Source organism: Salvelinus namaycush, chromosome 24 (assembly GCF_016432855.1).
Source record: "Salvelinus namaycush isolate Seneca chromosome 24, SaNama_1.0, whole genome shotgun sequence".
Lineage (NCBI taxonomy): Eukaryota > Metazoa > Chordata > Actinopteri > Salmoniformes > Salmonidae > Salvelinus > Salvelinus namaycush.
The window spans coordinates 33,844,292-33,916,380 of record NC_052330.1 but is presented as its reverse complement, the minus strand read 5'-3'; the positions used below and the strand labels follow the sequence as shown (position 1 = coordinate 33,916,380).

Here is a 72,089-nt window from a genome sequence, read left to right as displayed (position 1 = left end):
GTGTGTGTGTGTGTGTGTGTGTGTGTGTGTGTGTGTGTGTGTGTGTGTGTGTGTGTGTGTGTGTGTGTGTGTGTGTGTGTGTGTGTGTATCTCCATACCTGCCTAGATCTGTGGTTAGTAGTAGTAGTAGTAGTAGTAGTAGTAGTAGTAGTAGTAGTAGTAGTAGTAGTAGTAGTAGTAGTAGTAGTAGTAGTAGTAGTAGTAGTAGTAGTAGTAGTAGTGAGTGAGTGAGTGAGTGAGTGAGTGAGTGAGTGAGTGAGTGAGTGAGTGAGTGAGTGAGTGAGTGAGTGAGTGAGTGAGTGAGTGAGTGAGTGAGTGAGTGAGTGAGTGAGTGAGTGAGAGAGAGAGAGAGAGAGAGAGAGAGAGAGAGAGAGAGAGAGAGAGAGAGAGAGAGAGAGAGAGAGAGAGAGAGAGAGAGAGAGAGAGAGAGAGAGAGAGAGAGAGAGAGAACATATCTTGTAAGTCGTTGAAGACCAGATTAATTTCAGATAGGATCCAGACCAGACAGGGAACTGTATCTTAAATTACTAATGCTCTCAAATAGAAAATCATTTTATGGGGTCATATACCCTTTTCATGAATAGGACGCTGCTACGGTAACGGGTCGATAGCGACAATTAATACCCTTTCAGACACTAAAACAAAGCAGCGCGTCAGAAGCGTCTGTTTTCAGACAGTAGAATTCTGCTCCGGAATGTTCAGCGTTGTTTCCCTGAGAACAATAAACGTTACTGATTGGTGTGCTGCTGCTGCTGTGTTGTTTATGGTAGCTAGATGTGTTTTTATTTCTACTAATTGTCTTGGTAAATCATTGTATAGTACTTTTCCTATGAGTTAGAGATCATTTGATTGACAGTTCTGGTTGTCTAGTGACGGACGTTAGTCCCGCTTCAGAAGCGGCATTCCTTTACAGACAAGTGTCGTGTCTTTGACTATGCCAGATTAATTGCTATGACATGCTATTCTATAAAATAATTTCTCCGTAATTAATATCACCTGATTGAACTAATCATGTAAATGTTAATTAACTAGAGAGGGACACCACGAAAGAATATTTATAGAGCTGTTATCTTTCGAATAAACTCTTGAAGATTTAGTAAGATTTTACATCCATAACAGTCACATTAATCGTCATTTTATTCAGTCTCATCTGAAAGTTGTAAGTCCTTGATTATCTGCAAGAATCCTGGCTAACAAGTTGAATCAGCAATACAAAATTGGGTTTAATTATTTATTTACTAAATACCTAACTAATCACACAGAATCACACATACACAATGAAATCATAACTTGATCACAAATTACGTCACAGAAAAACGTCCCTAGCGGGCGGAATAGATATGACAGCTTGTTACACAAAGAAAAGGGGCGGGATTTTAGTGAAAGAGCGGGAGACTGGAACAGAGGCGAAGCTGTGCTATCGTAAATACAGTATCTTATGCATTCTAAATTACCGCCCATTTGAAGAGGAAAATGCAATAAATATTTACTCTGAGCTGCGCTTCAGTAGGTTGGTGGTAGATGGACCGTGTCGCCAACCCGAGTCCTCTGTCCTTTGAAGAATGTCTCTGGTGCCTTACTGGATACGTTGGAGGAACGTTGTGTGGGTTGGGTGCAGGAACGTCCTTCCTAACCTGCGTTTAGCTGTTGCTAACTCAACGGCTAGGAGATATCACTTCTGTAGTGAATACGAGTTCAAAGTTCATACCATTCACAATCAAAGTCCATGCTGCTGTTGGCTTGGTTCTGTAGTTATTATCTGAACCATTCTGACACTGGATCGTCATCCTAGCGTACCCGGAACAGAAAGTTATATTCTTGTCAATGGCTTTTATAGTGGAGGGAGAGGGGTGTGTCTGAAAAGTTTATAACCCATGCCTCTTCACAGGGGCGGGCCACTGTGAGCAGAGGAACACTTATGAAAGTCCAGATCTCTCATTTGGAAGCTAAAATTACATTTCACCTCTTCACAAATAATGTCATATTCAAACATTTGAATTAAACAACAATTCCATGTGAATCCGATACCTCTGACGTTTAGACTTTCCACAGTAGAGTTTATGTCATTCTATCATTGATGAGAATGTGTCAGAGGGCAACCGAACTGACATAATATACCTTAAGTACCACCGCATATGTTCAGTTGGTCGGATTACCAGAATATAGTTCATTTCCCCCCACTTCTGATGTTACCCAGAATCTCCATGTTAACCCATGGGTTTTCTTATGTCACATCAGTTATAGTAGGGAGAAGGAAAAGGGGGGAAAGAGGTATTTATGACTGTCATAAACCTACCCCTAGGCCAACGTCATGACACAAGTTAAATGCTCGTTCAGTGGCGCTACAAAATGATCTCCAGGGAAGGTTCCGTGGCGGCATCGTAGCCGACATTCCATACGTCTGAAAGCGGTAATAGTTCATAACTCACCCTGCCGTAGACGGGGTTGGCAGCTGCCGGCACGGAGCAGCGGGCGTTGAGCCTGGCATGGATACCAGCCTTAGCGATGGTCACACGGCCCTGCTCCATCACCTCGTGGATGGCTGTACGGTCCATGTCGGACATCTTGTCAAACTCATCGATACAGACCACACCCCTGTCCCCCAGAACCATCGCCCCTGCTTCCAGACGACGCTCACCTCGTGGGAGAGGAGAGAAGCACACAATATAGTAATATAACTGTAATAACAGTGGTATATCACCGGCAGGTAGCCTAGCGGCTGCTGGTTCGATTCCCTGAGCCGACTAGTTGAAAAATGTGCCGATGTGCTCTTGAGCAAGGCACTTAAACCTAATTGCTCCTGTAAGTGGCTCTGGATAAGAGAGTCTGTTAAATGACTCACTACTGTAGTGTCTCTGGATGAGAGAGTCTGTTAAATGACTCACTACTGTAGTGGCTCTGGATAAGAGAGTCTGTTAAATGACTCACTACTGTAGTGTCTCTGGATGAGAGAGTCTGTTAAATGACTCACTACTGTAGTGGCTCTGGATAAGAGAGTCTGTTAAATGACTCACTACTGTAGTGGCTCTGGATAAGAGAGTCTGTTAAATGACTCACTACTGTAGTGGCTCTGGATAAGAGAGTCTGTTAAATGACTCACTACTGTAGTGGCTCTGGATAAGAGAGTCTGTTAAATGACTCACTACTGTAGTGGTTCTGGATAAGAGTGTCTGCTAAATGACTCAATACTGTAAAATGTAAACATGTGTCTATGGGTGAGGGGGATCAGTGAGTCATTTGTGGTGTGATTCATTCACCTTTTCAACTAATGATTCATTGACGTAAATATGATTGATTCACTTATTCATTTGATGTATATTTGAATGATTCACTACCTAATTTGATAGGCATGTTATGGATTCATTCACTTTCAGGTAGGATGACCATATTCACTCTTTCCGTCGAGTTTCACCTCAGTGTGTGAGTGCGAGCCTGTGTGTGTGTCTTTACCAGTCTCCTGGTCAGTAGTGACAGCAGCGGTCAGGCCCACTCCAGATGACCCTCGGCCGGTGGTTGGGATGGCTCGGGGCGCCGTGTGCAGGACATAACGCAGCAGCTGGGACTTAGCCACTAACGGGTCACCTAGTGGAGGGAGAGAGAGGGGAAGAAAGAGAGAAGGATCGAGAGAGGGGAGATAAATAACATTTAAGAAGTAATTCATATATATTTTTTCAAATCTTTATTGCTCCTCTATGAGAGGAGAAAAATACTCAACAGCAGAGCAGGAAGAAAAATAATTTTCCTCAGCACCCCCACCCCAAAACATCTTTCCCCTGCCATGGCAAGAAGAGAGGCTCGGAAGATACACTATAGAACATGCACCAGCTGCCTATTGCGCATGTTCAATATCTTCTAAGCACCCTTTGCATAGCCTGGTCCCAAATATGTCGAAGGACGCTCTTCCACCGATAGTACAGCAGATGGCGCTATTTAACTAAAACGAGCTGTGGCCATTGCATTATTTGCAAAGTATGTAATATTGTAGTGCATTGTAGTGTATTTATTGCAACGCTATAGGCACTGGTTGGTTTTTAAACGTATAATGAGGCTCTGCATATTCACATGTAAAAATGCAAAAATATATATTATAATGCTATTCGAAATCATTTATCAACATATCATTTGATATTTGATTTTATGCTTCAATAATACATAGTGTTTTCGGTTTCTCGTGTGCATGAAAAAGGCTTGTTTTTGATAAGCTATTGTGATTGTATTATGAGACACAAAATATCCTAGGCTATATATTTTATTGTGATGCATAACACCATGTGCGTAGCTTTTGGGATTAGATTGTTTTTTTTCATAGCGCCACTGCCTCGGGAAAATGTAGGTCAGTCCTTGAGTTTTGGGCGTTCTCTGTTTAGCCCAATGGTTTAGCCTACCTTTTAAGGCACGCCCAGTCTCCCAAATCACTTCTTTGCAGTAGGGCTGCTATGCTGTCACTTGTAGATTGCTAGAGTTCACCTGGCGTGCTGCTACCACGCACTGTCTGTCTGCTTGAGAATAGGCTTCAGCATCAGCATCACGATAATCGATGTAGAAATGAAAAACGATGTGGAGGGGGAGCTTTAGTTTAGTCGAGCGCTATAGTGGTATTTGATAACTGCGACGGCTCCCAGTAACAGGTGTGTTCTGTCTAGACTCTAGACATTCAGGAACATACAGAACGACAGGTGAGATTTCTATATTTTCAAACAATAATTTGAATATGAGAGGATAATAACTTGTCTAGCATTTTTAAAATATATTATTTCCCTTTTACATTAATCTAGAACTCTCTCTCTCTCATTGCTTATTGTGCTTAGCCCATTTTTGGTAATTTCCTTCTAGATTCTAGAGGTTTAGTTGAATGCTTATAATGGGGCACTTACAGTATTTTCTAGAATGCTGTTTGCCTCATCCCTGTCTTTCTAGTCTTTTTCCCTTGTACAAGTAACCTGATCCTAGATCTGGGACCAGGCTATTGTAGAACGCATGATGACAAGGAGTGGAATGATAACTCAAACAGACTGGCTACCCAGGCTAATCGTAGAAGCATTTCACCCATAAATGACAACCCCGGTTGTAAGTTTTCAAATAAGGGAAATGTCACCACTAATATCCTACACAATCACGCTTAATGTGAGAAAGGTAAGGCACTGTCAAGAGTTTCAGAAGTGTCCTTTTCCAGTTGGCACTGTATCACTCACAATCATGGCTTGGTTTGTATTCTCTGGGTGTATATGTTTGTCTTTGATCTCCATAGGTGCTTATTAGTATCGCTGCTGACGCCATAGATAGGGTGGCTGTTGTCATTCCATAGTGTGTGTGGGTGGGGTGTCAAGGGAGGCAGTGAGACTAGGGTACTGGGCCAGGTAGCAGGCTAGAGGTAACAACTTACAGGTATGACTGCATGCCTGCTCTCTGGTGCATGCTAGTTTACCTACCTGCTTCCCAGTGTAGTTTCAGCTGACACTAGCTGACAGACCGGTGAACCAATTCCCAGATGGCCAGCTATGTGAGAAATGTGTGTCTGTCAGCCTGCCTCATTTTAAACAGCATCAGTTTTGACCTAGTTGCTACTGTTGGTATAATACAGAATACAATACAACCTAATCTCTACTTTGATTCTTAAATAATCTCAATTGCATTTTCTTCTCTCTGTTTTCACAGCAAACCCAAGTCTTCCCAAATCAACTTTCCACCCTCCTCATCCCTCTTTCCTTCCCTCGCCCCACCTCTCCATCACCATGTCCAGCGGAGCCCTGGGGCGTCTCAGCACCTTGACTCTGAGTGTGAAGCAGCTCAGCCGGCTGCCTCACCTCTCCGACATCCTCCCCTCTTCACTCCCCTCCCTCCCCTCCCCCAGCCCCACCGTCCTTGTCTCCTGCGTCCCCACTCTGTTCCAGGAGCCTTACATCCTCTCCGGCTACCGCCCAGTGGGGCAAGACTGGCGCTGCTACCTCCTCAGCCTCTTCCAGAGACACAATGAATCCCTCAACGTCTGGACACACCTTCTGGCAGGTCCCCTGGTGCTACTACGTGTCTGGGCCTATGGATTGTCCCTAGACTCAGCGTCCCTGCCTTTCTGCCTGTACATACTGTCTGCCCTCACCTACTTGTGTTGTAGCGTAGCAGCCCACCTGCTCCAGTCCCACTCCGAGCTGGCCCACTATTCCCTGTTCTTCCTGGATTATGTGGGTGTGTCTGTGTATCAGTATGGCTGTTCCCTGGCTCACTATTTCTACTGCTCTGAGCCTGCCTGGAGGGAGAGCACCGTAGGTACTTTGTGTTTTGTTTTATTATTGCTATGGGAACACACTTCTCTCCACACTCTAGTGCACTTTATTCAACCTGTCTGGATCCCAAGTGATACCCTATATAGTGCACTACTTTTCACCTGGGCCCAAAGGGAAAATAATGCCATTTTGGATGCCTTAGGTACACTGTGTTTTGTTTTGGGATACCAGATTCTGATGTTGTGTTTATAATTGCCTACGGAGGATTACAGTCTCTCAACTCTTACGAAGTGTTCCACAAGGTGGCTTTTAAATCTGTAACATGTATTGCCGATTGTTGTAATATTGTGCTCCGGGTTGAAATTTCCCCTAGATACTGTTCTAGGATCAGCTTCCCCTCCCTTAATCCTAACTTTAACCATTAGTGGGGGAAATGCAAAAGTGACCCAGGATCAGCATCTAAGGGCAATATCACCCTATTCTTAATACTGTGGAGTGACAAACTGTTCTACCTCTACCTCTAGGGTTCTGGTTCCTCCCTGGCGCTGCCCTACTTGGCTGGCTGTCCTGTGCCAGCTGCTGCTTTGCCAAGTCACGCTACCGCCGGCCCTACCCGCTCCGGAGGAAGATCTGCCAGCTGATCCCCACCAGCATGGCCTACTTCCTGGACATCAGCCCTGTAGCCCACCGCCTGGCCACCGTACCCTGGGGACAGGACCCCGCTCTACCGCTCCACGCCCTGCAGGTGGGTGGATGACTGGATGAATGAATGGAGGAATTATCATGGCTGTGGCAACTCTATGGGCCGGTTTCCCGCACACAGATAAAGAAAGCCAAGTCCTAGTCTACAAAGCATGGTCAATGGAGAATCTCCATCTGTGTCTGGTAAACTGGCCCATAGAGTTGCCTGAGCCATGAAAATACAACAATACAACACACACAAAAATTATTGAGGATTTAAAAAACACAATTAACAGAGTCAACTGACTTGTATCCATTGTGGTCCTCCATTTTTAGATGGCCTTCTTCCTGCTTGCAGCCCTCTTCTTCTCCTGCCCTGTTCCTGAGAGGTTCTTCCCGGGGCATTGTGACATCATGGGTCAGGGTCACCAGATCTTCCACCTCTTCCTGTCTCTGTGTACTCTGTGTCAGCTGGAGGCCCTTTTCCTGGACTATGGCAGTCGGAGGGATACAGTGCTGCAGTTGTATGGGGAGAGGCAGCTGTGGTACGCCGGTGTATCCTTCCTCGCCCTAGCACTATGTAGTGCCCTGACCGCGGTTGTCATGAGGAGGCATGTACAGAGACGACTGGAGAAAGGTGAAACTGTGAAACAGTGAGGAATGGCAGGGAGAGGAAGAATGAGAGACATTTTCAGTGTTTTGAGAATGATCATGTCCTGTAAATGTATAGAGAGACAGTATTTATCTAAGATGCTGAACATCTTTGTAGCAGATAAAGGGTTCTTGCCTTAAAAGATCATTTGATTCCTGTACAATCTAACCATTTCCTTCTTTGTTTACTTCCTGGACACAGGGTAAATATTTATTTATTGCCTATTTCTGACTAGTTATTGATCAATAAGCTTTGATTCAGTAGCCTGATCCCAGATCTGTTTGTGCTGTATAGCCAACGCCTGTGGACCTTGTCATGCCAAATGTACAAACAGATCTGGGACCAGGCTATTGATTCAGTTTATATCTGAGGAACCCATGAAGGGTTTTTTTTGTGTTAAGCTTAATGGAATTTCACCCCAAAGTCTGTCTGATAAAGAGTTAGTGAAATTGTTAAAGCTGGATTTTTGGCTTTCCCTTTCAGCTGTCGGAGTGAGACAGGGCAGGCCAAGCACGGGACTGAGCAAACAAAGAAGTCCGTTTTATTGAGCAGTGAACAGAACAGGCTGTGATTTTGGCCATAGTGACAGGCAGACTATAGGCCATGCAGAGCAGGATCTGGCAACTAGAGCGAGTGGGTTGAGGATCAGGAGGGGAGCTGTGGGTGACGAGGAGTGATGCTTTTATACAGGGTGAACCTGGGTCATATTGGATATACTAATTGGCATTTTTACAAAACAAGCAAAAGCATTGATGCAAGACAAATCTACACAAAGAAATGTGTTGTGTGATTGGGATCTAGACATATTTGTATTACATCATAATGAAAAAGCCCATCAACATCCATAAATAGGATGACTCGCTTGGGAATATGACTGTTCAGAAAATCAACATGAATGTAGAATTCTATAGCAAGCTTGTTGTTTCTATGGCCGGTGTTGAATACCAGTATTCTGTTTCTATGGCCGGTGTTGAATACCAGTATTCTGTTTCTATGGCCGGTGTTGAATACCAGTATTCTGTTTCTATGGCCGGTGTTGAATACCAGTATTCTGTTCTATGGCCGGTGTTGAATACCAGTATTCTGTTTCTATGGCCGGTGTTGAATACCAGTATTCTGTTTCTATGGCCGGTGTTGAATACCAGTATTCTGATTTTAGTTGACATTGCAGTCCATGAAAACCATGACAGTACCAGGCAGGTACTTCCTCTAATACTGCTATTGGTACACAGCACACTTCCTCTAATACTGCTATTGGTACACAGCACACTTCATCAGGTTTCTGTGCACACTATTGACCCTGGTTGCAATCTGAAATGCCACCCAATTCCTCAAAGGGCTCTGCATGGTCAAGAGTTGTGCCTTCGGAAAGTATTCAGACCCCTTCACTTTTTTCCACATTTTGTTACATTACAGCCTTATTCTTAAATGGATTAAGTTGTTGTTATTCCGCATCAATCTACACACAATGCCCCATAATGACGAAGGAAAAACAGGTTTTTAGAAATGGTTTCAATTTTTTTACTGACGTTACAAGCTTGGCACACCTGTATTTGGGGAGTGTCTCCCATTCTTCTCTGCAGCTCCTCTCAAGCTCTGTCAGGTTGGATGGGGAGTGTCGCTGCACAGCTATTTTCAGGTCTCTCCAGAGATGTTCCATCGGGTTCAAGTCTGGGCTCTGGCTGGGCCACTTCAGAGACTTTCAGAGTCCCCAAAGCCACTCATGTGTTGTCTTGGCTGTGTGCTTAGGGTATTTGTCCTGTTGGAAGGTGAACCTTCACCCCAATCTGAGGTCCTGAGTGCTCTGAAGCAGGTTTTCATCTAGGATCTCTGTGTACTTTCCTTCAACCTGACTAGTCTCCCAGTCCCTGCTGCTGAAAAACTTCCCCACAGCATGATGCTGCCACCACCATGCTTCACTGTAGGGATGGTATTGGCCAGGTGATGAGCGGTCCCTGGTTTTCTCAGGACGTAACACTTAGCATTCAGGCCAAAGAGTTCAATCGATGTTTCATCAGACCAGAGAATCTTGTTTCTTATGTTCTGAGAGTCCTTAAGGTGCCCTTTGGCAAACTCCAAGCGGGCTGTCATCTGCCACCACTGAGTGGCTTCCGTCTGGCCACTCTACCATAAAGGCCTGATTGGTTGAGTGCTGCAGAGACGGTTGTCCTTCTGAAAGGTTCTCCCATCTCCACAGATGAACTCTGGAGCTCTGTCAGAGTGACCATCGGATTCTTGGTTACCTCCCTGACCAAGGCCCTTCTCCTCCGATTGCTCAGTTTGGCCTGGCGGCCAGCTCTAGGAAGTGTCTTGGTGGTTCCAAATTTCTTCCATTTAGGAATGATGGAGACCACTGTTTTCTTGGGGACCTTCAATGCTGCAGACATATTTTGGTACCCTTCCCCAGATATGTGCCTCGACACAATCCTTTCTCGGAGCTCTATGGACAATTCCTTCAACCTCATGGCTTGGTTTGTGCTCTGACATGCACTGTCAACTGTGGGACTTTATATAGACAGGTGTGTGCCTTTCCAAATCATGTCCAATCAATTGAATTTACCACATGTGGACTCCAATCAAGTTGTAGAAACATCTCAAGGATGATCAATGGAAACAGGATGAACCGGAGCTCAATTTCGAGTCTCATAGCAAAGTGTCTGAATACTTATGTAAATAAGGTATTTTTTTTATTTTTTTTTATACATTTGCAAACATTTATTTTTTTAAACTGTTTTCACTTTGTCATTATGGGTTAGTGTGTGTAGATTGATGAGAAAAATAATGTAATTCATTTTAGAATACGGCTGTAACGTGAAACAAAATGTGGATTAAGTCAAGGGGTCAGAATACTTTCCCGAATGCACTGTAGATGGGAAATAGGGTACTATTTGGGCCGTGTCCCCTGATTCTGCTTCTCTGCCCCGGTTGGCCCACCTGTTCTAGTGCTGTAGTACAGAACAACAGTATTTCTGTGGACTGAAGACTTTCCTTGTGACAATGATCTTACTATGGGGTTTTAGCCAGCTCTTAGGAAGAAGAATTTAAAACAGAGAATTTGGCCTATTGGGAAAAATATATATATATTTTTGTTACAACCAATATTGCTCATTCTGTGATCGAACCAGATATAGGGACTAAACCTGACATAGTTGACAATGGCAGTATGATATATAATGGCAATATGATATATAATGGCATTTTAAACTAAATGTGATAGACCAGAGGATTTTAATTGATCCACAGCAGTGACATATTATTTTCAGGCCGATGTTATTACACCTGACTCAAGTATTCAAGGGCTTGATGATTAGCTGAATCAAGTGTGCTAGTGTTGTCCTAGCTGGAGTATAAATGAGCTGGTTGAGGAGCCTCTGTACTAGGACCGTAATTGAGCCCACAAATGCTTAGATCGCCCCGTAGCATTCACTTCTGTCATCATGAAGTCCTTTTTGAGAGGCTAGTTAAGGATCATATCACCTCCACCTTACCTGACACCCTAGACCCACTACAGTTTGCATACCGCCCCAATAGATCTAACGATGACGCAATCGCCATTGCACTGCACGCTGTCCTATCCCATCTGGACAAGAGGAATACCTATGTAAGAATGCTGTTCAACCACTATAGCTCAGCTTTCAACACCATGGTGCCCTCCGAGCTCATCACTAAGCTCGGGGCCCTGGGTCTGAACCTCGCCTTGTGCAACTGGGTCCTGGACTTGCTGACGGGTCGACCCCAGGTGTTGAAGGTAGACAACAACAGCTCCGCCACGCTGATCCTCAACATGGGGGCCCCACAAGCACAGCTGTAGGAGGGCTGAGGGTGCTGCGGTACCCCCTGAAAATCAGAATGAAAAATATATATATTATTTCACAAAATTAGTGCACTTTTCTTTCTTTTTTGGCATCTCCACTTTCTGCAAAAAAAGGTAGTTGTATAATTAAGAACAGAATCTTGTAGGATTCAATAGTTGGAATTGTAAGAGTTGTTGCCCCTGGACCTTTCTCTGTGATGTCATTCTAATGGAATCCAGAAAGAACAAAACCCTGGCCCTTTCTCTGTGATGTCATTCTAATGGAATCCAGAAAGAACAAAGCCCTGGCCCTTTCTCTGTGATGTCATTCTAATGGAATCCAGAAAGAACAAAACCCTGGCCCTTTCTCTGTGATGTCATTCTAATGGAATCCAGAAAGAACAAAACCCTGGCCCTTTCTCTGTGATGTCATTCTAATGGAATCCAGAAAGAACAAAGCCCTGGCCCTTTCTCTGTGATGTCATTCTAATGGAATCCAGAAAGAACAAAACCCCGTCGTCAAACATTTACATCAAAAGGTGCAAAGTTCTGGTGAAAGACAGAAAACATCCATATCAATTTGGTTTTTTTTATTGATCAAGTAACACAGAAAACAACCACTTTTGTACATCATTAATTGACCATCCTTACAAACCACTTAATGTAAATGTACATGACTGTATTGTACATAGGCTGGTCATCTAGGGTTGTACCTGTAGACTTTCTATCAGCATGAAGAAAAACAATACACAATACAGTAAATTAGTACATTGAAACGTCAAGTGATATGTGGCTCAGTTGATAAGAGTGTGGCGTTTGCAATGGGTTGTGGGTTCAAGAAGAAGTATGAACATGTAGACTACTGTAAGATGCTCCGGATAAGAGCGTCTACTCAAATGGAAAAGTATGAATATATCATTTCAGTTTTCACATAGAAATAAGTTGCATTTGCAAAGTGTCATTGGAACACAGGAGTGATGGTTGCTGATAATGGGCCTCTGTTGATATCCCTTCTTTTTTATCAGCCGTTTCCAGCTACAATAGTCATTAACAACATGAACAATGTCTACACTGTATTTCTGATCTATTTTAATTGACAAAAAAAATTAGCTTTTCTTTCAAAAACAAGAACATTTCTAAGTGACCCCAAACTTTTGAACGGTAGTGTATATTTTTCTGTATAAAAAAACCCCTAAAACAATGTACATTTTCTCACCAGAGATGTGTTTCCATCAAATTGACTTGTTGTGGATAGAAAGCTGTGCACATAAGAATACAATTTACTGTTAAAATTACCATGTACCGAATAAAAAATACAAGTTAAATGTGTTTCCATCGCATTTTCAACTCTACTGATGGTTTACTCAGAATTTCTTTTGCATTATATAGCAAGTGTGCCCACTCCGGCTTCTTCACCTGTGGGGTGGTCTGAGATGAGCCAGCCGGACAGGTGATGAAGTTGTGGGTTTGCACATACAAATAATTTCTGCACAAACTGTCAGAAACCATCTCAGGGAAGGTAATATGAGTGCTTGTCGTCCTCACAAGGGCCTTAACTTGACTGGAGTTCGGCGTCGTATCCGACTTCAGTGGGCAAATGCTCACCTTCGATGGCCACTGGCTGGAGAAGTGTGCTCTTTAGGGATGAATCCCGGTTTCAACTGTATCTGGAAGATGGCTGAAAGCGTCAATGGCGTCGTGTGAAGGTGAGAAAGGATTAATACGTTTGCAAAAATTTCTTTAAACCTGTTTTCGCTTTGTCATTATGGGGTATTATGTCCTTATGGGGTATTGTGATGTCATTATGGGGTATTGTGATGTCATTATGGGGTATTGTGATGTCATTATGGGTTATTGTGTGTAGATTGATGAGAAAATATTTAATCAATTTTAGAATAAGGCTGTAACGTAACAAAATGTGGAAAAAGTCAAGGAGTCTGAAACTTTCCCAAGGCGCTGAGTATGTATGTATGTGTATATATATGTATATGTACACTACCGTTCGAAAGTTTGGGGTCACTTAGAAATGTCCTTGTTTTTTAAAGAAAAGCTCATTTTTTTGTCCATTTAAAATAACATCAAATTGATCAGAAATACAGTGTAGACATTGTTAATGTTGTAAATGACTATTGTAGCTGGAAACGGCTGATTTTTAATGGAATATCTACATAGGTGTACAGAGGCCCATTATCAGCAACCATCCCTCCTGTGTTCCAATGGCACGCTGTGTTAGCTAATCCAAGTTTATCATTTTAAAATTGATCATTAGAAAACCCTTTTGCAATTATGTTAACACAGCTGGAAACTGTTGTCCTGATTTAAAGAAGCAATAAAACTGGCCTTCTTTAGACTAGTTGAGTATATGGAGCATCAGCATTTGTGGGTTCGATTACAGGCTCAAAATGGCCAGAAACAAAGAACTTTCTTCTGGAAATTGTCAGTCTATTCTTGTTCTGAGAAATGAAGGCTATTCCATGCGAGAAATTGCCAAGAAACTGAAGATCTCGTACAACGCTGTGTACTACTCCCTTCACAGAACAGCGCTAACTGTCTCTAACCAGAATAGAAAGAGGAGTGGGAGGCCCTGGTGCACAACTGAGCAAGAAGTCAAGTACATTAGATTGTCTAGTTTGAGAAACAGACCCCTCACAAGTCCACAACTGGCAGCTTTATTAAATAGTACCCGCAAAATACCAGTCTCAACGTCAACAGTGAAGAGGCGACTCCAGGATGCTGGCTTTCTAGGCAGAGTTGCAAAGAAAAGGCCATATCTCAGACTGGCCAATAAAAATAAAAGATTAAGATGGACAAAAGAACACAGACACTGGACAGAGTAACTCTGCCTAGAAGGTTAGCATTTACATTAATAATGTCTACTCTGTATTTCTGATCAATTTTATGTTAGTTTAATGGACAAAATATTTTATTTCAAAAACAAGGACATTTCTAAGTGAACCCAAACTTTTGAATGGTAGTGTATGTATGTATGTATGTATACATTATTATTATTATTATTATATATATATATATACATTGCTCGTTCTCATGTCTTCATTTGTTTCTTTAAATTTTGGGGGGGAATTGTGTGTATTGTTTTATGTTGTTAGATATTACGGCAATGATGGAGCTAGAAACATAAGCATTTTGCTGCACCTGCGATAACATCTGCAAAATATGTGTAAGCGACCAATAACCGTTAATTTTATTTAGATATATTTTTATTCCGGTCTGTGATATTCTGTAATCCTATAAATCACCAGTAGGGGTCAGTGTTGTCCTTAACGTGATGTCACAACATGACTGACAATAGCAGCACAACGAACGATTTTACCTGAAGAAATTAGTCACAAACAAACAGTGTGTGCCACCACAGCCCATCAATGCTCAATTACCTCAACGGAGTATCCTTCACAGTCAATTCTGTAAAGTGTGTTCAAATCTGGTTGTTGTTGGAATGTGAGAAATATCATGGCACTAGTAAAAGTTCCCTTCATGCATTTCCATAAACCTCAGGAATTCATGTGTTGTATCCGGACAAAAAAATCAGTGCCATTTTTAATAGACAGACAGGAAACTATGGATTAGATAATAACCTCTAGAATCTCGACAGAGACACAGAACAACAACAGTACAGAGACTAGATCATGCAATCAGTCTGGTGAATGACAGACACCAGACAGACTGACTACTTGCTTTTGACTAGTTGATTTAATGACTGACTTCAATTTGATAGTTTAGGCTACGATTTGCCACAGCAGACAAATTAAGAGTCACTCGGCAAAGAAAAATACATATAACTATTTACTGTGGGTGTGTACGCTGCTTCGATTCTACTGTTTGGGTATGTTATTGACTTTGTCTACTTGTGTAGTATAGCATTAATGCTTATGTAATATACTGTATAATCTATCATCTGAACCTGTGGTGTGTAAGATACTGTATAATGTGTTGATATGAGTATTGAGAGGCATCAGGAAACAGACAACACAGGGAAAGAATGTTTGCATCCCAAATGACACCCTCTATAGTGCTGGTGCACTACTTTAGACCAGGGCCAATAGGGGAATAGGGTGCCATTAAGGGCCAATAGAGGAAGAGGGTGCCATTAAGGGCCAATAGGGGAATAGGGTGCCATTAAGGGCCCATAGGGGAATAGGGTGCCATTAAGGGCCCATAGAGGAAGAGGGTGCCATTAAGGGCTCATAGGGGAATAGGGTGCCATTAAGGGCCAATAGGGGAATAGGGTGCCATTAAGGGCCAATAGGGGAATAGGGTGCCATTAAGGGCCCATAGAGGAAGAGGGTGCCATTAAGGGCTCATAGGGGAATAGGGTGCCATTAAGGGCCAATAGGGGAATAGGGTGCCATTAAGGGCCAATGGGGGAATAGGGTGCCATTAAGGGCTCATAGGGGAATAGGGTGCCATTAAGGGCCAATAGGGGAATAGGGTGCCATTAAGGGCCAATAGGGGAATAGGGTGTCATTAAGGGCCAATAGGGGAATAGGGTGTCATTAAGGGCCAATAGGGGAATAGGGTGTCATTAAGGGCTCATAGGGGAATAGGGTGCCATTATGGGCCCATACTTTATATTGATGTCTTAGGCTCCTTGCACAATGCATTATGGGTTGGGTCACGTCATTGTCACCCAGAGGAATGGAATGCTGTCCCCGTACTGGAATGAGTCTGGGTGATGATAGACAGCTAGCCATAACAGTACTAATGCTGCATAGTAAATGGGTGTGTTTTTGTTTTTCCAAGGTTTCAAGATGATTTTCTCGTGACAAAAGAAACACCACTTGAAGTGTCTGGGCATTTGAACTGAATGAATGATCACACAGTTGTAAAACCCCAGTACCTATCCCCAATGGCACCCTATCACGCTTCCCCAATGGCACCCTATCACGCTTCTCCAATGGCACCCTATCACGCTTCCCCAATGGCACCCTATCACTCTTCTCCAATGGCACCCTATCACGCTTCCCCAATGGCACCCTATCACTCTTCTCCAATGGCACCCTATCACTCTTCTCCAATGGCACCCTATCACTCTTCTCCAATGACACCCTATCACTCTTCTCCAATGGCACCCTATCACTCTTCTCCAATGGCACCCTATCACTCTTCTCCAATGGCACCCTATCACTCTTCTCCAATGGCACCCTATCACTCTTCTCCAATGGCACCCTATCACTCTTCTCCAATGGCACCCTATCACGCTTCCCCAATGGCACCCTATTACGCTTCCCCAATGGCACCCTATCACTCTTCTCCAATGGCACCCTATCACGCTTCCCCAATGGCACCCTATTACGCTTCCCCAATGGCACCCTATTACGCTTCCCAAATGATACCCGAGGACATGTCCCATATGACACCCTAGGACATGTCCCATATGGCACCCTAGGACATGTCCCATATGGCACCCTAGGATATGTCCCATATGACACCCTAGGACATGTCCCATATGACACCCTAGGACATGTCCCATATGGCACCCTAGGACATGTCCCATATGGCACCCTAGGACATGTCCCATATGGCACCCTAGGACATGTCCCATATGACACCCTAGGACATGTCCCATATGACACCCGAGGACATGTCCCATATGACACCCGAGGACATGTCCCATATGGCACCCTAGGACATGTCCCATATGACACCCTAGGACATGTCCCATATGACACCCTAGGACATGTCCCATATGGCACCCGAGGACATCTACCTGACTCTCAGAACACAAAGTTACCAAGCCTCCTGGCTCCACCCACTCTACCTGGAGGGGAGGGGCTAGGTTTGATTGGCAGGGAGATGTATGACGCTGATGATGAGTACGCAGTGGTGAACAAAGCTAATAGGGGTGTGGCCAAGCTCCCAGAATGTTCTCTTTTTTTCTCCCTTCTCGACATGCCTGATGGGAAAGCGGAGGATGAGGAGAGAGAAAGGGAAGAGATAGAGAATTCAGCTTAACCTGTCCCTGTGAACAATTTCTCCCCTTTCCAACAGAATCAATTACATGACCTAAACACTGCCCGTTTCTGCATAATTCAAGCAGGCAATGAGCCCCGTCGGGTCTTTTTAAAAATGGCGGGTGGGGAAGCGAAACTAATGCGTGATAGTGAGAAGGAGAGATGTCGTGTGGGAAAATTGCTTTTTTTCACTCGATCTGTCTAATTTATCACCTTATCGCCTCTAAAATGTAAATAAAACACTATAAAGAGTTTATATAATGTGTCATTACATACCTATTTGAAGGTTTGTGTCGAATTTGAATCAGGTTTTTAGGGCGGTGCTAAAGTGATCTTAGAAGTAAACAGCGGCTTTGAGAATGATGATCGCATGCAGTGATGACGCAAAAAATGACTAGGTATCCCCCCCCTTACCCCCGTCACTGTCCATTTATTGTTTTTAAACGATTAGAGAAGTGCTACACCTGGTGGAGAGAGATTGTAAGACAGAAATAGTAGCTTTTTTATGCGTGCTGTACGTTATGACACGACACGATGTAACGGAGGGTCCGTTTTTTTCAACTTTTCTCCAATACTATAGAACTATTACCATGTCGATCAACGCTAGAGTAGAAACCTAGTTCACACCCCAGATTTTGAAGTCAACACAGTCGCTACAGTCCCATTAGTTTTCTTTGTAGCCTCGTTTTGAATGTCGCGGTTGCGCACATTTGAACGGAATGGGGTGAGTTTGTTAGTCACCAAGCGCAACATAACTTCAGCGTGTAACTTAGCTAGAAAGATGTGTTGGCATCGAGTTACAGTGTTGCCAACTCCTCAGTAAGGAAAGTAGCTATTGGCTGTCCTAAAAGTCGCTACAAATCGCTAAATGATGTCATCACCTAATTTGCATAATTGTCCATGTGCATGTAATTGTGATGGACGCTGTAGGAGAGAGGAATAACGTCGTGGGAGAGACAAAAAGTGAGTAAGAAACACCCTAAATATGTTTAGAACTACAAATTAACTTTCTTCTGTCGATTCTTCTTTTTTTTTTTTATGTCACAATTCCAACCCCCCTCTTTTATCCGGGCTTGGGACCGGCAAAAGTGACCTAAAAGAGACCCTCTGGCGGAGTTCCTTAGTTTTTTTTTTTTTTTCGTTTTTTTTTTCTTAATTTGGTTTGGTTTTTAACCGTATGGTCCACTTAGGAGCCTACAACAAGTCACAGTAAAACATGAACATTTTTAACCATAACATTAAAAAAAATATATATATACAATCTACATTAACAATCTAAATGGACCAAAAAGAGACAATAGAAAAAACTGTCAATGGCAATGTGAGAAAATGCTGGTAACTAGTCTGGCCCTAATTCAGGTAAAAAAAAAAAAAATTATGTAAGCCAGAGCGGGATCATCCAGCGGCGGCTTCCCGCATTCATTTGAAGTCTGGATGCGGAGGGGTGAACATCTCCTGCTCTGACTGCAGCTGGGAGGGACTGCTGCACGAGGACTGGGCCGCCTGTGAGTGCTTTGGGACGGGGGTGGGGCCCACGGCAGCACCCGCTGCTCGTTGAGAAGAGTAAGAACGATACGTGCTTTCACGTCAGTCTCCAAAAGTCTCCAATAACACCAGAAAAAGTTGCTAGATTTGTTGCTAGTCGATTTTTTGAAAAAGTGTCGCTAGAGGGGTCTGAATACTCGCAAAAAAATAGCTAAGTTGGCAACACGCTAAGTTGGCAACACTGATCGAGTAATTGTCTCTGCCCCCCTCCCAATTAGGGGGAGTGATGAGCTCTACAGATGACTCGCACAACTCAATCGCTGGTTGAAAACTGTTTTCTGCCCTTCCCAAAATATAGAATTTGTAGATAACTGGCTCTCTTTCTGGGAATCCTCCACAAACAGGACCAAGCCTGGCCTGCTGAGGAGTGACGGACTCCATCCAAGCTGAAGGGGTGCTCTCATCTTATCTATGAACATAGACAGGGCTCTAACTCCCCTAGCTCCACAATGAGATAGGGTGCAGGCCAGGCAGCAGGCTGTTAGCCAGCCTGCCAGCTTAGTGCAGTCTGCCACTAGCATAGTCAATGTAGTCAGCTCAGCTATCCTCATTGAGACCGTGTCTTTGCCTCGATCTACATTGGGCAAAACTAAACATGGCGGTGTTTACTGTTTCTGTATGATATGTTAGATTAAAAAATAAAGACAGACACAATGTCATGTTCAAGTGTTGTACAAGTCCCTACATACGGGGTACGGGAACAGCCCAGCTAGTTGATTACCTATCAACTAGACTACGGAACATCCTTTTCAATAGAAAGTGCAAACATAACAGCATTAACATTAAGTCATAACAAATGTAAATGCATAACATTTTATTTTTTCTTCAGTTGTCGTATTCCTCTTTTTCTTTCTCTTATATAACAGAGGACAAGTTAACACAGTCCCTTGCTTACAGAGTAAGCATGTCCGGTGGCTTACTCAGCCAACCCACCCGTGAGTAGTTGTGGGCTCTGACAGGGGTAGGATTAGGGCCTCGGGCTGGAGAGCTTGGTGGGTAAAAGCCTCACAGGCTGACCACACAACTCGCGTCGCAAAATAAATGTAGAAATCTATGTTATTCAATTATTGCAACCACACTGCTCGCGCCGCCAACGAGCGTCTGCGTTGCCAAGGTTTAAAATAGAAATCAGTTCTATTTCTAACGCAGATCGCGCTGCAAGTCCTGCCTCTCCCATCTCCTCATTGGTTTATAGAAGCAGGTACCCACGTGCCATCTCCTCATTGGTTATACCCATGTGGGTGACTGAAAGACGAACAAGGTCAGTGGCGGTAATAAACCTAATTTATGAAAGTTACCAATCGCAATATAAAGTCAAGAGAAAAAAAAGCCTGGAAGGAAGAGAGATGACTAGAAACGATTCGGTTGGCCGTTTTATGTGTGGATTAATTTGTCGGAGTAGAGGACCTTGTGCAGTTCAGGTAAAATAACAACTCAATGTTTATATCCCAGGACAAATTAGCTTGCAACAGCAAGCTAGCTAAATAGGACAAATTAGCTAGCAACAGCAAGCTGGCTAAATAGGACAAATTAGCTAGCAACAGCAAGCTAGCTAAATAGGACAAATTAGCTAGCAAGTGCAAGCTAACTAGCTAAATTTCCATAAATGTTTAATGCTTTGCGACCTGTCCCCAAATTAATGTCATTGGTTCAGAGTTTGTTTTGATATTTTAACCTGCGTGTCGTGATCGCATTTGGTGTGGGGGGGACAAAATAAATGTATGCACGATTCACGATTCTCCTGTCTTATCTGGTATAATTCTCCTGTCTTATCTGGTGTAATTCTCCTGTCTTATCTGGTATAATTCTCCTGTCTTATCTGGTGTAATTCTCCTGTCTTATCTGGTGTAATTCTGCTGTCTTATCTGGTGTAATTCTCCTATCTTTTCTGGTGTAATTCTCCTGTCTTATCTGGTGAAATTCTCCTGTCTTATCTGGTGTTCTGTGTGAACTTAAGTATGCTCCCTCTAATTCTCCCATCTCTCACGCTCTCTTCTCTCAGAGGACCTAAGCCCTAGAACAATGCCTCAGGTCTACCTGGCCAGATGACTCTTAGCTCTCCCCAGTCCAACTGGTCGTGTTGCTGATCCAGTTTCTGCTGTTTTGCCCTTGGCTATGGAACCCTGACCTGTTCAACAGATGTGCTACTTTGTCGTGCTGTTGCTCCAGTTTCAACTGTTCTGCCTGCGGCTATGTAATCCTGACCTGTTCACCGACGTGCTCTACATTGTCCCAGACCTGCTGTTCTGCCTGCGGCTATGTAATCCTGACCTGTTCACCGACGTGCTCTACATTGTCCCAGACCTGCTGTTCTGCCTGCGGCTATGTAATCCTGACCTGTTCACCGGACGTGCTCTACATTGTCCCAGACCTGCTGTTCTGCCTGCGGCTATGTAATCCTGACCTGTTCACCGGACGTGCTCTACATTGTCCCAGACCTGCTGTTCTGCCTGCGGCTATGTAATCCTGACCTGTTCACCGGACGTGCTACCTGTCCCGAACTGCTGTTTTCGACCTTCTCTCTCTCGCTCGCACCTGCTGTTTCGACCTCTGACTGCTCGGCTATGAAAAGCCTACTGACATGAACTCTTGAGGTGCTGACCTGTTGCACCCTCTATAATCACTGTGATTATTATTTGACCCTGCTGGTCATCTATGAACGTTTGAACATCTGAAGAACGATCCGGCCTTAATAACTTCTTCGGGATCAGTGTCCCTTCCATGAGACGGTTGAGCTTACATAGGCTTATGCGATTAGCATGAGGTTGTAAGTAACAAGAAAATTTCCCAGGACATAGACATATCTGATATTGGCAGAAAGCTTAAATTCTTGTTAATCTAACTGCACTGTCCAATTTACAGTCGCTATTACAGTGACAGAATACCATGCTATTGTTTCATGAGAGTGCACAATTTTGAACATGAAAAGTTATTAATAAACAAATTAGACACATTTGGGCAGTATTGGTACAACATTTTCAACAGAAATGCAATGGTTAATTGGATCAGTCTAAAACTTTGCACATACACTGCTGCCATCTAGTGGCCAAAATCTAAACTCTACCTAGGCTGGAATAATGCATTATGGCCTTTCTCTTGCAGTTCAAAGATGATGGTACGAAAAAAAAAAAATACAAAATAATGTTTTTTTTTCTTTGTATTAACTTTTACCAGATCTATTCTGATATATTCTCCTACATTTCTTTCACATTTACACAAATTACAAAGTGTTTCCTTTCAAATGGTACCAAGAATATGCATATCCTTGCTTCCGGGCCTGAACTCCAGGCAGTTAGATTTGGGTATGTCATTTTTGGCGGAAATTGAAAAAATGTGGCGGATCCTTTTAATGGCCATGTACTCTTATAATCTCCACCGGGCACAGCCAGAAGAGGACTGGTCACCCCTCAGAGCCTGGTTCCTCTCTAGGTTTCTTCCTAGGTTCCTGCCGTCCTAGGGAGATTTTCCTAGCCACCGTGTTTGCTTGCTGTTTGGGTTTCTGTATAAACACTTTGTGACATCTGCTGATGTAAATCGGGCTTTATAAATACATCTGGTTTGATCTTCTATCTAAAGCAAACAAGGAGCAGCTCAGAACATAGCACCAACAAGCTTTCATCTGGGTTGTTATAGGTCCGACAAGGTCACATGATTTAATTAATAGACAGGATTCCGTCTAGATTGGGTTTGAGATTGGCAGTGGGATTGGGTCCTCTGTCTGTATCACAGGGACTGAGTAGTGCTGTAGCTCAGACTACAATCCCTGTCTGTGCAGCGTCTGTCTGTCTGGTCTGCTGAAGTAACTACACATTCATTCCAAAAAACACAGACAGGGTTTGGGCTGTAATCCACTCACAAATATGCAGGGCTGTAGATACATATGAGGACACAGAAGTCCAGACCTCAATTATATTTTCTAGGAACTCAGTCAGGGTCTAAAATGTACTTTTGAGAGTTAGAATTGTAGAATACACACCAAGGTGCAGTTTTTAAATTTGGTTGTGCATCAGCAGTTTTTCTCTTGTTATATGTCACTCACTAACCAGGTTTCCTCTTGTTATATGTCACTCACTAACCAGGTTTCCTCTTGTTATATGTCACTCACTAACCAGGTTTCCTCTTGTTATATGTCACTCACTAACCAGGTTTCCTCTTGTTATATGTCACTCACTAACCAGTTTTCCTCTTGTTATATGTCACTCACTAACCAGGTTTCCTCTTGTTATATGTCACTCACTAACCAGGTTTCCTCTTGTTATATGTCACTCACTAACCAGGTTTCCTCTTGTTATATGTCACTCACTAACCAGTTTTCCTCTTGTTATATGTCACTCACTAACCAGGTTTCCTCTTGTTATATGTCACTCACTAACCAGGTTTCCTCTTGTTATATGTCACTCACTAACCAGGTTTCCTCTTGTTATATGTCACTCACTAACCAGGTTTCCTCTTGTTATATGTCACTCACTAACCAGGTTTCCTCTTGTTATATGTCACTCACTAACCAGGTTTCCTCTTGTTATGTGTCACTCACTAACCAGGTTTCCTCTTGTTATATGTCACTCACTAACCAGTTTTCCTCTTGTTATATGTCACTCACTAACCAGTTTTCCTCTTGTTATATGTCACTCACTAACCAGGTTTCCTCTTGTTATATGTCACTCACTAACCAGGTTTCCTCTTGTTATATGTCACTCACTAACCAGGTTTCCTCTTGTTATATGTCACTCACTAACCAGGTTTCCTCTTGTTATATGTCACTCACTAACCAGGTTTCCATCCAACATTTTTATGAGTAAAGTATAAAAAATGTCACAACAGGCCTGATGGAAACCACTAATTTTTCGGTAAACTTTCCAAATGTCGACATAATAAAAGGTGGGATCTTTCTGTGTTGGAAAATTAATTGTGTGACAAATGTCGGTAGGGAAAAGTTGTTTATGCGTAAATGTTGATTATAATAACCATCATATTGAACTTAACTTGGAGTCATCCGATGACATGTTGTCTGGTCTTCCCACTACGACGAGTCGGGAAACCATGCATGTTATTAGGATACAGATGAAATAAATGATGATGAACTTCCCAGGGTGGTGAATGGTCCTGTATGGCTTAGTTGGTAGAGCAAGGCACCAGCAATGCCAGGATAGTGTGTTTAATTCCCGGGGGCCACCCATATGTGACTGTAAATTTCTTTGAATAAAAGTGTCTGCTAAATGGAATTATTATTCTACAAATTGCAAGGTGATAATTCGGATGTACCTTTCCAATATATATTGAGGGGTTTTACTCTGGTGATATGATGATTGATGCTTTGCTACGGTTTGATAAATAATAATTTAGTCATGTAGGCTATAGGCTACACTATATCTGCGAGCTGTTGGCTAGAGCGCATGTATCCATACCAGAGTGGGCACACTCGCTATATATATATATACACTGCTCAAAAAAATAAAGGGAACTATTAAACAACACAATGTAACTCCAAGTCAATCACACTTCTGTGAAATCAAACTGTCCACTTAGGAAGCAACACTGATTGACAATAAATTTCACATGCTGTTGTGCAAATGGAATAGACAACAGGTGGAAATTATAGGCAATTAGCAAGACACCCCCAATAAAGGAGTGGTTCTGCAGGTGGTGACCACAGACCACTTCTCAGTTCCTATGCTTCCTGGCTGATGTTTTGGTCACTTTTGAATGCTGGCGGTGCTTTCACTCTAGTGGTAGCATGAGACGGAGTCTACAACCCACACAAGTGGCTCAGGTAGTGCAGCTCATCCAGGATGGCACATCAATGCGAGCTGTGGCAAGAAGGTTTGCTGTGTCTGTCAGCGTAGTGTCCAGAGCATGGAGGCGCTACCAGGAGACAGGCCAGTACATCAGGAGAGGTGGAGGAGGCCGTAGGAGGGCAACAACCCAGCAGCAGGACCGCTACCTCCGCCTTTGTGCAAAGAGGAGCAGGAGGAGCACTGCCAGAGCCCTGCAAAATGACCTCCAGCAGGCCACAAATGTGCATGTGTCTGCTCAAACGGTCAGAAACAGACTCCATGAGGGTGGTATGAGGGCCCGACATCCACAGGTAGGGGTTGTGCTTACAGCCCAACACCGTGCAGGACGTTTGGCATTTGCCAGAAAACACCAAGATTGGCAAATTCGCCACTGGAGCCCTGTGCTCTTCACAGATGAAAGCAGGTTCACACTGAGCACATGACAGACGTGACAGAGTCTGGAGACGCCGTGGAGAACGTTCTGCTGCCTGCAACATCATCCAGCATGACCGGTTTGGCAGTGGGTCAGTCATGGTGTGGGGTGGCATTTCTTTGGGGGGCCGCACAGCCCTCCATGTGCTCGCCAGAGGTAGCCTGACTGCCATTAGGTACCGAGATGAGATCCTCAGACCCGTTGTGAGACCATATGCTGGTGCGGTTGGCCCTGGGTTCCTCCTAATGCAAGACAATGCTAGACCTCACGTGGCTGGAGTGTGTCAGCAGTTCCTGCAAGAGGAAGGCATTGATGCTATGGACCGCCCGTTCCCCAGACCTGAATCCAATTGAGCACATCTGGGACATCATGTCTCGCTCCATCCACCAACGCCACATTGCACCACAGACTGTCCAGGAGTTGGCGGATGCTTTAGTCCAGGTCTGGGAGGAGATCCCTCAGGAGACCATCCGCCACCTCATCAGGAGCATGCCCAGGCGTTGTAGGGAGGTCATACAGGCACATGGAGGCCACACACACTACTGAGCCTCATTTTGACTTGTTTTAAGGACATTATATCAAAGTTGGATCAGCCTGTAGTGTGGTTTTCCACTTTAATTTTAAGTGTGACTCCAAATCCAGACCTCCATGGGTTGATAAATTTGATTTCCATTGATAATTTTTGTGTGATTTTGTTGTCAGCACATTCAACTATGTAAAGAAAAAAGTATTTAATATGAATATTTCATTCATTCAGATCTAGGATGTGTTATTTTAGTGTTCCCTTTATTTTTTTGAGCAGTGTATATAGTGCACATTTTTTTGTGAGAAAATCATCAGTAGAGTTGAAAATGCGATGGAAACACATTTAACTTGTATTTTTATGTGCACTACATCATCACGCACAGCCTTTATCTGCAACGGGTCAATTTGATGAAAATCTGGTGGGAAAATGCACATATTGTTTTATGCATATTTTATCCTGAACAAAAATATAAACGCAACATGCAACAATTTCAAAGATTTTGCTGAGTTACAGTTCATATAAGGAAATCAGTCAATTGAAATAAATTCATTAGGTCCATACACTGGGGAGCCAGGCCCAGCCAATCAGAAAAGTTTCCCCCCACAAAAGGGACAGAAATATTCCACAGCACCACGCCCTCCACCCTCAGACGATCACACAGAAGAAGCCATGTGGAAGTCTTGGGCTGGTGCGGTTACACGTGGTCTGCAGTTGTGAGGCCAGTTGGACGTACTGCCAAATTCTCTAAAATGACTTTGGCTTATGGTAGAGAAATTAACATAAAATTCTCTGTAAACAGCTCTGGTGGACAATCCTGCAGTCAGCATGCAGATTGCATTTTCCCTTAACTTGAGACATCTGTGGCATTGTGTTGTGTGACAAAAGTGCAGATTTTAGAGTGGCCTTTTCTTGTCCCCAGCACAAGGCGCACCTGTGTAATGATCATGCTGTTTAATCAGCTTCTTGATATGCCACACCTGTCAAGTGGATGGATTATCTTGACAAAGGTGAAATGCTCACTAACAGGGATGTAAACGAATTTGAGAGAAATAAGCTTTTTGTGCGTATGTAACATTTCTGGTATCTCTTATTTCAGCTCATGAAACATGGGATCAACACTTTACATGTTGTGTTTAATATTTTTTGTTCAGTGCAGCATATTTACATGAAAATCTGTCACCAATTGGATGGAAAACTAGCTACTGACACTCATTCAATTAGACCACGCCAGTTAAAAAAAAATATATTGATTGGTAAATGAGTCTAGTTAGTCTAGCCAGGGTGTAGTGTTCATGGCCTAATTACCAACCAGGGCACCCACTCATTTTGTTAGTTCCTCTCACTCAGATATCATAGTAACATGGCCTAATTACCAAACAGGGCACCCACTCATTTTGTTAGTTCTTCTCATTCAGATATCATAGTAACATGGCATAAGATCGACTGAGGTGAATGAAGCTACAGCAACCAACGTTTTAATGGCTGGTGTAAATTTTGCTTGTTTTTGCTGTTCTCCAAATTGCATTTTAGAGTTTTAAAATTGTATAGAATTTGCAGTAGATGAGCTTCAACTTTCTTCTTGTATATGTGTGTGGGGGAGGTTACCCCCTCCTCTCAGGACCCCCCCCCCCCCCCCCCCCCCTCCTACACTGTACGATATTGTCATATAGGCTAATATCACATTAAACATAAACAACATATTTTAAGGTGCAAAATAGAGGTTTAGGCCTATACTGATGAGAGATGCATTTACATTGTCTACTGGTCTGTTGTAAAAAAAGATTATGACAATTCTAAGGTTATGACAAATAGATTTAAGTCATTCAATGTGTTTTCACCTCATATGTTTTGTTTATGTTTGTTTATTTTCCAAATTGCGAGATTGAGAGGGGGAAACCCATTATTATGACGTTGCACAGGGAAACCATTTTAAACATTTATATTTGAACAAAACTATCTGCACATTAAAAACACGCATCAAAAAAAATATGAAGAAATCAAATCTCTGGTCATTGTGTTTCATGTAGCCTATTTTCTCTGGCGCAGTTCTCCCTTCGTCTGTCTGTGTCTGAGCGCTGAGGGTATAATTTTGATCTCGTAACCTATCACCCAGATATGCCCTTGTGCAGTCTCAGTGCAGTCTGATATCTAGCGCTGTGGCCAGCTGTCGCACTCGGCACTGCTCCACCATACGCACGCACGTAGCCACATCCTCACAGAGCGCATCCAGCAATCCGTCCCCATCCAACCACCCTTTCACTGGTAGTCATCAAGGCAGACCCGGTGGAGACGCCTACTTTCATTCACTCTCCAAACTGGACACAAGAATCTCGATCGCTCTAACGGTAAATATCGTCATGTTTTATTATTAAATAGGATAGTAGTAATGTTTAGAAAATATTAATAACGTTAATGATGTGTTTGCTTTTTTATACATGTTTGGGCATGTTTGTAATGGGGGGGATTTCCTAATCGTTCTGGGTTGCCGGGTAGGATAGATGTTTTCATTGAGTTCATCGGTGTTTTTTTGAGATTTCTCTATTTTCTTTTCACTATTACCACGCATGACTTCGGACTAATACGAAAATGGCAATATTCTCAGGGAAATTATACAACTTTTTATTAAACATTAAGCGGATATGACTATATTCCCATCACCATCTCGAACGCTCCGGCCGAAACTCGTGTCCGAACACGTTGTCAAAAAGGGGTGTGTAGCCTGGAAAGAAGCTCTCGGCCAATGAGCGCCCGTCTCCTCCACAGTAGGGTTGTTTACTAGTGGAAGTGAGCGCCTATTGGACAAGACGACTATACCTCCAGGGTCTTTACTAGCCTATCGGCACAGTCCCCAAATAATGCAGTTTAAGACAAGTCTTTGTTTTAAAATCATAAACGTTAGATTAAACAGAAATGGGATATTGTGCTCCACTAAAAGCCACCCAGGAGTCCACACACACTGCACACTTGCTACCTCTCGGTCAGACAGACAGCGAGGGGTGTGGGATCTTCAAAAAAATGTTTTAAACACTCTCTGTACAGGATGATGTCATTGGTTGTGTGATTGACTTTTAGGAATTTTCGCAACATCACTCCTTTGTTGGATGGAAACTGTAATTACACATGCAGATGCCGATAATAAACATGTAATTACCAGTAATGATTGAAGTAAAACATTTTGTGCTGTGATTTACATTCCAAGACATTACATCATATTTATATGCGCACAAAAAAAAAACATTATTTGCTGCTTTCCTTCCAATGAAGAGATTACTTTTATTCTATGGTCCTAGAATAGCATAACTTCTATTCTATGGTTCTAGAATTGCATAACCTTTATTCTATGGTTCTAGAATAGCATAACTTTTATTCTATGGTTCTAGAATAGCATAACTTTTATTCTATGGTTCTAGAATAGCATAACCTATTCTATGGTTCTAGAATAGCATAACCTATTCTATGGTTCTAGAATAGCATAACTTTTATTCTATGGTTCTAGAATAGCATAACCTATTCTATGGTTCTAGAATAGCATAACTTCTATTCTATGGTTCTAGAATTGCATAACCTTTATTCTATGGTTCTAGAATAGCATAACTTTTATTCTATGGTTCTAGAATAGCATAACTTTTATTCTATGGTTCTAGAATAGCATAACTCCAGCCTCTACCAGCAGCAGTACCATGGCAACCAAGAGACCAGGGGACAGGACCTCTTCTTCAGGACCACAGTCATGTCCCTCTACAGCAGTAAGACCCACAGACAGCAGGCAGCCTGGGGCAGAGACACAGGAGACACTGGTAGGTGGACCCATACAAGCAGAGATAGGAAGAAGGAATCCATCATTCAATTTCAATATTTTGTGGGTATCTAAAAGTATTGTCACAGTTTTGCTGTACAGGTGTCATTGTCTCAACTGTGCCTCCCCCTCTGCGTCTCACCCATATCTTATCAGTGTTGCACCTCTGTCCCCGTGTCTGTCTGCAGGTGTACATGCAGTGCTGTGGGCAGGAAGCCCCTAACTTGACAGAGAGGAACAGTCATAGGAAAATCATGGATAGAAACCATCAGGGCCCAGTCTTCGTGCCCCAGGGGAGGACTGAGAGGGTCTGGACCCACCCCCCGGCTCCCCGGCAGACTACAACTCCCACAATACCCTCCTGCCCTGTGTCTGCCCCTTACAGGTAAGCTCTCTCGCTGTAGGCATCCTTCAGTCTAAAGCTGTTCTTCATCTTGTCACACGACCTTACAACATCAGCTGTTATCTTGATACTCCTCAACAGAGTCTCTGTTCTTCATCTTGTCACACGACCTTACAACATCAACTGTTCTCTTGGTACTCCTCAACAGAGTCTCCGTTCTTCATCTTGTCACACGACCTTACAACATCAACTGTTATCTTGATACTCCTCAACAGAGTCTCCGTTCTTCATCTTGTCACACGACCTTACAACATCAACTGTTATCTTGGTACTCCTCAACAGAGTCTCCGTTCTTCATCTGCTCCTCTTCTTTAAGTTGTCTGTTTAGGTGGAGATTGTGATCGTTTCTCCAAGACTAAATCCATCTTGTAACTATTGCCCCCCCCTCCCCCTCTTCAGTTTCTGGAGCCCAGGGTCGGTGGAGATGGATGAGATCATGGCAGCCATGGTTCTGACCAGTCTGTCCTGCAGCTCTGTGGTCCAGAGCTCTCCTCAGAGTCAGAATGACTCTTTACCAGGTAGGTTAGTCAATAAATCAGAACCATCTTGCTCTCGCTTTCTCTCTGTCTCTCTCTCTCCCCATGCTGTCTCTCTAACATGGTTATATAGTGACTATATTGACCACCATGCTGTCTCTCTAACATGGTTATATAGTGACTATACTGACCACCATGCTGTCTCTATAACATGGTTATATAGTGACTATATTGACCACCATGCTGTCTCTCTAACATGGTTATATAGTGACTATACTGACCACCATGCTGTCTCTCTAACATGGTTATATAGTGACTATATTGACCACCATGCTGTCTCTCTAACATGGTTATATAGTGACTATACTGACCACCATGCTGTCTCTAACATGGTTATATAGTGACTATATTGACCACCATGCTGTCTCTAACATGGTTATATAGTGACTATATTGACCACCATGCTGTCTCTCTAACATGGTTATATAGTGACTATACTGACCACCATGTTGTCTCTCTAACATGGTTATATAGTGACTATACTGACCACCATGCTGTCTCTATAACATGGTTATATAGTGACTATATTGACCACCATGCTGTGTCTATAACATGGTTATATAGTGACTATACTGACCACCATGCTGTGTCTCTAACATGGTTATATAGTGACTATACTGACCACCATGCTGTCTCTATAACATGGTTATATAGTGACTATATTGACCACCATGCTGTCTCTCTAACATGGTTATATAGTGACTATATTGACCACCATGCTGTCTCTATAACATGGTTATATAGTGACTATATTGACCACCATGCTGTCTCTATAACATGGTTATATAGTGACTATATTGACCACCATGCTGTCTCTCTAACATGGTTATATAGTGACTATACTGACCACCATGCGGTGTCTATAACATGGTTATATAGTGACTATATTGACCACCATGCTGTGTCTCTCTAACATGGTTATATAGTGACTATACTGACCACCATGCGGTGTCTATAACATGGTTATATAGTGACTATACTGACCACCATGCTGTCTCTATAACATGGTTATATAGTGACTATACTGACCACCATGCTGTCTCTCTAACATGGTTATATAGTGATTATACTGACTACCATGCTGTCTCTAACATGGTTATATAGTGACTATACTGACCACCATGCTGTCTCTATAACATGGTTATATAGTGATTATACTGACTACCATGCTGTCTCTATAACATGGTTATATAGTGACTATATTGACCACCATGCTGTCTCTAACATGGTTATATAGTGACTATACTGACCACCATGCTGTCTCTATAACATGGTTATATAGTGACTATACTGACTACCATGCTGTCTCTATAACATGGTTATATAGTGACTATATTGACCACCATGCTGTCTCTAACATGGTTATATAGTGACTATACTGACCACCATGCTGTCTCTATAACATGGTTATATAGTGACTATATTGACCACCATGCTGTCTCTCTAACATGGTTATATAGTGACTATATTGACCACCATGCTGTCTCTAACATGGTTATATAGTGACTATATTGACCACCATGCTGTCTCTATAACATGGTTATATAGTGACTATACTGACTACCATGCTGTCTCTATAACATGGTTATATAGTGACTATATTGACCACCATGCTGTCTCTATAACATGGTTATATAGTGACTATATTGACCACCATGCTGTCTCTATAACATGGTTATATAGTGACTATACTGACCACCATGCTGTCTCTATAACATGGTTATATAGTGACTATATTGACCACCATGCTGTCTCTATAACATGGTTATATAGTGACTATACTGACCACCATGCTGTATCTATAACATGGTTATATAGTGACTATACTGACCACCATGCTGTCTCTAACATGGTTATATAGTGACTATATTGACCACCATGCTGTGTCCCTATAACATGGTTATATAGTGACTATATTGACCACCATGCTGTGTCCCTATAACATGGTTATATAGTGACTATATTGACCACCATGCTGTCTCTATAACATGGTTATATAGTGACTATACTGACCACCATGCTGTCTCTAACATGGTTATATAGTGACTATATTGACCACCATGCTGTGTCTCTATAACATGGTTATATAGTGACTATATTGACCACCATGCGGTGTCTATAACATGGTTATATAGTGACTATATTGACCACCGTGCTGTCTCTATAACATGGTTATATAGTGACTATATTGACCACCATGCTGTCTCTATAACATGGTTATATAGTGACTATATTGACCACCATGCTGTGTCTCTATAACATGGTTATATAGTGACTATATTGACCACCATGCTGTCTCTATAACATGGTTATATAGTGACTATACTGACCACCATGCTGTCTCTAACATGGTTATATAGTGACTATATTGACCACCATGCTGTGTCCCTATAACATGGTTATATAGTGACTATATTGACCACCATGCTGTCTCTAACATGGTTATATAGTGACTATACTGACCACCATGCTGTGTCTCTAACATGGTTATATAGTGACTATACTGACCACCATGCTGTCCCTATAACATGGTTATATAGTGACTATATTGACCACCATGCTGTCTATAACATGGTTATATAGTGACTATATTGACCACCATGCTGTGTCTCTATAACATGGTTATATAGTGACTATATTGACCACCGTGCTGTCTCTATAACATGGTTATATAGTGACTATATTGACCACCATGCTGTCTCTATAACATGGTTATATAGTGACTATATTGACCACCATGCTGTCTCTATAACATGGTTATATAGTGACTATATTGACCACCATGCTGTGTCTATAACATGGTTATATAGTGACTATATTGACCACCATGCTGTGTCTATAACATGGTTATATAGTGACTATATTGACCACTATGCTGTCTCTAACATGGTTATATAGTGACTATACTGACCACCATGCTGTCTCTCTAACATGGTTATATAGTGACTATATTGACCACCATGCTGTCTCTAACATGGTTATATAGTGACTATATTGACCACCATGCGGTCTATAACATGGTTATATAGTGACTATATTGACCACCATGCTGTGTCTCTAACATGGTTATATAGTGACTATATTGACCACCATGCTGTCTCTATAACATGGTTATATAGTGACTATATTGACCACCATGCTGTCTCTATAACATGGTTATATAGTGACTATATTGACCACCATGCTGTCTCTAACATGGTTATATAGTGACTATATTGACCACCATGCTGTCTCTCTAACATGGTTATATAGTGATTATATTGACCACCATGCTGTCTCTATAACATGGTTATATAGTGACTATATTGACCACCATGCTGTGTCTCTCTAGGTTCATCATCAGGGGGCGGAGACATGGAGTGTGGGGGCGGGGAGCTTTCGGACAGCGGCAGCAGTGGCTACTGGAGCTGGGACCATGGCAACGTTAGTCCCGCTCTGTCCCCTTCTGTCGCCGAGATGGACAGCAGCCCAGATGAAGGACTGCATATGGAGCTGGAGCAGGGGGGTGAGCTACATACAGCCGCAAGGTCAAAGGTGAGGGGGGAGGAGGCTGTCGCCATGGAGATAGAGAGAGAAAGAGGCAGTTGAAGAATCGGTGAGGTAGCTGATGAGGTTTGTTTTGTTCTTCTCTCTCTCTGTCTCTCTGTCTCTCTTTCTCTCCCTTCCATCTCTCTTTTTCTTTACCTCTCTCTCTCCCTCTACCCGTCCCCTCTCTCTATACCTCTCTACCCTTCTCCCCCCTGTCTCTCTCCCTCTTCCCCCTCTCTCTCTCCCTCTACCCGTCCCCTCTCTCTCTACCCTTCTCCCCCCTGTCTCTCTCCCTCTTCCCCCTCTCTCTCTCCCTCTACCCGTCCCCTCTCTCTCTACCTCTCTACCATTCTCCCCCCTGTCTCTCTCCCTCTTCCCCCTCTCTCTCTCCCTCTACCCGTCCCCTCTCTCTCTACCTCTCTACCCTTCTCCCCCCTCTCTCTCCCTCTTCCCCCTCTCTCTCTCCCTCTACCCGTCCCCTCTCTCTCTACCTCTCTACCCTTCTCCCCCCTGTCTCTCTCCCTCTTCCCCCTCTCTCTCTCCCTCTACCCGTCCCCTCTCTCTCTACCTCTCTACCCTTCTCCCCCCCTGTCTCTCTCCCTCTTCCCCCCCTCTCTCTCTCTCTCTCTACCCGTCCCCTCTCTCTCTACTTCTCTACCCTTCTCCCCCCTGTCTCTCTCCCTCTTCCCCCTGTCTCTCTCCCTCTACCCGTCCCCTCTCTCTCTACCTCTCTACCCTTCTCCCCCCTGTTTCTCTCCCTCTTCCCTCTCTCTCTCTCCTTCTACCCGTCCCCTCTCTCTCTACCTCTCTACCCTTCTCCCCCCTGTCTCTCTCCCTCCCTCTTCCCCCTATCTCTCCCTCTACCCGTCCCCTCTCTCTCTACCTCTCTACCCTTCTCCCCCCTGTCTCTCTCCCTCTTCCCCCTCTCTCTCTCCCTCTACCCGTCCCCTCTCTCTCTACCTCTCTACCCTTCTCCCCCCTGTCTCTCTCCCTCTTCCCCCTCTCTCTCTCCCTGATCACAGAGTTCTTTCAGAGGAGCGTACAGGTGTCTGTGGCCCAGCTGTGGCAAGGTGCTCACGTCTTCAGTTGGGATGAAGAGACATGTCCGTGTGCTGCACCTGGGGTGAGTTCCCCTCTCAGCCATCTGGTTTAGAGAAACACATGCATGTAGTCCAATTATATTGTTAACTTACTCTGTCTCCCTCTCTTTGTCTCTCCCTTCCAAATTAACACACACACACCCCACCCCGACACACACACACACCCCACCCCGTCACACACACACACACACACACACACCCCACCCCACCCCGGCACACACACACACCCCACCCTGGCACACACACACACCCCACCCTGGCACACACACACCCCACCCTGGCACACACACACACCCCACCCTGGCACACACACACACACCCCACCCCGGCACACACACACACACACACACACACACCCCACGATACACACACACACACACACACACACACACACACACCCCACGACACACACACACACCCCACCCCGTCACACACACACACACACACCCCACCCCACCCCGACACACACACACACCCCACCCCGTCACACACACACACACACACCCCACCCCGACACACACACACACCCCACCCCGTCACACACACACACACCCCACCCCGACACACACACACACCCCACCCCGGCACACACACACACCCCACCCCGACACACACACCCCACCCCACCCCGACACACACACACACCCCACCCTGGCACACACACACACCCCACCCTGGCACACACACGCACCCCACCCCGGCACACACACACACCCCACCCTGGCACACACACACACACACCCCACCCCGACACACACACACACCCCACCCCGTCACACACACACACACACACCCCACCCCACCCCGGCACACACACACACCCCACCCCGTCACACGCACACACACACACCCCACCCCGACACACACACACACCCCACCCCGTCACACACACACACACACACCCCACCCCACCCTGGCACACACACCCCACCCCGTCACACACACACACACACACCCCACCCCGACACACACACACACCCCACCACGACACACACACCCCACCCCGGCACACCCCTACAGCAGTGGATCGGAGCAGTCCCCAAGAGAGGAGGACTTCTACTACACAAAGATCTCCTGCGAAGCTCCAGCAGACCCCTCTCCCGTCTCCCCTCTTCCCCCAGACCCCTCTCTCGTCTCCCCTCTTCCCCCAGACCCCTCTCCTGTCTCCCCTCTTCCCCCAGCCCACCTCCCGGCTTCGTCCCCTCACGTCCCCTGGGGGTCCTGTGGCTCCCCTCTAAGCCCTGATCCAGATTCCGGTCTTCAGATCACCTCCTTAGGGTCAGGGAGCTCCAGGCCCAGCTCAGGCCCAGAGTCAGCCCCATACCAGCACAGACCTCTCAGCCAGTCTGCCCCCAGCTCCTCCTGGCAGATACAGACAGACCATCTCTATCAGGTAGGTGACCCTGGTCTGACCCTGGTCTCTTTCTCATTTCATATATATTCCACTCAGTAACAATTGCCACTGCTTTCTAGGGCGTACTGGGTCTGCCCTAACCTGTAGAGGGTCAGTGCTTTCTAGGGCGTACTGGGTCTGCCCTAACCTGTAGAGGGTCAGTGCTTTCTAGGGCGTACTGGGTCTGCCCTAACCTGTAGAGGGTCAGTGCTTTCTAGGGCGTACTGGGTCTGCCCTAACCTGTAGAGGGTCAGTGCTTTGGATGTTGAGATCATTTGCAGTTCATGATTGTTTATTCATTTTTTATGGTTTTAGGCTGGTTTCTCTGTTTCGCATTTCAACCAACTTGTCTTGTATGGCAAGGCAGTGATGTTGCGTTGTTGACTTGTCTTATGCGTTGTGTTTAGAAACAAACAGCTAGCCATCTTGAAAAGAGTTTGACTAGAATTGCAGTAAAATAAATGTATAGGAGTTTGAGAGATGTCTGGTCTGTTGTTGTCCTCCTGTCCTCCAGGCCTGCGCTCCCCTCCAGGTGACCATGTCCTCCTGCAGCCCCTCCCCCTGTTGTTGGACCCCTCCCCCTCTCACCGTCTCTAACCAGCACAGCCATCACAACACCCAGGTACGTCTGCTCTCCTCTCCTCTTCCTGGTTAGCCTCAACCTCAGCCGTTCCTTCCCAGGTCTCTCCAGAACCAGAATATCTTGTGATATCTGGCTAACATCTATGTCCTGGTTAACGTCAGAGCATCAGGCGGATGTGATATTAATAGTGACTATTTAATGATTTCTTATTACAAGACATGCCTTGCTTTTCTCTTCCCCCTCTACTCCTTCTCTCCTGCCCCCTACAGGTGATGACGGGTCGCTGCAGGTCTGTGAGTGTCGGAGAACAGTGGCTTCAACAGAGCAGTGCCACCAACAGGCTAACCACCTTGAGAGCAGCCTCCCCGTCACGCTCTCACTGCTCCTTCAGGTTAGAACTACCTATGACTGCCTTTCTTCTCTCTCTCATCCCCGTCACTCGCTCACTGCTCCTTCAGGTTAGAACTACCTATGACTGCCTTTCTTCTCTCTCTCATCCCCGTCACGCACTCACTGCTCCTTCAGGTTAGAACTACCTATGACTGCCTTTCTTCTCTCTCTCATCCCCGTCACGCGCTCACTGCTCCTTCAGGTTAGAACTACCTATGACTGCCTTTCTTCTCTCTCTCATCCCCGTCACGCACTCACTGCTCCTTCAGGTTAGAACTACCTATGACTGCCTTTCTTCTCTCTCTCATCCCCGTCACGCGCTCACTGCTCCTTCAGGTTAGAACTACCTATGACTGCCTTTCTTCTCTCTCTCATCCCCGTCACTCACTCACTGCTCCTTCAGGTTAGAACTACCTATGACTGCCTTTCTTCTCTCTCTCATCCCCGTCACTCACTCACTGCTCCTTCAGGTTAGAACTACCTATGACTGCCTTTCTTCTCTCTCTCATCCCCGTCACGCGCTCACTGCTCCTTTAGTCAGCACCATTTATCCTCTCCTTTCTTCTCTCCTCCATCTCAACTATCTATCCTCTATTCTTCTCTCCACCTTTCCTTTCCTCTCTCCTCTCCATTCTGTTCCAACTATCTTCTTTCCTCTCTGTCTCAACTATCTCTCCTCTCTGTCTCAACTATCTCTCCCCTCTCTCAACTATCTCTCCCCTCTGTCTCAACTATCTCTCCTCTCTGTCTCAACTATCTCTCCCCTCTGTCTCAACTATCTTTCCTCTCTGTCTCAACTATCTCTCCTCTCTGTCTCAACTATCTCTCCCCTCTGTCTCAACTATCTCTCCTCTCTGTCTCAACTATCTCTCCTCTCTGTCTCAACTATCTCTCCCCTCTGTCTCAACTATCTCTCCTCTCTGTCTCAACTATCTCTCCTCTCTGTCTCAACTATCTCTCCTCTCTGTCTCAACTATCTCTCCTCTCTGTCTCAACTATCTCTCCTCTCTGTCTCAACTATCTCTCCTCGCTGTCTCAACTATCTCTCCTCTCTGTCTCAACTATCTCTCCTCTCTGTCTCAACTATCTCTCCTCTCTGTCTCAACTATCTTCTTTCCCCTATGTCTCAACTTTCTCTCCTCTCCATTCTGTCTCAACTATCTCTCCTCCATTCTCTTTCAACTATCCCTCCTCTCCATTCTGTCTCAACTATCTCTCTTTTCCCCTGTCTCAACTATTCTCTCATCTCCATTCTGTCTCAACTATCTCCTCTCCATTCTGTCTCAACTATCTCCTCTCCATTCTGTCTCAACTATCTCTCTATTCCCCTATGTCTCAACTATCTCTCCTCTCCATTCTGTCTCAACTCTCTCTATTTTCCCCTGTCTCAACTATCTCTCCTCTCCATTCTGTCTCAACTCTCTCTATTTTCCCCTGTCTCAACTATCTCTCCTCTCCATTCTGTCTCAACTCTCTCTATTTTCCCCTGTCTCAACTTTCTCTCCTCTCCATTCTGTCTTAACTATCTCTCATCTCCATTCTGTCTCAACTCTCTCTATTTTCCCCTGTCTCAACTATTCTCTCATCTCCATTCTGTCTCAACTATCTCTCATCTCCATTCTGTCTCAACTATCTCTCATCTCCATTCTGTCTCAACTATCTCTCATCTCCATTCTGTCTCAACTATCTCTCCTCTCCATTATGTCTCAACTATCTCTCTTTCCCCTGTCTCAACTATTCTCTCATCTCCATTCTGTCTCAACTATCTCTCATCTCCATTCTGTCTCAACTATCTCTCATCTCCATTCTGTCTCAACTATCTCTCATCTCCATTCTGTCTCAACTATCTCTCCTCTCCATTATGTCTCAACTATCTCTCTTTCCCCTGTCTCAACTATTCTCTCATCTCCATTCTGTCTCAACTATCTCTCATCTCCATTCTGTCTCAACTATCTCTCATCTCCATTCTGTCTCAACTATCTCTCATCTCCATTCTGTCTCAACTATCTCTCCTCTCCATTATGTCTCAACTATCTCTCTTTCCCCTGTCTCAACTATTCTCTCATCTCCATTCTGTCTCAACTATCTCTCATCTCCATTCTGTCTCAACTATCTCTCATCTCCATTCTGTCTCAACTATCTCTCCTCTCCATTATGTCTCAACTATCTCTCTTTCCCCTGTCTCAACTATTCTCTCATCTCCATTCTGTCTCAACTATCTCTCATCTCCATTCTGTCTCAACTATCTCTCATCTCCATTCTGTCTCAACTATCTCTCATCTCCATTCTGTCTCAACTATCTCTCCTCTCCATTATGTCTCAACTATCTCTCTTTCCCCTGTCTCAACTATTCTCTCATCTCCATTCTGTCTCAACTATCTCTCATCTCCATTCTGTCTCAACTATCTCTCATCTCCATTCTGTCTCAACTATCTCTCATCTCCATTCTGTCTCAACTATCTCTCCTCTCCATTATGTCTCAACTATCTCTCCTCTCCATTCCTGATAACTCTATCTTTCTCGTCTATCTTCTTCTCTGTACAGACTCCACACCTCTCCCAATGTGACAAGAGGGCATAATTAGATGGCTAGATAAGAAACATGATGGAGAATGTATAACTTATTCTCTCTAACACAGCCTTTTCTCTATATTAGGTATACTATTAGTCTGCCACACGTCCCCATCTTGGTTTCTTGTTTATCATCCCTGTAGGACGGGGCGAGGGGAGGCTAAAATGTTTCTTGTTTATCATCCCTGTAGGACGGGGCGAGGGGAGGCTAAAATGTTTCTTGTGTATCATACCTGTAGGACGGGACGAGGGGAGGCTAAAATGTTTCTTGTTTATCATCCCTGTAGGACGGGGCGAGGGGAGGCTAAAATGTTTCTTGTGTATCATCCCTGTAGGACGGGGCGAGGGGAGGCTAAAATGTTTCTTGTTTATCATCCATGTAGGACGGGGCGAGGGGAGGCTAAAATGTTTCTTGTTTATCATCCCTGTAGGACGGGGCGAGGGGAGGCTAAAATGTTTCTTGTGTATCATCCCTGTAGGACGGGGCGAGGGGAGGCAAAAAAGTTTCTTGTGTATCATCCCTGTAGGACGGGGCGAGGGGAGGCTAAAATGTTTCTTGTGTATCATCCCTGTAGGACGGGGCGAGGGGAGGCTAAAATGTTTCTTGTGTATCATACCTGTAGGACGGGGCGAGGGAAGGCTAAAATGTTTCTTGTGTATCATCCCTGTAGGACGGGGCGAGGGGAGGCTAAATGTTTCTTGTTTATCATACCTGTAGGACGGGGCGAGGGGAGGCTAAAATGTTTCTTGTTTATCATACCTGTAGGACGGGGCGAGGGGAGGCTAAAATGTTTCTTGTTTATCATACCTGTAGGACGGAGCGAGGGGAGGCTAAAATGTTTCTTGTGTATCATCCCTGTAGGACGGGGCGAGGGGAGGCTAAATGTTTCTTGTTTATCATACCTGTAGGACGGGGCGAGGGGAGGCTAAAATGTTTCTTGTGTATCATACCTGTAGGACGGGGCGAGGGGAGGCTAAAATGTTTCTTGTTTATCATACCTGTAGGACGGAGCGAGGGGAGGCTAAAATGTTTCTTGTGTATCATCCCTGTAGGACGGGGCGAGGGGAGGCTAAAATGTTTCTTGTTTATCATCCCTGTAGGACGGGACGAGGGGAGGCTAAAATGTTTCTTGTTTATCATCCCTGTAGGACGGGGCGAGGGGAGGCTAAAATGTTTCTTGTTTATCATCCCTGTAGGACGGGACGAGGGGAGGCTAAAATGTTTCTTGTTTATCATCCCTGTAGGAAGGGGCGAGGGGAGGCCAAGAAGTGTCGTAAGGTGTACGGAGTGGAGCGCAAGGAGCAGTGGTGCACGGCCTGTCGCTGGAAGAAAGCATGCCAGCGCTTCCCAGACTAAACGAGTGTGTGAACGAAGGATGATGAAAGAAAGAGACTAAAACAGAGAGGACACGATCAGGGCCTGTGGGCTATCAACAACAACAACTTCCTTTTTTTATACCTTGTTTATTTTCCCCTCAAGGAATAAAGTTCTGTTTTTTATACGTTGACCTGAGAAGTAAGTCAGTGTGCGATGGTGGTGCTAGTAGCTAGTAGGTTAGACTGTGTTATGTGGTAGGCCTACGATGCTCTTCCGTCCCAGACCTGTTTCTGCTGTGTAGCATGGCAACAACCATAGGAGTTAGCTATACACAGGGATGGAACTTTTGGGCACTGGCTAGTTGCCCTGGGTAACATTTGGGTCCAAAGTATGCGCCATACAATATTTCTAAGAACAAACTTAGACTGGCCTGGTGTGATCTGAACAGTACTAGCGGGCTAGCTTCATATCCTACTAGCCTGGTCTGAACAGTACTAGTGGGCTAGCTTCATATCCTGCTAGCCTGGTCTGAACGGTACTAGCGGGCTAGCTTCATATCCTACTAGCCTGGTCTGAACAGTACTAGCGGGCTAGCTTCATATCCTACTAGCCTGGTCTGAACAGTACTAGCGGGCTAGCTTCATATCCTACTAGCCTGGTCTGAACAGTACTAGCGGGCTAGCTTCATATCCTACTAGCCTTGTCTGAACAGTACTAGCGGGCTAGCTTCATATCCTACTAGCCTTGTCTGAACAGTACTAGCGGGCTAGCTTCATATCCTACTAGCCTGGTCTGAACAGTACTAGCGGGCTAGCTTCATATCCTACTAGCCTTGTCTGAACAGTACTAGCGGGCTAGCTTCATATCCTACTAGCCTGGTCTGAACAGTACTAGCGGGCTAGCTTCATATCCTACTAGCCTGGTCTGAACAGTACTAGCGGGCTAGCTTCATATCCTACTAGCCTGGTCTGAACAGTACTAGCGGGCTAGCTTCATATCCTACTAGCCTTGTCTGAACAGTACTAGTGGGCTAGCTTCATATCCTACTAGCCTGGTCTGAACAGTACTAGCGGGCTAGCTTCATATCCTACTAGCCTGGTCTGAACAGTACTAGCGGGCTAGCTTCATATCCTACTAGCCTTGTCTGAACAGTACTAGCGGGCTAGCTTCATATCCTACTAGCCTGGTCTGAACACTACTAGCGGGCTAGCTTCATATCCTACTAGCCTGGTCTGAACAGTACTAGCGGGCTAGCTTCATATCCTACTAGCCTGGTCTGAACAGTACTAGCGGGCTAGCTTCATATCCTACTAGCCTGGTCTGAACAGTACTAGCGGGCTAGCTTCATATCCTACTAGCCTGGTCTGAACAGTACTAGCGGGCTAGCTTCATATCCTACTAGCCTGGTCTGAACATTACTAGCGGGCTAGCTTCATATCCTACTAGCCTGGTCTGAACAGTACTAGGGGGCTAGCTTCATATCCTACTAGCCTGGTCTGAACAGTACTAGCGGGCTAGCTTCATATCCTACTAGCCTGGTCTGAACGGTACTAGCGGGCTAGCTTCATATCCATCCCTGGTTGTACTCTTGAACAAGGCACTTAACCCTTAACTGCTCTCCATCCAGGATTCTTCTTCTTCTGTACAGCAAACTGATCTGTCCCCAGGTTCCTTCCACCTTCCACTGAGAGCATCTCTCCTCGCCTTCCACTGAGAACATCTCTCCTCACCTTCCACTGAGCATCTCTCCTCACCTTCCACTGAGAACATCTCTCCTCACCTTCCACTGAGAACATTTCTCCTCACCTTCCACTGAGCATCTCTCCTCACCTTCCACTGAGCATCTCTCCTCACCTTCCACTGAGAGCATCTCTCCTCACCTTCCACTGAGTATCTCTCCTCACCTTCCACTGAGCATCTCTCCTCACCTTCCACTGAGAGCATCTCTCCTCACCTTCCACTGAGAGCATCTCTCCTCACCTTCCACTGAGAGCATCTCTCCTCACCTTCCACTGAGCATCTCTCCTCACCTTCCACTGAGAGCATCTCTCCTCACCTTCCACTGAGCATCTCTCCTCACCTTCCACTGAGAACATTTCTCCTCACCTTCCACTGAGCATCTCTCCTCACCTTCCACTGAGCATCTCTCCTCACCTTCCACTGAGAGCATCTCTCCTCACCTTCCACTGAGCATCTCTCCTCACCTTCCACTGAGAGCATCTCTCCTCACCTTCCACTGAGAGCATCTCTCCTCACCTTCCACTGAGAGCATCTCTCCTCACCTTCCACTGAGCATCTCTCCTCACCTTCCACTGAGCATCTCTCCTCACCTTCCACTGAGAGCATCTCTCCTCACCTTCCACTGAGCATCTCTCCTCACCTTCCACTGAGAACATTTCTCCTCACCTTCCACTGAGCATCTCTCCTCACCTTCCACTGAGCATCTCTCCTCACCTTCCACTGAGAGCATCTCTCCTCACCTTCCACTGAGAGCATCTCTCCTCACCTTCCACTGAGAACATCTCTCCTCACCTTCCACTGAGAGCATCTCTCCTCACCTTCCACTGAGAACATTTCTCCTCACCTTCCACTGAGAGCATCTATCCTCTCCTTCCACTGAGAGCATTTATCCTCACCTTCCACTGAGAGCATTTATCCTCACCTTCCACTGAGAACATTTATCCTCACCTTCCACTGAGAACATTTATCCTCACCTTCCACTGAGAACATTTCTCCTCACCCTCCACTGAGAGCATCTATCCTCTCCTTCCACTGAGAGCATTTATCCTCACCTTCCACTGAGAGCATTTATCCTCACCTTCCACTGAGAACATTTATCCTCACCTTCCACTGAGAACATTTATCCTCACCTTCCACTGAGAGCATCTATCCTCTCCTTCCACTGAGAGCATTTATCCTCACCTTCCACTGAGAGCATTTATCCTCACCTTCCACTGAGAACATTTATCCTCACCTTCCACTGAGAACATTTATCCTCACCTTCCACTGAGAACATTTTTCCTCACCTTCCACTGAGAACATTTCACCTCACCTTCCACTGAGAACATTTATCCTCACCTTCCACTGAGAACATTTATCCTCACCTACCACTGAGCATTTCACCTCACCTTCCACTGAGAGCATCTATCCTCTCCTTCCACTGAGAGCATTTATCCTCACCTTCCACTGAGAACATTTATCCTCACCTTCCACTGAGAGCATCTATCCTCTCCTTCCACTGAGAGCATTTATCCTCACCTTCCACTGAGAGCATTTATCCTCACCTTCCACTGAGAACATTTATCCTCACCTTCCACTGAGAACATTTATCCTCACCTTCCACTGAGAACATTTTTCCTCACCTTCCACTGAGAACATTTATCCTCACCTTCCACTGAGAACATTTATCCTCACCTTCCACTGAGAACATTTATCCTCACCTTCCACTGAGCATTTCTCCTCACCTTCCACTGAGAACATTTATCCTCACCTTCCACTGAGAACATTTATCCTCACCTACCACTGAGCATTTCTCCTCACCTTCCACTGAGAACATTTATCCTCACCTTCCACTGAGAACATTTATCCTCACCTACCACTGAGCATTTCACCTCACCTTCCACTGAGAGCATCTATCCTCTCCTTCCACTGAGAGCATTTATCCTCACCTTCCACTGAGAACATTTATCCTCACCTTCCACTGAGAGCATCTATCCTCTCCTTCCACTGAGAGCATTTATCCTCACCTTCCACTGAGAACATTTATCCTCACCTTCCACTGAGAGCATCTATCCTCTCCTTCCACTGAGAGCATTTCTCCTCACCTTCCACTGAGAGCATTTATCCTCACCTTCCACTGAGAACATTTATCCTCACCTTCCACTGAGAACATTTTTCCTCAGCTTCCACTGTGTGTTTTTTCTCTTCTTCTTCAACATTTCATTTTTCCCTGTGGTCTCTACGGAGGTAATGGAAACCTGTTACTTCTACATGGTGTGCTATCTATGAGTTCTTCCTTTGGACTATTTTGTGTTTGTGTCTCTTTTTAAATGATTGTCTTTCTGTCCCGCCTGAGAGGTAGGCAGAGGTTTATGTTATGTTTTGGCACATTTTATGGAAATGTATTTTACAAGGATAATGATAAATAAGCTACATTTGGTTTGACTCGTTGTGGTTTGAATGGAGTCAGTTCCTTCCATAACAGTATTTTACTCTTCTCCGTCTTGGTAATCATCGTTATGGTTCTGTCTGTATAAGCTTCTGGACAGTATTGGGGTGAATTTGAATTGGGCAGTCAATTCAGGAATTAAACTGAAATTCCAATTTAAAAAAAATTGTGTGTGTTCTCAATGATTTCTCAATAAATGGAAGAGAAGAAGCTAATTATTTCAAAAAGCTTGTCAAGTTTAGAATGTTTTATTCAAATCACTTCCTGTATTGATTGATTGATTGAACCCAATCCTACTATTGGACCACTACCAAGGGATCAGGCAATTAGACAACTACATTTTATATTAGCCTTCTTATGAAACAACAAAAAAACGTATTGTCTAATGTTATTAAACACATTCAAATAAAGTATCAACAAAAATAACCACTGAGAATATTGGGCACTGACAATTTTCTGTAACGACAATCCACAAGAGAAATAGCAAACTCATTTATTGTATTTTTCTCTATACAGGTTTCATAAAGACTTTTAAACAATAATACACATTAGAAATGTACACTGTATTCACAAAGTTCTTTGTGTATGAACGAGAGACATGTACTCACAAACACACACACACACACACACACACTCTTTAACATACCCCAGTACAGTACTGGATAAATACTGCCTAAAGGTATGCGTGGCAAAACAATATCAATCTCTAACAGGTGAAATTCTAACCTAAAACCATAACATAGTGTTGTGTTATTGAGTATTTTCAGACAAGCAGACAAACTGTGTTTCATACAGTAACAAGAAGATAACATGCACATATCTCTCGTCTTGCCTTATTTTTTGTGGTCAAAATCAGATAGGTGGTAAATTCAGTTTGGTATGTATCCTAGAAGACAAATACAGGACATGATCTACTCTACCAACACCAGAGGGCAGTGTTACCTTACTGTCTGGGATGCTGATTTACTCTACCAACACCAGGGGGCAGTGTTACCCTACTGTCTGGGATGCTGATTTACTCTACCAACACTAGGGGGCAGTGTTACCCTACTGTCTGGGATGCTGATTTACTCTACCAACACCAGGGGGCAGTGTCACCCTACTGTCTGGTAGCTGATCCACTGCGGTTCCCACTATATGGCCAAGCTGCAAAATCTAAATTGGCTATATAGTAAACATTTATGAAAACTAAAATGAGCTTTTTGGTGTAAATAAAAAATAAGGGCAAGCCAAAGGTTGGAGGTAAAGGTTAAGTTTAGGATTAAGGTTATAGGGTTAGGTTTAAAATCAGATTTTAAGAAGATAAATTGTAGAATAGGCAAGGCTTCCAACTTGGCAACTTGGCCAGATAGTGACGACTGTTCTCTGCCCAGTGACACACACAGTATATTCTCAGAATAGAGAAGAAGCGGAGCACCAGTTGTTTAATGACCCAGAGACCGTGAACAGTGCAAATAACAAATGCAACCCCTCACTCGCTCAAGCTTTAAATAAATAAAAAGTTAAAGTGCATACATATAGTCTAGACTCTACTAACACCTCTCCCTGTCCTTCTCTGTCTGCTCACAGGTGTGTCTGTTGGAGTGTGAGGGTCACGTCTCCCCTGCCCTCACCTCGGAGCTGTGTCTAAGAGAGCCATCCTACCGCACTACCTCCTCCCACCAGGTGGCGGCGCTGTGTCTAAGAGAGCAGCAGAGGAGCTGAACATACATCATAAACATCCATCCAGTCATCATCTTAACATAGGGTGGTATTATATCCAGGATCTAGTATCATGTCGTCTGGATTTTACGATACTGACACACAATATTACATGCACTTTTATTTTTCAGGATGCAGTTCATTAACTGTGGCGGTAGGGGGGGGAGAAACATTGATGGTTGTAAGGAAACATTCCTTCTCTTCACAACACCGGATGGGTTTCAGAACGACGATATCATTACTCTTCTTCATTAGGCTGATGAGGTATGAGGGAGTTCACGGTCCCTGTAGACATAGTTGGTAACTATAGGAATAGAACACCAAAATAATAGTAGACAAATGGTAAACTATAGTCATTATCATTTCTATGGAGGTACTTGGGAGGGTGGAGGCACGGGAGAAGAGAATTCTACTCCCTCAGGGGGCTGTGGAGGGAAGGGAAGGCTACAGCCGGCTGGGTAGCCTCCTGAATCCCTGGGCTGGGTTATTGAACCTCCCAACACCGCGCCCAGGGATGCTGCTGCTGGTCATCCCCAGGTACTGCCGGAGGAGCTGGCTCACCCTCTTCTGGTTGTTCCACTTCCTGGCCGACTTCCTGATCCCGATGAACCCTCCTAGGCGTTTCTGCAGTGGCCGCCCCACCGGCCCGCCAATCAACTTCTTATAACCGTGGTGACCTTTCAGGAAGCCCCCGAAACGCTTGGTCAGCTGGACCGCGGCCTCCTCCTCCTCGTCGTCTCCTCCCTCCCCCTGACTGCTCCTCCTCCTGTCCTCTTCCTCCTTCTTCTCCTCCCTGTTTTCCAGAGCCAGGGAGTCTTCCTCCTCGGTCGAGTCCAGCGGGGAGTCGTCGTACTGGGCATCACGTTGCTCCAGGGCCCTGTCTTCCTGGTCCTCTCTGTCCTGCTGGTAGTGCTCCATGGCTGCAGAGTAGAGGAGTTGTCCATCGGACTCCAGGTGTACAGGGCCCAGGTTCAGCTCCTCTGCTGCTCTCTTAGACACAGCGCCGCCACCTGGAGGGAGGAGGTAGTGCGGTAGGATGGCTCGCTGACACAGCTCCCAGGTGAGGGCAGGGGAGACATGACCCTCACACTCCAACAGACACACCTGTGAGCAGACAGAAAAGGACAGGGAGGGGTGTTAGTAGAGTCTAGACTATATGTCCTCTGCGTCAAGTAGCCCTGTACGTTTGTATGGGTAAAAGGGAGTCATTTGAGACTCATGCACAAACCTGACAGGCCCATGATAGCTGTAATTGTCAGTTTTGATGATGTAAACAGTAAATCCTGTTAACTAATCCCCTTCGGATTGGAGATGACTTAAAGATAGTTGTAGGAAAGGCGACTCACATCAAAAGAGAATGGGTAGCTATTGACGGAAATTAATTATCCGTATCAAATGGAAATGGGATCACCGGGAGATTCTCCGCACGTCAGATCTTTGCAGCAATTTGTGTGTGTGTGTGTGTGTGTGTGTGTGTGTGTGTGTGTGTGTGTGTGTGTGTGTGTGTGTGTGTGTGTGTGTGTGTGTGTGTGTGTGTGTGTGTGTGTGTGTGTGTGTGTGTGTACCATGTAATGGCCTCACGATCTCTCAGTGAGTGGTGGGGAATCTATGTAACAATAAAACAATAAAACCAGGAGCTTTCCATCTAGAAGTTTCTGATACAATGTGTCAATCATCAATCTCTGTCTGCATCCCCCTCATAAACAGCTAATACAGAGGACCACAGAGCTCTATTCCCAGCTGCACCAGCCAATTAGCTGCTATATTACCACAGAGTTCTATCCCCCAGCTGCACCAGCCAATTAGCTGCTATATTACCACAGAGTTCTATCCCCCAGCTGCACCAGCCAATTAGCTGCTATATTACCACAGAGTTCTATCCCCCAGCTGCACCAGCCAATTAGCTGCTATATTACCACAGAGTTCTATCCCCCAGCTGCACCAGCCAATTAGCTGCTATATTACCACAGAGCTCCATCCTCAGCTGCACCAGCCAATTAGCTGCTATATTACCACAGAGCTCCATCCTCAGCTGCACCAGCCAATTAGCTGCTATATTACCACAGAGCTCCATCCTCAGCTGCACCAGCCAATTAGCTGCTATATTACCACAGAGCTCCATCCCCCAGCTGCACCAGCCAATTAGCTGCTATATTACCACAGAGCTCCATCCCCAGCTGCACCAGCCAATTAGCTGCTATATTACCACAGAGCTCCATCCCCAGCTGCACCAGCCAATTAGCTGCTATATTACCACAGAGCTCCATCCCCAGCTGCACCAGCCAATTAGCTGCTATATTACCACAGAGCTCCATCCCCAGCTGCACCAGCCAATTAGCTGCTATATTACCACAGAGCTCCATCCCCCAGCTGCACCAGCCAATTAGCTGCTGTATTACCACAGAGCTCCATCCCCCAGCTGCACCAGCCAATTAGCTGCTATATTACCACAGAGCTCCATCCCCCAGCTGCACCAGCCAATTAGCTGCTATATTACCACAGAGCTCCATCCCCCAGCTGCACCAGCCCACAGAATCATTATCAGCACTGCTATGTCTCAGAACTACTTGGGTTCAAAGAGTATTTGAAACCATTTCAAATACTTGAGCTGGGCTTGATTAAGCTTGACTGGCTTAATGAAACCTATAGAATAGTCCCAGCACTGAAAAACTCGTCACTCCATCTGGCACTCCAGGTAAGCTAGAGCAAACACTCAAAATATTTCTGTGTTTAAACCCAGGTGTGCTATTTGCTTCGTTAACCTGGCTCAGTCAGAAGCATCATTAGAATGATTATCTACATTAGCACTACTACCGCTACATCCTATGAGTCACCCTAATGGCAGAATACTCAATTATTGTTCTAACTTGTAAATGCTGTGTCGTAAAACTTTTTGTGGAGAAAGTGTTTTTTCAAATAAACAACGATGATCACACTACAAGTATCATCCATACAACCATCATTCATACAACCATCATCCGTCATCCACACATCCATCATCCATACAACCATCATCCATACAACCATACATCCATGATCCACACAACCATCATCCATACAACCAAACATCCATCATCCAAACAACCATCATCTATCATCCACACACCCATACATCCATGATCCACACAACCATCATCCATACAACCAAAATCCATACAACCAAACATCCATCATCCATACAACCATCATCCATACAACCATCATCCATACATCCATCATCCATACAATCATCATTCATACAACCATCATCCATACAACCATCATCCATACAACCATCATCCATACATCCATCATTCATACAACCATCATCCATACAACCATCATCCATACATCCATCATCCATACAATCATCATTCATACAACCATCATCCATACAACCATCATCCATACAACCATCATCCACACATCCATCATCCATACAACCATCATCTATACAACCATCATCCGTCATCCACACATCCATCATCCAAACAACCATCATCTATCATCCACACACCCATACAACCATCATCCACACATCCATACAACCATCATACATACATCCATTATCCATCATCCATACAACCATTCATCCATACAACCATAAAACCGTCATCCATACAACCATCATCCATACAACCATCATCCATACATCCATACAACCATCATCCATACAACCATCATCCATACAACCATACAACCATCATCCATACAACCATCATCCATACAACCATACAACCATCATCCATACAACCATCATCCATACATCCATCATCCATACAACCATCATCCATACAACCATACATCCATCATCCATACAACCATCATCCATACAACCAAAATCCACACATCCATCATCAAAACAACCTTCATCTATCATCCACACATCCATACAACCATCATCCATACATCCATTATCCATCATCCATACAACTATACATCCATCATCCATACAACCATCATTCATACAACCATCATCCATACAACCATCATCCATACAATCATCATTCATACAACCATCATCCATACAACCATCATCCATACAACCATCATCCATACATCCATCATCCACACATCCATCATCCATACAACCATCGTTCATACAACCATCATCCGTCATCCACACATACATCATCCAAACAACCATCATCTATCATCCACACACCCATACAACCATCATCCACACATCCATACATCCATTATCCATCATCCATACAACCATTCATCCATACAACCATAAAACCGTCATCCATACAACCATCATCCATCATTCATACAACCATCATCCATACAACCATCATCCATACAACCATGCATCCATACAACCATACATCCATACAACCATCATCCATACAACTAAAATCCATACAACCATACATCCATCATCCATACAACTAAAATCCATACAACCATACATCCATCATCCATACAACCATCATCCATCATCCATACAACCATCATCCATACATCCATACAACCATCATCCATACAACCATACATCCATACAACCATCATCCATACAACCATCATCCATACAACCATCATCCATACAACCATACAACCATCATCCATTCATCCATCATCCATACAACCATCATCCATACAACCATAAAACCGTCATCCATACAACCATCATCCATCATTCATACAACCATCATCCATACAACCATCATCCATACATCCATCATCCATACAACCATCATCCATACAACCATGCATCCATACAACCATACATCCATCATCCATACAACCATCATCCATACAACCAAAATCCATAGAACCATACAACCATCATCCATACAACCATCATCCATACATCCATCATCCATACAACCATCATCCATACAACCATACAACCATCATCCATACAACCATACATCCATCATCCATACAACCATCATCCATACAACCATCATCTATCAACCATCATCCATACATCCATCATCCATACAACCATCATCCACACATCCATCATCCATACAACCATCATTCATACAACCATCATCCGTCATCCATACAACCATCATCCATACATCCATCATCCATACAACCATCATCCACACATCCATCATCCATACAACCATCATTCATACAACCATCATCCGTCATCCATACAACCATAATCCATACATCCATCATCCATACAACCATCATCCATACAACCATACATCCATCATCCATACAACCATCATTCATACAACCATCATCCGTCATCCATATAACCATACATCCATCATCCATACATCCATCATCCATACAACCATCATCTATCAACCATCATCCATACAACCATACATCCATCATCCATACAACCATCATCCATACAACCGTCATCCATACAACCGTCATCCATACATCCATCATCCATACAACCATACAACCATCATCCATACAACCATCATCCATACATCCATACAACCATCATCCCCATTCTGCATGCAGGACATACACACACACAGATACTCACCAGTGTGTTGAATGTTTGCTGCTGGCCCTGGGTCTGGGGGTTGGGTAGGGGTAGTAGGAGGCCACAGGCCAGGCAGTCACCCTGGCAGTCACTCCGTCCTGGTGAACACAGACGCACCACCACCAGCAGTAGGCTCCACAGGGACCACTTCATGACTCACTACTGAGGGAGGGAGGGAGGGAGGGACGGATGGGCAATAGGGACGGGAGGAGGGTGGAGGCCCGAGTCTGTAGGGTATGTGGAGTAAGGCACAGCCTGGTGGGAAGACACAGAGGTGAGGAAAGAGGAGGTTAGTCGCTCATTTCAAAATGTTAATTTCAAAGGGGTGAGCAGGGTCACAACACCAACGATAACAACACCAACAACACCAACAATAACACCAACATCAACAATAACAACAATAAAACCAACATCAACAACACCAACAACAACAATAACAATAACATCAACAACACCAACAACAACAATAACAACAACATCAATAACACCAATAACAACAATAACAACAACATCAATAACACCAACAACATCAATAACACCAACAACAATAACAACAACATCAACAACAATAACAACAACATCAATAACAACAACAATAACAACAACATCAACAACAATAACAACAACATCAATAACACCAACAACATCAATAACACCAACAATAACACCAATAACAACAACAATAACAACAACAACAATAACAACAACAACAGCATAATACAACTGAGAAAAGTTAAATTGGTCAGGTGTGTCCACTTTCCAGATAGGATAGATAGACCTCGAGGGGCCTGTTCTGTAAAGTCGATGAAGAAAGAGTTCCCAATCGGTCGACAGCAATGCAGGAGCAGCTTGTTTCATACACAGTGCAATACGTTCATTAAAGAGTCACAAAGGGAAGTTCATTATCAGCCTCAGTAATTGTACTATGTATTAGCTGCCTCATGGTTTTAATAGGGAGGAAATGAATGAGAGCCAGGAAACAAGAAAGAAAAAAGAGTGGGGCAACGCGAAGAAGGAACGCGCTGCACTCGCTCACGATCCGACCAACCAACAAAGTTTTGCGCCTCTGACTCACATTGCCACCATAATCCTGTATTAGTCACCAACATAAGGCCCTGGTACTTTACTCCTGTATTAGTCACCAACATAAGGCCCTGGTACTTTACTCCTGTATTAGTCACCAACATAAGGCCCTGGTACTTTACTCCTGTATCAGTCACCAACATAAGGCCCTGGTACTTTACTCCTGTATTAGACACCAACATAAGGCCCTGGTACTTTACTCCTGTATTAGTCACCAACATAAGGCCCTGGTACTTTACTCCTGTATTAGTCACCAACATAAGGCCCTGGTACTTTACTCCTGTATTAGACACCAACATAAGGCCCTGGTACTTTACTCCTGTATTAGTCACCAACATAAGGCCCTGGTACTTTACTCCTGTATTAGACACCAACATAAGGCCCTGGTACTTTACTCCTGTATTAGTCACCAACATAAGGCCCTGGTACTTTACTCCTGTATTAGACACCAACATAAGGCCCTGGTACTTTACTCCTGTATTAGTCACCAACATAAGGCCCTGGTACTTTACTCCTGTATTAGACACCAACATAAGGCCCTGGTACTTTACTCCTGTATTAGTCACCAACATAAGGCCCTGGTACTTTACTCCTGTATTAGTCACCAACATAAGGCCCTGGTACTTTACTCCTGTATTAGTCACCAACATAAGGCCCTGGTACTTTACTCCTGTATTAGTCACCAACATAAGGCCCTGGTACTTTACTCCTGTGTTAGTCACCAACATAAGGCCCTGGTACTTTACTCCTGTATTAGTCACCAACATAAGGCCCTGGTACTTTACTCCTGTATTAGTCACCAACATAAGGCCCTGGTACTTTACTCCTGTATTAGTCACCAACATAAGGCCCTGGTACTTTACTCCTGTATTAGTCACCAACATAAGGCCCTGGTACTTTACTCCTGTATTAGTCACCAACATAAGGCCCTGGTACTTTACTCCTGTATTAGTCACCAACATAAGGCCCTGGTACTTTACTCCTGTGTTAGTCACCAACATAAGGCCCTGGTACTTTACTCCTGTATTAGTCACCAACATAAGGCCCTGGTACTTTACTCCTGTATTAGTCACCAACATAAGGCCCTGGTACTTTACTCCTGTATTAGTCACCAACATAAGGCCCTGGTACTTTACTCCTGTATTAGACACCAACATAAGGCCCTGGTACTTTACTCCTGTATTAGTCACCAACATAAGGCCCTGGTACTTTACTCCTGTATTAGTCACCAACATAAGGCCCTGGTACTTTACTCCTGTATTAGTCACCAACATAAGGCCCTGGTACTTTACTCCTGTATTAGTCACCAACATAAGGCCCTGGTACTTTACTCCTGTATTAGTCACCAACATAAGGCCCTGGTACTTTACTCCTGTGTTAGTCACCAACATAAGGCCCTGGTACTTTACTCCTGTATTAGTCACCAACATAAGGCCCTGGTACTTTACTCCTGTGTTAGTCACCAACATAAGGCCCTGGTACTTTACTCCTGTGTTAGTCACCAACATAAGGCCCTGGTACTTTACTCCTGTATTAGTCACCAACATAAGGCCCTGGTACTTTACTCCTGTATTAGTCACCAACATAAGGCCCTGGTACTTTACTCCTGTATTAGTCACCAACATAAGGCCCTGGTACTTTACTCCTGTATTAGTCACCAACATAAGGCCCTGGTACTTTACTCCTGTATTAGTCACCAACATAAGGCCCTGGTACTTTACTCCTGTATTAGTCACCAACATAAGGCCCTGGTACTTTACTCCTGTGTTAGTCACCAACATAAGGCCCTGGTACTTTACTCCTGTATTAGTCACCAACATAAGGCCCTGGTACTTTACTCCTGTGTTAGTCACCAACATAAGGCCCTGGTACTTTACTCCTGTATTAGTCACCAACATAAGGCCCTGGTACTTTACTCCTGTATTAGTCACCAACATAAGGCCCTGGTACTTTACTCCTGTGTTAGTCACCAACATAAGGCCCTGGTACTTTACTCCTGTGTTAGTCACCAACATAAGGCCCTGGTACTTTACTCCTGTATTAGTCACCAACATAAGGCCCTGGTACTTTACTCCTGTATTAGACACCAACTGGCACCCTATTCCCATGGGGCTCTGGTCCAAAGTAGTGCACTATATAGGGACTAGGGTACCATTTGGTGCCATTATATGATCATGAGGATAATAAGGCATTAAGATGTCATATATATGGTGTCACATATGTCTTTCCAGCGTTCATGAAGACGTGCAGAGTGAATATTGAAAGGGCGATTTTTCGAGGAGAAAATAATTTAAAACGATTAAAATTCTCTCTCATACCTATTAAATCTCACACATCATTAATGTTTCTTGATACGTTTTTTGAGAAGTGACTTTTTTTTAATGATCTTCTGTTTGACAATAACTGTTCCATGTGTTTGTTTGAAATGACGGGGAAATAAAGAGCAGGCAGTGTTTCAGAGGCCAAGACAGAGGAGAGGACAGTTCTTCAAGAAATGGCTACACTCTTAGGTGAGAAAAAAATGGTTCTTCCACTGTTCCCATAGGAGAACCCTTTGAAGAACCCTTTTTGGTTCCAGGTAGAACCCTTTTGGGTTCCATGTAGAAACCCTTGTAGAACCCTTTCCACAGAGGGTAGAACACCCTTTCCACAGAGGGTTCTACATGGAACCCAAAAGGGTTCTACCAGAAACCAAAAATGGTTCTACCTGGAACTAAAAATGGTTCTCCTATGGGGACAGCCAAAAAACCCTTTCGGAACCCTTTTTTTTCTCAGAGTGTAAATTCCAATGTCTATACTAACTAGTAGAGGTGAAGTTGTAGTGCCTCAGAACCAATGATTTATATATACATTAGATGACTGACAGGGGGCGCTGTTTAGAAGCCATCACACCTCCCTCCCCCACCACTTATTCATGTCTACATTTGTTTTTTGTCACGTTTATTATATTACAGACACCTTAATACATAGTTTTGCATTATATTATGTGAGCTAAACATAACATTTTTAATAAATAAATATATCAACAACAAAAAATCCTAATGTTACTGTACCCCACTACATTACAACAACAAAAAATACTTACATACTTGTAATTTTCTCTTTTAAATGTTTAAATGTTTTATATACATCATTGCTCAGAGCCCTTTTGTTCTATTATTCTGCTCACTTCACTTGGATTTACAACAAGGTGTGTCAACATCACTTTTCTGAATGGGCTTCGACATATTTGACAATACAAACTATGTAGAAGAGCTCCCCTGAGCGATAGTCTGTCAGAGTGTCTGTTAGCAGTCATCCTGGAGGAGGAAATGTGAAATGACTGATCTATATCTGAGCCAGAGAGAATGTGCTAATCCTCCCAGGGTAGGAGTACCTGATTATACCAGCCGCTGGTAAACAGCAGCGCACTCCTGTCTCCAGACCTGGGCTCTAATACTATTTGAAATCATTTCAAATACTTTTAGCTGGGAATGATTAAGGATTTCTGGTGCAATAAACCAATATAAATGTCGCAAAACTGTAAACACTGTCCGCTTGGAACTCCGCGCAGACTAAAGCAAACTCTCAAGGTTATCTGAAAGATTTCAAATAACGTTTGAACCCAGGTCTGCAACAACCCTGTGCAGATCCTAATCCTGCAGTATGGATCCACACACCTGTGGTATCGCACAGGAGCAGGTTGAATCACTGTCAAACAGCAGAGGCTGGGGATACGGGATAGGTATAGTATGTACAGGATGTACAGGGATTAATGTCAAGGTGAAGAAAGACATGAGATTGTGCAGGTACTGATTATAACCCAGTTGTCAAAATGGATTAAAAGGTGACATCGACCTTCTTTTTTTTTGCCCACTGATAAGTCTCTCTGGATAAAAAGCTTCTGCCAAATTAATAAAATATAGATTATGTAAATGTAATGTCTGGAGGAAGAGAGTTAAACCGACATCTGTATCGGGAAATAACTATGAGAGGAGTGTTCCGTTCAGTAACACTGTTCAGGTCCCACTCTAACTGATACGATGATATGATGATGAAGATATGAAGTCTGTAACTGATATGATGATATGATGATGAAGGTATGAAGTGCACTGTAACTGATATGATGATATGATGATGAAGGTATGAAGTGCACTGTAACTAATATGATGATGAAGGTATGAAGTGCAATGTAACTAATATGATGATATGATGATGAAGGTATGACGTGCACTGTAACTGCCAGATATTTTTTTGTTATTTTATTTTACTTTATTTATACTTTCTTTGTGTTCCTACAATAAAAACAAAGTATAAAAAATAAAAAATAAAAATTAAATAAAAAATGCAATGTGATGATGTTAAATCAATGTGGATTTACAAAATAAAGTCAACAAAGTAAAGATGTTTGTTGTTGTTGTTGATTTCACGTTGAATTCACTTTAGTTGACAACTCAACCAAATGTAAATCAAAACTAGACGTTGAACTGACGTCTGTGCCCATCTGTGTGTTGCCTTTAGAGGTACTTTCATCATGAGTACCTCTGATGTTGAAATTAGCACTGTGTCAAGGTCTGTTGAAATTAGCACTGTGTCTAGGTCTGTTGAAATTAGCACTGTGTCAAGGTCTGTTGAAATTAGCTCTGTGTCTATGTCTGTTGAATTAATTAGCACTGTGTCTAGGTCTGTTGAAATTAGCACTGTGTCTAGGTCTGTTGAATTAATTAGCACTGTGTCTAGGTCTGTTGAAATTAGCACTGTGTCAAGGTCTGTTGAAATTAGCACTGTGTCTAGGTCTGTTGAAATTAGCACTGTGTCTAGGTCTGTTGAAATTAGCACTGTGTCTAGGTCTGTTGAAATTAGCACTGTGTCTAGGTCTGTTGAAATTAGCACTGTGTCTAGGTCTGTTGAAATTAGCACTGTGTCTAGGTCTGTTGAAATTAGCACTGTGTCAAGGTCTGTTGAAATTAGCACTGTGTCTAGGTCTGTTGAAATTAGCACAGTGTCTAGGTCTGTTGAAATTAGCACTGTGTCAAGGTCTGTTGAAATTAGCACTGTGTCTAGGTCTGTTGAAATTAGCACTGTGTCAAGGTCTGTTGAAATTAGCACTGTGTCTAGGTCTGTTGAAATTAGCACTGTGTCTAGGTCTGTTGAAATTAGCACTGTGTCTAGGTCTGTTGAAATTAGCACTGTGTCTAGGTCTGTTGAAATTAGCACTGTGTCAAGGTCTGTTGAAATTAGCTCTGTGTCTATGTCTGTTGAATTAATTAGCACTGTGTCTAGGTCTGTTGAAATTAGCACTGTGTCTAGGTCTGTTGAATTAATTAGCACTGTGTCTAGGTCTGTTGAAATTAGCACTGTGTCAAGGTCTGTTGAAATTAGCACTGTGTCTAGGTCTGTTGAAATTAGCACTGTGTCTAGGTCTGTTGAAATTAGCACTGAGTCTAGGTCTGTTGAAATTAGCACTGTGTCTAGGTCTGTTGAAATTAGCACTGTGTCTAGGTCTGTTGAAATTAGCACTGTGTCTAGGTCTGTTGAAATTAGCACTGTGTCAAGGTCTGTTGAAATTAGCACTGTGTCTAGGTCTGTTGAAATTAGCACAGTGTCTAGGTCTGTTGAAATTAGCACTGTGTCTAGGTCTGTTGAAATTATCACTGTGTCTAGGTCTGTTGAAATTAGGCCTGTGTCTAGGTCTGTTAAAATTAGCACTGTGTCAAGGTCTGTTGAAATTAGCACTGTGTCTAGGTCTGTTGAAATTAGCACTGTGTCTAGGTCTGTTGAAATTAGCACTGTGTCTAGGTCTGTTGAAATTAGCACTGTCTCTAGGTCTGTTGAAATTAGCACTGTGTCTAGGTCTGTTGAAATTAGCACTGTGTCTAGGGCTGTTGAAATTAGCACTGTGTCTAGGTCTGTTGAAATTAGCACTGTGTCTAGGTCTGTTGAAATTAGCACTGTGTCTAGGTCTGTTGAAATTAGCACTGTGTCTAGGTCTGTTGAAATTAGCACTGTGTCTAGGTTTGTTGAAATTAGCACTGTGTCAAGGTTTGTTGAAATTAGCACTGTGTCAAGGTCTGTTGAAATTAGCACTGTGTCTAGGTTTGTTGAAATTAGCACTGTGTCAAGGTCTGTTGAAATTAGCACTGTGTCAAGGTCTGTTGAAATTAGCACTGTGTCTAGGTCTGTTGAAATTAGCACTGTGTCTAGGTCTCTGTCGATTCAGGGGTTTAACCACTTCTATCCTACAGAATTTGAAATACATTTTAAAATGCTTTGCGCAATCCTTTTGCGCCAGCCTGGGGACGATGTTTCGCTTAATAAAATAGCATTTGTGTGGATAATATGAAGTAATTATATTATATCGAAGCCTGTGGCAACATTATAGACCACCACTGATTCTATCCGTTTCCAGCATCGTCGTGTTAGTTTAATTGAGCAGACTGTTTATATTATGGCAGTATGACACTGCAATCTCCTAGGGTTATTATGATGGAGAACAGATGGGCCAGCTTAAGGGCAGACCTTCAGCTCCACAATACTTATTTTCCAATCATATTCAGGATCGTACTGATAATGCTTTTATACGGAGAAAAACAACAATAATCATAGCCTACAGATAATGTTTTTGTTTTAGCTCATTCCACCTATCAAAAAAACAACAAATAAAACCCCAGGCTACAGCTTGTATGGATTATAATGCAAGGTATTCTGATTATAATGTCGGGGTATTATGTCTGGTGTAATTGGGTACTAAAGGACAAAGAGGAAGTAGAATGGAAACAACATAAATTAAAAGCACTGTCAAACACAAATGGAAAAATATAAAACAATGGAAAAGGCCTACTAGCTTGGCCATGACTGAGAGCTTAGAGCTAGTTACCTTCATAAACCATCCTGCTTGAGCTAGCTACCTTAATAAACCATCCTGTTTGAGCTAGCTACCTTAATAAACCATCCTGTTTGAGCTAGCTACCTTCATAAACCATCCTGTTTGAGCTAGTTACCTTCATAAACCATCCTGTTTGAGCTAGCTACCTTAATAAACCATACTGTTTGAGCTAGCTACCTTAATTAACCATCCTGTTTGAGCTAGCTACCTTAATAAACCATCCTGTTTGAGCTAGCTACCTTAATAAACCATCCTGTTTGAGCTAGCTACCTTAATTAACCATCCTGTTTGAGCTAGCTACCTTAATTAACCACCCTGGCTTAATTAACCACCCTAGCTACCTTTGGGGGGGCAGGTAGCCTAGTGGTTAGAGTGTTGGGCCAGTAACCGAAAGGTTGCTAGATCGAAACCCCGAGCTGACAAGGTAAATATCTGTTGTTCTGCCCCTGAACAAGGCAGTTAACCCACTGTTCCTAGGCCGTCACTGTAAATAAGAATTTGTTCTTAACTGACTTGCCTAGTTAAATAAAGGTTAAATAAAAAGATATATAAACCATCCTGTTAGAGATAGCTACCTTAATAAACCATCATGTTGGAGCTAGCTACCTTAATCAACCATCCTGTTAGAGCTAGCTACCTTAATACATCCCTCTGTTAGAGCTAGCTACCTTAATAAACCATCCTGTTAGAGCTGGCTACCTTAATAAACCATCATGTTAGAGCTAGCTACCTTAATAAACCATCATGTTAGAGCTAACTACCTTAATAAACCATCCTGTTAGAGCTAGCTACCTTAATAAGCCATCCCGTTAGAGCTAGCTACCTTAATACATCCCTCTGTTAGAGCTAGCTACCTTAATACATCCCTCTGTTAGAGATAGCTACCTTATTACATCCCTCTGTTAGAGATAGCTACCTTAATAAACCATCCTGTTAGAGATAGCTACCTTAACAAACCATCCTGTTGGAGCAAGCTACCTTAATAAACCATCCTGTTGGAGCAAGCTACCTTAATAAACCATCCTGTTAGAGCTAGCTACCTTAATAAACCATCCTGTTAGAGCTGGCTACCTTAATAAACCATCCTGTTAGAGCTAGCTACCTTAATAAACCATCCTGTTAGAGCTAGCTACCTTAATAAACCATCCTGTTGGAGCTAGCTACCTTAATAAACCATCCTGTTAGAGCTGGCTACCTTAATAAACCATCATGTTAGAGCTAGCTACCTTAATAAACCATCCTGTTGGAGCTAGCTACCTTAATAAACCATCCTGTTAGAGCTGGCTACCTTAATAAACCCTCCTGTTAGAGCTAGCTACCTTAATAAACCATCATGTTGGAGCTAGCTACCTTAATAAACCATCCTGTTAGAGCTAGCTACCTTAATAAACCATCCTGTTGGAGCTAGCTACCTTAATAAAACCCCTCTGAAGCACGTAGGCCTATAGGCATAAAACTACATGATGTAGTGCACACTTGTACACTTAAAACAATACATAAAGGTACATGGTCCAGTGGGGCCTTACACACTACAAGCACTTCTCATAGATTAGAACATAATGAATTCAATTATTTTCCTGTTAGTAATTTATGATGATAAATCCGGTAATAACATTGCAAGTAGTGACTAATTAAAGATACCATGTACCTGATGTTATGGCTTACGGTTGTAAATCAATTCTGCACGCTGACATCATTGATTGGACGAATTACACACTCAAGACATCAAAGGGGTTCCTCGTGAAAGCATAAGCTGAACGATAACTACTAAGTCAGCAGAAAGGCTGGGTGTTGTGACTCTAGATGAGATGAGATTTTATTCCTCTGTTAATTAATTGGTGAGCCAGTGGAACAGGTGAACAGGTGGACAGTTGCTATGATGCTATGGGATTGGAACATACTCAGCGCGGTGCTAATGACGATGGTGTCATGGGCCAGGGGACACAGCAAGGTGATAACAACGTAATGAAACATGGGAAAAGCAACGAGTAATGGAAATACAAATTTTATTCAGGTCCTGGGGACACAACGTTGTCCACATTGTAGTTTTTGCTCTCGTGTTACACTCGCATGGTTCCACTGATCAGAGGTTCGATGCTCTAGTGTTACACTCACATGGTTCCCCTGGTTCCCCTGATCAGAGGTTTGATGCTCTAGTGTTACACTCACATGGTTCCCCTGATCAGAGATTCGATGCTCTAGTGTTACACTCACATGGTTCCCCTGGTTCCCCTGATCAGAGGTTCGATGCTCTAGTGTTACACTCACATGGTTCCCCTGGTTCCCCTGATCAGAGGTTTGATGCTCTAGTGTTACACTCACATGGTTCCCCTGGTTCCCCTGATCAGAGGTTCGATGCTCTAGTGTTACACTCGCATGGTTCCCCTGATCAGAGGTTCGATGCTCTAGTGTTACACTCGCATGGTTCCCCTGGTTCCCCTGATCAGAGGTTCGATGCTCTAGTGTAACACTCACATGGTTCCCCTGATCAGAGGTTCGATGCTCTAGTGTAACACTCGCATGGTTCCCCTGATCAGAGGTTTGATGCTCTAGTGTTACACTCGCATGGTTCCCCTGGTTCCCCTGATCAGAGGTTCGATGCTCTAGTGTAACACTCACATGGTTCCCCTGATCAGAGGTTTGATGCTCTAGTGTTACACTCGCATGGTTCCCCTGGTTCCCCTGATCAGAGGTTCGATGCTCTAGTGTAACACTCACATGGTTCCCCTGATCAGAGGTTTGATGCTCTAGTGTTACACTCACATGGTTCCCCTGGTTCCCCTGATCAGAGGTTCGATGCTCTAGTGTTACACTCACATGGTTCCCCTGGTTCCCCTGATCAGAGGTTTGATGCTCTAGTGTTACACTCGCATGGTTCCCCTGGTTCCCCTGATCAGAGGTTCGATGCTCTAGTGTTACACGCGCATGGTTCCGCTGATCAGAGGTTCGATGCTGAGTTGATTAGTGGAATCAGGTGTGTAGTGTTAGGGTAAAATCTAAACGGTGCACCACTTTGGGTCCCCAGGACCAGGTTTAAGAAATGCTGGTATAAAGTATATAAGCAAAGATAGAAAATCCAGTGTGAATGAAAGGAACAGAACCCTCTGAAACAATATAGAGCAAAGTACATGATGATGATTGGCTAAACAATGTAATAAGCATTCTGTCCAATGATATTACCCGTAGGCATAATTAAGGATTAAACCCATGACTACACAACCGTCGTGTCAATTTCTCTTATTAGATATTTTTCTTCCACCCCCTCCCAAAATATAAATATAATCTTATCCAATGCACGCACGCACAGACACACACACACACGGAAATCAAACTAATCTCTCTCGTACCTGTATTTGTGGCTTTTAAATCTTAGTCTCTTGTGGATGCAGAGTGGCAGTAGTAATAAGGTGTTGTCCTTAGGCTTCGAAGAGTTTCTCTGAACCAACTGTCTGCATGCTCCCCTCTCTGGCTTCTTATAGTGACACACCCGTTCCCCTAGCACATACCCCACCCCTCCCCCCTCCCCTCACCTCACCATTCACGTAGCCGAGGGGAGGGAGAGAGTGACGTGGGGTATACCCGTGTTACGCACACAATGGAGATACCATACATTAATTCTGTGATCAACACTGATATACTATATGAGACTTGGCCTACATCACTTATATCTCTAGTCCTCTAAGAACAAACAAACACATTGAATATCCACCATCTACGCTAAACTGCATCTACAGACTGTATTTCTATTGCTTTCATATCAAACCACTATCAAACCCACTATCAAACCACTATCAAACCACTATCAAACCCACTATCAAACCACTATCAAACCCACAATCAAACCCACTATCAAACCACTATCAAACCCATTATCAAACCACAATCAAACCACTATCAAACCCATTATCAAACCACAATCAAACCACTATCAAACCCACTATCAAACCACTATCAAACCCACTATCAAACCACTATCAAACCACTATCAAACCACTATCAAACCACTATCAACCCACTATCAAACCACTATCAAACCCACTATCAAACCACTATCAAACCCACTATCAAACCACTATCAAACCACTATCAAACCCACTATCAAACCACTATCAAACCACTATCAACCCACTATCAAACCACTATCAAACCCACTATCAAACCACTATCAAACCACTATCAAACCCACTATCAAACCACTATCAAACCCACTATCAAACCACAATCAAATCACTATCAAATCACTATCAAACCACTATCAAACCACTATCAAACCCACTATCAAACCCACTATCAAACCCACTATCAAACCACTATCAAACCACTATAAAGAGCTGTGAAGGGTATAGTTTCTGTGAGGTCTGATACTGAAGGAGGAATTGTGTCCCCTGTCTACCAGCCCGGCAAACACACACACACACACACAAACACACACGCACATACGCACACACACACACACACACACACACACATTCATCACAACTGATGCTCCCAGAATCTTATTTACTATAGGTAATACTGCACAATTTAAACACTTGCCCCCCACACACAGAGACAGACAGACAGACACAGAGACAGACACGCACACGCACACTCACAAACACACACACCTGGTCTAGCTCTGGGACAGCTGAGGTAAGCGCTAGAATGGTGGAAACACTAGTTCAGGAGACCACTGATATCTCTGCTATCTCTGCTCTGCTATCTCTGCTCTGCTATCTCTGCTCTGCTATCTCTGCTCTGCTATCTCTGCTCTGCTATCTCTAGCTGCAGGAAGTAGGGTGCTGATGATGCTGCAGCACACCCTGAAAAATCTGAATGTAAAAATATATATAAATAATATATATATATATATTTCTTTGCAAAACATATTTTTTCACAAAAGTAGTTCACTTGGCCTTTACTAGTTCTGTATTAGCAGACAGATATAGCCGCCTGTAGCACGGGCAAAGCATTTTTTTCAGAACCCCCTCTGCTAGCTCTGCTATTAGTACCTCTACTCTTTGCTATCAGTATCTCTACTCTCTCCTATCTCTGCTATCAGTATGTCTACTCTCTGCTATCAGTATCTCTACTCTCTCCTATCTCTGCTATCAGTATATCTACTCTCTGCTATCAGTATCTCTACTCTCTGCTATCAGTATATCTACTCTATGCTATCAATATCTCTACTATCAGTATATCTACTCTCTGCTATCAGTATCTCTAATATCTGCTATCAGTGCTATCTCTGCTATCAGTATATATACTATCTGCCAACAGTATCTCTACTCTCTGCTATCACTATCTCTGCTCTCTGCTTTCTCTGCTATCAGTATATATACTCTCTGCTATCAGTATCTCTACTCTCTGCTATCAGTATCTCTACTCTCTGCTATCAGTATCTCTACTCTCTGCTATCAATATATCTACTCTCTGCTATCAGTATCTCTAATATCGGCTATCAGTGCTATCTCTGCTATCAGTATATCTACTCTCTGCTAACAGTATCTCTACACTCTGATATCAGTATATCTACTCTCTGCTATCAGTATATCTACTCTCTGCTATCAGTATCTCTACTATCAGTATATCTACTCTCTGCTATCAGTATCTCTACACTCTGCTATCAGTATCTCTACTCTCTGCTATCAGTATCTCTACACTATGATATCAGTATCTCTACTCTCTGGTATCAGTATCTATACCATCTGCTAACAGTATCCCTACTCTCTGCTATCAGTGTATCTACTCTCTACTTTCAGTGCTATCTCTGCTATTATAATCTCTACTCTCTGCTATCAGTATATATACTCTCTGCTATCAGTATATATACTCTCTGCTATCAGTATCTCTACTCTCTGCTATCAGTATATATACTCTCTGCTATCAGTATCTCTACTCTCTGCTATCAGTGCTATCTCTGCTATCAGTATCTCTACTCTCTGCTCTCAGTTTATCAGTATCTCTAAATACTGCTGAACCTGTCCTGAACAGCTATGAAAGGCAGCCATGCTGAACCTGTCCTGAACAGCTATGAAAGGCAGCCATGCTGAACCTGTCCTGAACAGCTATGAAAGGCAGCCATGCTGAACCTGTCCTGAACAGCTATGAAAGGCAGCCATGCTGAACCTGTCCTGAACAGCTATGAAAGGCAGCCATGCTGAACCTGTCCTGAACAGCTATGAAAGGCAGCCATGCTGAACCTGTCCTGAACAGCTATGAAAGGCAGCCATGCTGAACCTGTCCTGACCAGCTATGAAAGGCAGCCACGCTGAACCTGTCCTGAACAGCTATGAAAGGCAGCCATGCTGAACCTGTCCTGACCAGCTATGAAAGGCAGCCATGCTAAACCTGTCCTGAACAGCTATGAAAGGGACCCATGCTGAACCTGTCCCATTGGGTGCATCACTAACCTGCCTGGTTTATAGCACTCTAAAGCATCATCTGTCAGACCAACTAGTCATAACTAATACTGCATGGACCCTTCATTCATTTAGTCTGAAAATAATACATGTTAAGCCAATGTTAATTCAAAAACACCATTGCAAAAAACACTGGCCACCAAAGCTATTTGGGTGCCCTAAGCGAGAGAGAAAAATGTACATTTTAAAATACATTTCCTGCAATTCTACACATTTTGCCACGGGGAGTAGAGAAGTTTAGCAATTTTATAACACATTTCATGCAATTTCACTCATTTTGCCATATGGTAGAGAGAACAAATGTGCAATTTCACAGCTAATTTCCTGCAATTCTACCGATTTTGCCATGGGGTGGAGATTTTGCCACTGGGGCCATGCTCTCCCCCATCCAGGACATCTACTTGAAACGATGCCTGAGAATGTACCGCAGCATCATCAAGGACCCCACAGACGCCAGCCATGAGCTCTTCACTCCCTCACCATCAGACAGACGGTATCGGAGCACGAGGTCTGATATCAACAGGCTCGGAAACAGTTTTATCTACAAGCCATCAGACTGCTGAAAACTTTAAATGGACTCTCCACACCTTGGCACACATGCACTCACACACACACCCACACAGGCATACACCGGTGCATTCACTTCACTGCATACTTCCGGTGCATTCACTCCTGCCCCCATCACCAGATACCCCAATGCCACCAGACTTTAGTCCGGTTTCCGGTTGATGGCTTCACCTGAGGTCAGAAGTGGATACCTGCACAAAGGAAGTTATTTAAAGTGCCGCTGAGGCTGCGCAATCCCCACGAACACTACTTCACTGTAGGAAGATTCAATTCCAGTGACAAGGGAGAAACCCAGGAAGACCAGTATCTTCCACAGCTGCAGGAGGCTGCCTGAACCCCAGTCTGTCCGCTTCCGCCTACCACGCGCCGGCAGTACGCTGCTTTTCTCTCAGGGTGTTCTCCCCTAGCCCTTGTCGTACCAGACTAACCCACAAGGCAGCGGGGCAGTGGTTGATGGCTGCCAGGACGTGTCCACACAGAGGTGGGCCTGTACAGACGCATCTCTGGGGCCCACTGCTGCTCCGACATCCCCCTGCCGGTTAGCCTAGAGTTTCAAGACAACCAGTTAACGTGTGCCGCCAGGAGACCCGACAGGAGTCTTTGTCATGAAGAGGCTTTGTACCGGCAAGGGAAGACTTGTGCATGAAGCTGCTCCCCAATTCACCACAAGGGCTAGCTCGGCGGCAGCGAGCTGTAAGCGTATGCAAGCACGTGGTAAGCGGGCATGCAACTTTGCTCTACCTAGGCACTACTGCAGTAGACACGTCACATGCACCCTGCAGCTACACACACACACACACACAAACACACACACACACACACACACACACACACACACACACACACACACACACACACACACACACACACACACACACACACACACACACACACACACACACACACACACACATTCATCACAACTGCTGCTACCAGACTCTTATTTACTATAGCTAATAGTGCACCATTTAAACACTTCCCCCCTCCCCTGTTACATGTGTAAATATTGTACAATAAATGGTCCCTTCCTGTATTATACTTATACTAAAATATTTATTCTATTTTACTGAGCCATTTAATTTATGTTCGTATTCTCATCTTGTATTATTTCAGTGTGTATACCATGTGTATCCTGTACATACAACTAATAAACCTTTAAACTTGAGGTCAGGGCCCCTGGGCACACGCCATGTGTGCCCTGTCGGTATTCGGCTATGATTAGCTGGCTAGACTAACTTACAAATTATATATTTTTTTGCTGATATAGCTAATTGAGTGACCGTCAGTGACTGACAATAACAAGAGAAAAACTGATGATGCGCAACCACATTGTGACTTGTGTATTCTACTATTCTCTAAGTTGAGACCTCGACTGAGTTTCACATTTTTATATATTTTTTTATTTATTGCCTTTGCAGACGGCAGATTGACATGAAGTGTAGTCAACTTTGTTCTAAGGTCAGAAAGAATCTGATTGGTTTGTGGCAGAACAAATCCGATTGGTTTCTTAAAGGTCAATGGGTGGAGTTTAACAGATGCACAACTTTTGAAAACATGGTGGAGGTTTGAACTGAGAATCTTGTAAATGAAATGTTGAATTACAAGTTCGAAAATAATTTTAAATCATTATTGTGTTACAATAGTCAGACTTCATGTGACAATATCTCTAAGATGCAACTGGTCTTCTGACTTGAAGCAAAAAGTAAAATGTAGCAAGCTAGCAGCAACATGCTAAGATAATCAGAGCAAGCAAGCTAGCTAAGCATTTAGCAACCTCTTAGCTACGTATGTTGAATTAATACATAGAGCTAGCTAGATAGCTAGGTGTCAAATATACAAGTAAGTCAGCTTACATTTGCTGTATTGAAATTTGAAAAAGATCACTTGAAAAGATCACTTGAGGCCATCAGGGCACTTCAAGCACAAAAGATAATACTAAAGTCTTTACTGCCCTCGGGGCAGCCATTGGAATGCACTGTTTAAATGCTTCCCCAAGGGTAAGTAATGTTAGTTTGGGTTAAGATCAATTTTGTTCCCTAATGGCAGACTTCAAGCAAATGTTTTTAATTCATGCAATAAGTATCTAAGATATATCCTATGGTTATCTTCACCCAAACTAACAATAATGCCCCTGGATCAGCATTACGATTTGTAGTTTATTAAAATTAATATTTTATTCTTGCTTCTTATCATTTTCTCATTTACTGGCATATTTGACACCTAGCTAGCTAGCTATATTTTATGACTCAACATTAGTAAGAAATAGGTATTTGCTAGCCAACTAGCTCTGTTCAGCTGAGCTTTTAGCTTTGCTGCCAACGCGGCAGCATAACTGTCCATTACCTGTTTTATTTAAGTTCATAAGCCTTATTCAACTTAACATTTCAAAAAGCAAATGTTAGCTGACTTACTTGTATATTTGAGACCTAGCTAGCTAACTCTATTTATTCATTCAACATGAGTAGCTAAGAGGCTAAGAACTTGCACTGACTAGTTTAGCATGTTGCTGCTAGCTTGCTACATTTTACACTTTGCTTCAAGTCAGCAGACCAGTTGTATCTAAGAGATATTGTCTTATTTGTCTGACTACTGTAACACAACAATGATTAATAAAAAAAAATATAAAACCACTAACTCAAAGTTTTATTTTCAAGATTCTCACTTCAAACCTCTGCCATGTTTGCAAAAGTTGTGCATCTGTTAAACTCCGCCCATTTACCTTTTTAATAACCAATCAGATTTGTTCTAAACCAACCAGATTATTTCTGCCCTAAGAACAAAGTTGACTACACTTTATGTCAATCTGCTTGTGGCAGGGGGCCCCTGAGCGATTGCTTATGTCGCTTATGGCTGGAGCCAGCCCTGAACCAAAGAATCGAGAAGAAATAATGTGTTGAGTAGGTTATTGAGAGTAGCTGGGTGGACGTTTGAATGTGGATATGTCATTCATATTTTGTATGAAATACTTTCTGGGAATCATAGATGTACCAGCTCCCCACATATTTCCTATTAAAAGCTCCTTGTTTGGTGCAATAAAAGGCATGGAGAAACTCTTAACTGTGGACTAACCAAAGGTCAACATGGGTCAACCCAGGAGACAGATGTATTGACATGTCATTTTATTTCCTGTTCACTAAGCTTTAAAAGATAAGGATAATGAGAGAAAAAGAAGACTGTGGACTTCAATAACAGCTCGGCTCCAGTCGAGAAACAAATAATGATTCATGAAAACTGTCTTCTATTAAATGGAGCATGGAACTGAAATGCTGTGGAGAATGTCTCTCTCTCTCTCTCTGAGAGGTGCTGACACACACATACGAACGCACAGACACACACAGAGACACAGACAAACACACACACACACACACAGATGCATGCAAGCACACACACACACACACGCTTTAGAACTAAACGAGAGGCTTTGACCCCAATTAGAGATAATTACAAGAGCTACGTGATAATTAGCAACACAACAGCAACCTCACAGAAGCACCATTCAGTTACAAAACACATGGTGAATAAAGCACTAACTGTTGTTGGAGTCGTTATGTAGTTTACAACCTCCCGTTTCCCATCTACCACACACACACACACACACACACACACTCACACCATGTATTTAGAGGACTGAATGCTCTACAGAACTAGCTGAAGGAATTAAATTGTTGCCCACACCAGTGGTTCCTAAAAGTCATGACAATATATCGTAAGTATTTTGTATTGATATTAATAATACCCACTATTATTCCACTGTATGTGTATGCAGATGTCTGTGAGCTATAACTCTTATCAGTAAGTCATAAATATAGTTCATTACCTGTAGAAGATAGGTTTCACTGGTTTTTATCTATCAGGAGAGGCACTCCATATTCCATAATCATATTTCACATACCAATGACAGATATCTTTTCCTCTCAATGCAGGGTCTGAGTCTCACACACCCAAACACACTCACATGCGTGCGCGCACACACACACACACACAAGCACACACACACACACACACACAGATGCATGCAAGCACACACACACACACACACACCACACACACAACCTATCAGCCAGTGATGTTGAAAAAACAATTGGTTGTGGTGCAGCATCTCTTCTTTTCAAACGTGTGCATTCTTTGTTTTCTTTTCAGGCAAATTGAATATTGATTCAATCAGAAAACCTACTGTAGCGCCCAAAAGCACCTCATTGATGTACCAGACTGACGTTTTTCTTGAAGTGTGACATAATAAATACGTTATTCTTAAAGCAAAACACTCTTCTAAAATGTTGTTTTGTAAGGTACCCACTAAAAAAAATGTAGTTCACTACAATAAAGACTCTGTCCCTGGTAGACCTATCGGGTGGGTTTCCCATACGCAGAGTAGTCCGGAACTAAAATCCAATATTATATTGAGAACAACTTTAAGTCCTGCTCTGGACTAATCTGTGTCCGGGAAACCGACCCATAATGCTCTAGAGACAATCTAATCCTGGAATTATTAATAACTGGAAACTGTATATGACATATCACTGTTATTAATCACTGAGATTATCCTCTGGAGCCTGGACTAGAGTAATGTTTAAGGCTGCCCCGGGGTCAATGCTAACAGTGGAGAACAGTTGGACACAAAAATTATGCCGTTTACAATATTTTCTA

At 43.6% G+C, this 72,089-nt stretch overlaps 3 protein-coding genes across 3 annotated transcripts; 2 read left to right on the top strand and 1 right to left on the bottom strand.

Moving 5' to 3' along the window:
* The first annotated feature begins 5,732 nt into the window (after positions 1 to 5,732).
* Positions 5,733 to 7,559, top strand: paqr8 (progestin and adipoQ receptor family member VIII). The gene is made up of 3 exons (XM_038962871.1): positions 5,733 to 6,264; positions 6,746 to 6,966; positions 7,239 to 7,559. The coding sequence occupies exons 1-3, from the start codon at positions 5,733 to 5,735 to the stop codon at positions 7,557 to 7,559; spliced, it is 1,074 nt and encodes a 357-aa protein (XP_038818799.1).
* A 20,222-nt stretch (positions 7,560 to 27,781) lies between these two features.
* On the top strand, positions 27,782 to 45,545 carry LOC120019192 (zinc finger protein 704-like). Its single transcript, XM_038962503.1, has 10 exons — positions 27,782 to 27,939; positions 29,239 to 29,391; positions 29,579 to 29,775; positions 30,193 to 30,311; positions 33,661 to 33,863; positions 34,880 to 34,980; positions 35,978 to 36,350; positions 36,865 to 36,972; positions 37,203 to 37,324; positions 41,139 to 45,545. The coding sequence occupies exons 2-10, from the start codon at positions 29,275 to 29,277 to the stop codon at positions 41,248 to 41,250; spliced, it is 1,452 nt and encodes a 483-aa protein (XP_038818431.1). The 5' UTR covers positions 27,782 to 27,939; positions 29,239 to 29,274; the 3' UTR covers positions 41,251 to 45,545.
* A 1,979-nt stretch (positions 45,546 to 47,524) lies between these two features.
* LOC120019402 (prepronociceptin-like) lies at positions 47,525 to 52,679 on the bottom strand. The gene is made up of 3 exons (XM_038962690.1): positions 52,527 to 52,679; positions 47,888 to 48,184; positions 47,525 to 47,818 (listed from the first exon to the last, which is right to left on the bottom strand). The coding sequence occupies exons 1-3, from the start codon at positions 52,677 to 52,679 to the stop codon at positions 47,525 to 47,527; spliced, it is 744 nt and encodes a 247-aa protein (XP_038818618.1).
* Positions 52,680 to 72,089: the final 19,410 nt, after the last annotated feature.

Coding starts and splice junctions, on each gene's coding strand:
- LOC120019192 (XM_038962503.1), top strand. CDS start 29,275: ATGGCAACCAAGAGACCAGGGGACAGGACCTCTTCTTCAGGACCACAG. Junction 29,776..30,192: donor CCTGTGTCTGCCCCTTACAG/GTAAGCTCTCTC, acceptor CCCCCTCTTCAG/TTTCTGGAGCCCAGGGTCGG. Junction 30,312..33,660: donor TCAGAATGACTCTTTACCAG/GTAGGTTAGTCA, acceptor GTGTCTCTCTAG/GTTCATCATCAGGGGGCGGA.
- LOC120019402 (XM_038962690.1), bottom strand. CDS start 52,679: ATGAAGTGGTCCCTGTGGAGCCTACTGCTGGTGGTGGTGCGTCTGTGT. Junction 48,185..52,526: donor AGCAAACATTCAACACACTG/GTGAGTATCTGT, acceptor GTCTGCTCACAG/GTGTGTCTGTTGGAGTGTGA. Junction 47,819..47,887: donor CCGAGGAGGAAGACTCCCTG/GCTCTGGAAAAC, acceptor GGGGAGGGAGGA/GACGACGAGGAGGAGGAGGC.
- paqr8 (XM_038962871.1), top strand. CDS start 5,733: ATGTCCAGCGGAGCCCTGGGGCGTCTCAGCACCTTGACTCTGAGTGTG. Junction 6,265..6,745: donor CTGGAGGGAGAGCACCGTAG/GTACTTTGTGTT, acceptor CTCTACCTCTAG/GGTTCTGGTTCCTCCCTGGC. Junction 6,967..7,238: donor TACCGCTCCACGCCCTGCAG/GTGGGTGGATGA, acceptor CTCCATTTTTAG/ATGGCCTTCTTCCTGCTTGC.